The sequence below is a fragment of the Crinia signifera genome, chromosome 11 (genome assembly GCF_055691185.1).
Source record: "Crinia signifera chromosome 11, ASM5569118v1, whole genome shotgun sequence".
Taxonomy (NCBI): domain Eukaryota; kingdom Metazoa; phylum Chordata; class Amphibia; order Anura; family Myobatrachidae; genus Crinia; species Crinia signifera.
Window position 1 is genome coordinate 69,624,684 of NC_139227.1, and position 72,089 is coordinate 69,696,772.

A 72,089-nucleotide genomic window follows, 5' to 3' on the forward strand; every position below is an offset into this window, starting at 1 on the left:
TATTTCAAAATACAATGATCATTATTCCAAGATCAAAAATATAATTTCGAAGAATTATAATATACTTAAAAATGACCCTCTACTAGAGGATGTACTCCCACAGAGACCAAAATTCATTTTAAGAAAAATCGATCCTTAAAAAGCCTCCTCGCACCCAGCCTTTTACCCATCACAAGTGTCCAAGAAGGAGAGCACCAACAAACTTAATTGGCTAGGTCCAAAACCCAATGGTTTCTTTAAATGTGGGGCAAACCGTTTCCTCACGTGTCAATATGTACCTCAAAATTGCACTAACATCTATATGAATGGCGAAGACAAAACCTATCACCTAAAAAACTTCATAAATTGTAACACTTGTTATGTTATTTATGTTCTACGTTGCTCCTGCAGCCTCTGCTATGTGGGCCGAACTACCCGCCCACTGAAGCAGAGGTTCTGGAGCATAGGAGGAACATTATAAACCAAAATAGCCACACACAGTGTCTCACGACACTTTTTTGCTGTACATAATGGGGATCCCAGCTCTCTGACCTTGGTAGGAGTAGAAACCATTTCGATCACAAAGAGAGGTGGGGATCGCTTTAAATCCCTTTGTAGAAAAGAAGTCCACTGGATGTACCGGATGGATTCCCTCTTTCCTAATGGCCTGAACGAGGCCGTAGAACTTAATAGTGTAATTTGATTTAATATCTATAAGAAAACCCATACCCATACTGAAGGGGACATATGTTCACTTCAATAATATTACCATCACTGGGGTAGATATTACCATCATCCTCCCCACTTCACCTACATCTTTGAGCAAAATCCCATAATAGATATATATATATATATATATATATATATATATATATATATATATATATATTCTATATATTATATAATATTTTTTATATTTATTTTTATTTTTATTTTATTTTTATTATTATTTTTATTATTTTATTATATTTATATTTATTTTTATTTTATTTTTTTAATTTTTATATTTATACCCATCCCTATTACCTTTGATATAAGCCTTACAGGGTATCCACCCAATATTAGGGGGACAGACGGATCTGGGGGAAATTGGAGGGGGGGGAGGGAGAGGGGGGGGGGGGGGGGAGGGGAAGTGTGGGTACAGCCATTACTATGAATTATTATTTAAATTCAGAATGACCTCAATGTGTTGCATCCGCACTGTAACTGATATCTTTGACTTTACATATGATTTGTATATATTTCCCCTACATATCTTTATATATATTCTTTATATTTTTCATATATATATATATATATATAGGTTTCTTTAGGCATCCATGCACACTCTTAGTCCACAGGAGTGGGTGCTAAAACCATTTAAATGGTAATGTAGTTAGGCAGTTAGAGGCAAGCACACCAATAGATTTTGAAGCAGTAAAAAGTCTTTATATAGAAATTATATATATATATATATATATATATCTCTCTTGTGTACTTATTTCTTTATGGTAATTACGTGTATATACTGATTTATCTATACCCTGACATTTCTTTAAGATTATGATTGTTACATATGCCCCATTTGAATAATGGGATGACAAGTTACACTAATTGCTTCGCTTTGTGATGGTTGTCATGGTTTCCATGACAACACTCTGAACCAACCACGCTATCCCCTAAGTGGAATATCTCTCTTTCCTGTTGGACACAATTTCCTTCTTTTTATTTATATATCTAGGCTCTAAGTACTTGCAGATTATACATCAACACCAGAATTAACTATTAATTTTCCTTTCAATATAAGTTATGTACACATACTGTAGATCTCTGCCAATATAGGGTGCTCACCTCTGCGATTGTTCAGAGCAGGACCCGACACGCCCATCACTGAACACGTGATCGGGCTGAATACAACATGTACGTGACGTGCAACGCACGCCACAGAGACCAAAACGAGGCGTGCAGCGCACGCCAGATACCCGTACTTCCTGGTCTAACGATATACCAGCAGTTCCAGGTCATGTGATCGGACAATTCTAACAAGTGATTGGACGCACTGCCAATCACTATGACCACCACGCAACAACAATATGATAATCACTCTCTCTAACCGATTGGCTATCTATCTTCTTCCTGTCAGAAGTTATAATATTTTAATAATTCGAATGTACACTCGTTTCTTTAACTTTAGATGTCTATGTGCATTATTTCATGTATTAATAACGTTTGCCTTCTGTTGATGTTTGTTTTTTCATGTCCTATTTTATATTAAGCAATCACACAGGTGTCAAGCCTTAACTACTTACATAGGGGTATATAAACCCCAGGGTTACAAGCATTCATTCTACCTTTGACAAAGCTGCACTGCCCTAAGCAGCGAAACGCGTCAGGCCCTAACCTGGACCAGGATTAGCTGAATACACTTGGACCCTATCTACCGGACTCTTCAGCACACTGGGTGCCCATTTTCAAGCTTTGGGAGACAATTGCCCCTATACCATCCCGCACCAGCGGCTTATTGTTGCCGACACTGTATGGATACATTTCCAAGCAGGAATCACGGTTGGTCACAACAGACTGAGATCTTGACCAGTTGGTCTTAAAAATTTCCAACCTTGAGGACACCTGCCATCTGATCCCAACCCCCCATTGGAGCCTCTAAGCGACGTGAGATACTGTGGCCTAAACAGTTTTAAGCCCTATAACATCTACCGGGCCTCCAACCTACTGTGGCCCCCACAGTCGCATCATCCTGAGGACCATTGGAATTCTGCTTTTGGGACTGGATCACAATCACCCACAGTGGTAACTATTGGGCAACACCCTCTCCCCCCCCCCCCCCCCCCCCGATCACCACAGCTATTACCCATTATTTTCCATCTTATTTGAGTCCAATCTATTCAGCCTCCGGTCCAGCTATTGACCCACCTTTTTTATTATTGTATGCAATTGTTTGATGATATGTTATTTTAAATTGTTATTAAATATTTGTACGATTATTTCATCAAAACCAGCGCCACTTCTTTTTCTTGTTTACTCCCAGAAAATAGCCAGTTACCATGCCCCAAACAGACTTCCTGTCCGTCAAAATGCGAGGGGAGTTTTGATATTTTTGCTTGCGCATGCATAATCATTTGATAGTCAAATGGATGGCGAATTTGCACAATAGCTATCAACTCTGAATCAGGCCCATTATCCCCTCCTCCGTGCACCCAAAACTTATATGGAGGTCAGGTCGTTTCAGCGCAGAGTTATAGGTAATAACTAACTATAGTGATGATGTCACACTGTTCCAACCAATGAATCACTGGGGTTTTTATACATTTATTTTTGGTTGAATCCATCCTTCAATAGATGGATGAGACCCTCATGGCCACTGAGGGATAGCGGTAGTACATGGGATACAGAGCACTAAAATGAACACAACAATTATGTTTATGTTTTTTACCAATTTCTTTAATAAAATAAGATTCTGCCAGGAATAGTTCTCACAATTTCAAATCTCATACAAATGATATAGCAACACTGTCTGCAACTCAGTGTGAGGACCACAGATTAAATACACCAACTACTAAACAATATACAGAACGTTGTCCCAAGGCTAGAGCCACAGTTGTAAGCACATCAGCTGACTAGACCTGCAAGTGAAAAGAAAGAATCCGGTTTAGAGACTTGTTTATGCACATATAAAGCTGCCATAGATAATACTGCACAAAATCCCTTGGTAACTATTGAGCTTCAAGTACTTGTTATTACCAAAGCAACAAATACAGTGCATCGTACCGGATCCTAAATCACTGAAACTACATGAATATATACAAAATATTTTTGATTTACAGAGTCACAAAACTCCTTTCCTTGTTTCTAGTCACCTTATATTTTACAGTATGGGGTACACTGTACATGTCTTTAGAAGGGAAGATAACTAATGCACTGAGCAGGTCAGTAATAATCATTGGGCTCAATCAATCAGATACCTGAAATAATTATTCTGTAGTGACACACAGCTGCACACCAATATGTACAGCAGGGGTGGGAAATGATATCGGCTGGGGGCCACTTAACACTTTAGGGAAATATATTCGAGGCCTCACACAAAATATCTTGTATATACAATACCCATCACATGTATGTATGTATGTATGTATGTATGTATGTAAAATAACACACACACATACTAGAAAGCCCGCTCAGATGTAGTTTTACTCTTTGCCAGCAGATGGCAGTGTTTTGGAGAATCGCAGACACTAGACTATCTATCTAATAATACACTGTGACACATCGGACTAGAATTAAAACGTTGCACCAATACATCACAACGTTACAATGAAATAATAATTGTTTCCATTGAAACCCTGATGATGCATTTTATTCTTATCCGATGTGCCGCAGTGTATGAGGATTATTTATGCCGCGGTGATGGAGTTTTGTGCCCCCTTGAAATACAGAATATTTATATTTATTTTTTATGGGGCACAAAACTCCATTACAGGCAGCAGCAACTTGTATGAACATACACTTCTGAAAAGACCCCCTTCCCCCTGGACCCAGATAGCAGCATCTACCCCCCACCCCTCCCCAGGTGGCATTTTGTAGCCCTGGCAAGAGGGCACAATTAAACTACCTTTGAACATGTTTTCTTTTATCTACCGTTATACGGCGCCACTGAGGAAAAATTTGTTTGTCTGGAACAGCCTGACAGGATTTCCTCTGCGATGATGGGTGGTGTGGTGGGCAGAGCCAACACGCGAGTGTGCAACAAAGTGTCACATCAGTTTTAACTGGCGGTTTGGCTTCACCCTGCAAACTGCCAGCGTCTGACACAGAGGAAATCCCAGCTTCCCCCAAGACGTGATTAATCTCTCATCAGCAGAGGCGCAGGTTGGACTGCTGTTCCACAATGACAAGCAGCTCAGCCAGTCGGGCCACTTGTCATTGCGCTACAGTTTTGGGAAGCGGGCCAGCCAGGATCATTTGGCGGGCTGCATGTCGCCTACTCCTTATCTACAGCATGGCGGCTGTTTCCTCATTATCCAAATGACTTTCTTACTTGGTCAGTACTATCACAGTCACAAGTAACCTCATGAATAAAGTGAAGAGACTCACCCAGGTAATCGTCCATCAGAGAACCGATTGCAAACTGTAGAAAAAAGTTAAGTGTAAAAATCCATACTGAAATGATGTAAATGATATGTATTACTGCTAAATGTAAGAGCTAGAACCAGAACTACATAAACAGGGAAGATTTAACATCCTAAGGGCAGCCTTCTGTATATGCATTCAGTTTTACTTATGTACAAATGAAAGTACTTTTGTTACAAAGGTGGCAGATTCCTATCTAAGGACCTTATTCAGATCCATTCGGTCCACGGAGGACCGATGTTGGGTGTCTGCGCATGCGAAGGTGCGTTTCTGCGCACGTGCAGAAGCAGGGTGCGTGCACCCATGGCAAACTTGCGGTTCGACGGGTGCATGCACCCTACACGCCGAGCGGGGGCGAAGAAGGGTGGGGGACACCAGGCAGCCTCATTAGCATATGTGGGACGGAGGGCGGCTTCTGATGGACGAAATTCGCAGCCTTGCGAGTCCATCAGAATAAGGTCCCAAGCTACAGTCCCTCTCTACTTAACACTTGTGTATGTGTGTTGTTGGTGGAGAGGGCAGCGAGCCCGTGAGGGACGGCGGTACTCGTCCTCCGACCTTTTCATACCCCCACTATCCACGTCGGCATGGAGTTGATTTTATATAGTGTGGCGAGCGCAGCGAGCCCGAAGCTTGGCGAGCCCCACGAGGGGACACGTATACCTGTGAAGTTATGTTCGGGCTCGGTGGCTCGCAGCGACGCCACACTATATAAAATCAACTCCACGCCAACGTGGATAGTGGGGGTATGAAAAAGGTCGGAGGACGCGTACCGCTGCGCTCGCCACGCTTCGGGTTGGCGTCAATAGTGGGGTGGCTTTAACAATGGAGGGCCATTTCACCCATCAGGGGGCTTTGCTATTAAAATGGGGGGTTTGGGGGCTTTTTACATTGAAATCAATGTAAAATTGGGTCTCAGGGACCATTTTACATTGATTCCAATGTAAAAATCGCGCTTTTTCATACCCGTTCAATACAATCAAAATCGTGGGCGCCGTGCTAGGAAACAAGTACCAAAATCTCAAAGTGTCCAGAAAATATTATTGTGTAAACCTGCAGCCTACTCTGGAAATTCTGAGTGCATAATGTACCCCCGTGCTTTAGTACAGCAGTGCATGCACTTAGATTATTGTTTGAATCTAACTACTCTGCTCTGAAAGCTTAATTAATTAAATGCATCAGTTTCCTTTTACAGTTCTGCTTAAAGCACAAGAAGAAAATACAAAATGTGTCACACTTACTATGTCGTTCTTATCCACTCTAGTTCCAACAATTTTAAGGCGAATTTCGTCCTCCTGATGAATAACAACATCCTACAAAATACAAATGAACGCATTACTGCACAAACACAATAGGATGAGCCCTGTATCTGTAAGGTATGTTTTACATGGCTCAGTATTTTCCTTAAGTCCCCCATACATTAGTGCGACTTCTCAGATGGGAGAAGTCGCAGCTGAACCCTCTTGAGCAGGTCGGGACCATCCTTGGCGGCAGGAGCGCATGCAATAATACTCGTACAATCCCATTCCCCGCTGCCAGGGAGGATATCTGAGTCAGAGGTCGAACATGCAAGCAGGTCGAATTTCCAACTGCAATCCGATGCGTACGGAACCGCACCCCCGTTCGGGTCCAATGTCACATACATGCCCTTTTTTTCACCCGATTTTTTGGCTTGACCCATCAGCATCGGGTGAAATGTGACCAAATTGCACTGTATCACCAGCATTAGAACCCTTTCCAGGGGAACAGTTTTGAAATCAGCTGTGATCATGCAAACTAGTCAGTCTGATCAGAAGCTTATGGCAACACATAGCATTAGAGTGCTAATATTGTTTGTGACAAAACCCCAGCCACTCCTGTGATTGTGAGGACAGAGATGAATGTGACAATAGCAACTTGAAAGTATCAAATCGTAAATGTCCCCCTATGTCTCTGATGTGCTAAGATGGGAGTTCTATTTCACATGGGATGTTGCTATGGGCAACTAATCAGAATCTACGCCTTATTTATTTAGAACCTTCTAGAAGACATCAGATTGCATCTGATTGGTTAATTTATCATAGTATATTTCCCACATACAAACTATTAGCATACCAGCTAACTGTCCCCACCACTTTCTGCCACACAATGTGGGTTGTTCTTTTTACTCAAATGCCACTGAACCTTATGCAGTAATTATATCCTAACTTATTTAAAAATGTGCATATATCTGTATGATATCCAGAGCAGAGTATACTAATAAGCAAAATGATGGTTACTTGCAATACTATGGTACAATATACACAGATATTGTAATTCTATAGAAGGTATGCACTTTATTCAACAATGGGTATTTCTTACCTCATCTGTAGTTTTATAACATGGCGGGTTAGAATTTGGATCAAACTCCATTTCAGATGGAATGGACTGTAATAGATAAAAGAGGTTTAGGATAGACAGACACCTGGAAATATAGGAAACAGTGGAATAGAAAACCACCGCCATAAGCTCTGTAATGTAGATCAGAAAACAACAGGTAACATGCGTTTAATGGGGTATTTAGCATAACAGGATGTGTATTGCAGGCTCTGGCAAATACCGGTCAGCAGGGTGACTGTGATTTTAGTCCTGATAAGTAAATAATACTGTGAACGAACAAAGCATTGAGACTTCATTAAACCTAGTGTTCCTGCAGGTAGTGTTTGATGTACAGTAGTCTACCACAATGTTATCCTAGCATTGTTAAAGCATTATGCAATTCCACATAGACCCAAGTTCGCTAGTTTTTGGGGACTCTAGGACTTAGGGCCTTATTCTAGTTCACTCTTTGAGGCAAATTCCCTCTTAGCTGGACAAAACCATGTGCACTGCAGGGGGGCAGATGTAACATGTGCAGAGAGATTTAGCTTTGAGTTAGTTATTTTGTTTCTGTGCAGGGAAAATACTGACTGCTTTATTTTTACACTGAAATATAGATCTCACTTTGAAGAAAAACCCCACCCAAATCGAATTCTCTCTGCACAGGTTACATCTGTCCCACCTGCAGTGCACATGGTTTTGTCCATCTAAGAAGGATTTTGTCAGAAAGAATGAACTAGAATAAGGCCCTTAATCCCTGACTATAGAGCCCCAGTATGGTGACTTACAGATAAAATACTACAACATATAACTATTGCAGGTAGTGACAGTCATTCAGAAAAATATGCCCACCACCTTTTCAGGAATTGAGGAGGAGTATTGAGTGCTCGAGTGGCAGCTGAACTGCCAATCGGTGTTCTGCTCCCTTCTGAGCGAGGGAGCAAAAAGTCAAGTGAGTGTACAAGACCTTATTGCTTAGTAGTTCCTCAGGACCCCACACAGTTCATTTTTTTTTTCAGTTCTCACAGAATCACAATTGAAATAATTAGCTCCACCTGTAATCTTTAAAAAAGTAATGAAATGAATACACCTGTGCATGGCTCCGGTGCCCTCCTAATGGGGGAATCCCCACTGAGTACAAAGGCAAGTACGGGGGCACCCGGAGGCTTACAAGAGACAGAAGCTGCAGAGTTGCGTGATCTAACACGTTTTCGATGTTTAATACATCGTCATCAGGAATATATATATATATATATATATATCACACTAACATTAACAGCCCACTGTGCTATTAGCCTTAATCATGCAGGAAGAGCACTCGTCATATTGACTGCCTGTGTTAATGATTATACATTAGTAACTGGCAACATGATATACTTCAAGGGCCACGTTATCCTTAATGTAAAGATTGAAGAGAAAAAAAAAGCCCCAAAGCTACCTCAGCATTCCAGTATCTCAACACACCCCATTTATTCCAAAATTCTAAGGCATGCCACTTTAAACCCCTCAAACACACGTTGTCCACATTTCTAAAAAAAAAAAAAAAAAAAAAAAAAAAGGGGATCAGTGCAGAGCTCACCACAATCACTCACACAGCCTATTGTCCCCCATTCACTTCCCAAAGACAGCACTCCCTGCTGCCCCGATGCTGAGAGACCTTCGTACTGAGGTCACATGACATGGAAGTCGACTGCTTCCACTCAGACTATAGCACAACTGAAAATAAGTCAGAGCAGGGGACAGAGCCAGGGGCAGCAGGAGAAGGCTCGTCAGGCTGTTATCCACCACTGCAGTTATACAATGCTTCATTCCAAGCCTGAGCTGCTCTCCTATATGACTATAGATACCTTTTTTTGCATTCAGTGAGACAGTTGCTCCTCATACCACAAATAGCAAAATTACTATTTTTGACTCAAAAACAGAAAAAAAATAACAAAACAAAAAAAACAACTCACATGTCTGGAAATAAAGCATGACATAGGTCCGATTTCTGTGAATAATCCAACCTGCAAAAGTCGTGAAACTTTGTTCAACATTTAGAATTCCACAGATTGTTTCCTTAAATATCCAAAAGCCATTTCAAAGGTATGTATTATGGGGCTATTCAGTAAGGATCTCAAAAGCAAAATCTTTCTATAATTGGCATAACAATGTGCACCACAGGTGGGGCACATGTAGCATGCACAGAGAGGGTTAAGGTGCCCATACATGCACCGATTTTGCTGGGCATTTTGTGCTAAACAACATCGCATTGCATGTGTTGTGCATGCAATGCGATCAAAAGACAGTACAAAAAGTATGTGCAGCACATGTGCGATGAGATGCCGCGGGAGCGCGCATCACATAGCACTGGGAAAATCGGTGCGTGTATGGGCACCTTTAGATTTGTCTGAGGTGTGTTCAAACTAAAAACTAATCATTGCAGAAGATAAAGCAGACAGTATTTATTCTGCACAGAAACAATAGAACTCAAATCTAACTCTCTCTGCACATGTTACATTTGCCCCATGGTTTTGCCCATTAGAGAAAGATTTTGCTTTTGAGACCTTACTAAATAACCACCTATATATCTAACATAGGTCACGTGAAAAACATGATTTTACTGGAAAACTAAGCTTACAAGAGCAACTGTATTAAAACCAAAACCTTTTCTTTTTTTGCAATTATCAAACATTTTATTCGGCCCATTATAATTCATTTTTCTAGGTTTTGAATATAGTAATGGTGCCAATAATAATAATAATAATTAGATTGGCGGTCCCGGCGCTTGGATATGATGTCATCTCCAAGCGCCACCCTCATTTACACTGCGGGTCAGCACCGCAGTGTAAACGGTACAAATCCCGGATCTGACCTGGCTCGGAACAGTGTTCCAAATACCGGGTCGGAATCCGGGATTTGGGTGTAAAAGAGGTATAAGGTGCTATCCAACAATATGCAATTTTGGGTACTTGTTTCCTAGCACCCCCCCCCCCCCCTGATTTTCATCAAAGTGCAACTTATACAATCGCATCGCATGCAATATAGCGGCATGCAATGCGATTTTTAATTGTACCAGCACCCTGATGGGTGCTTGCAATGTTAAATACACCCCCATTGTCAACGCCACCCCGAAGCGTGGCGAGCACAGCGGTACGCGTCCTCCGACCTTTTCATACCCCCACTATCCACATCGGCGTGGAGTTGATTTTAGATAGTGTGGTGAGCGCAGCGAGCGGACACGGATTACTTTACATGTATTCCGCATCTGCTCACCACGCTTCGGGCTCGTATTCCACGTCCGCTCGCCACGCTTCGGGCTTGGTGGCTCGCTACCCTTCGAGTTGGCGTTGATAGTGGGGGTGGCGTTGATAGTGGGGGTGCATTTAACATTGTAAGCACCCATCAGGGAGCTTGTACAATTATAAATCGCATTGCATGCCATTTGCTGGCATGCAATGCTATGCGATATTTCATTGTACAAGCACTCCTGTTAATTTAACGGGAATATCGCATCGCACACCACTAAGTACGGTATTCGATGGGCGCCGTGCTAGGAAACAAGTACCCAATTTTTAATATCTGTAAATAATAAATAAATAAATAAAAAAGGACTAATTTACCCATATGGTTTGTATAGAAACACTGCAGAGAAAACTTAGGGGTACATTTACTAAAACTTCTAAAAATGATGAGGTGATGTTGCCCATAGCAACCAGATCAGGTCTATCATTAATCTATTGCATCCTAGAAAATGATACACAGAATCTAATTGATTGGTTGCTCTGGGCAACGTCACCTCTTTGCATTTTTAGAAGCTATAGTAAACCCCTTACTATCAGGCAGCCACAAGTCTTCCAGGTGGTAATGTGGCCACTTTGGAATCACTGGTCCTCACACCAGAATCCCAAGCCTCATACCACAAATATAGTATATCCCAAATATATATACACAATAAAAGCCTTCACCTCACCTTGTTCACCTGGGTGACAACAGCATCCACTACCTCTCCTTTGAAAGGCCGAAAGACGATGGCCTTATATTTAACAGGGTATAGGACAAAGCCTCTGCCAGGCTGTATCACACCTGCACCAATGTTATCAATTGTGGTGACTGCAATCACAAAACCGTACCTTTGGGAAAAGAAATAGATAAAGAAGTGACTACAAATGTACATGTACCATAATATATGTTTCACAGGCTGCACGTTTCTGCAAAAGTGATAGGAAAGAGGTTTGTGAGCCATAATTCCAGCTATATCACTTTTACTATCTAGAAACAATTTCCCCACAAGATTTCATAGATTCAGAGAGAACATAGTTTGAGGAAAAAAGAAGAAATATTGCAGTTGACATGCATGTGAAATCACACACTTAAGAGAGGTCTATTTAAGGTATTTGGAATATGTAATTACAGACAACTAATGAAATGGTAGGATGCACGATATGCTGCCAACAACACATCAGCCGAGTGACACAACATGCTTATCATTCAAGCTTTGGGCATAATGAACACTTGAACGCAAAGCATTTTTTCTCAAATGGTCAGAACCATGTTGCACTGCAGGTGGGGTAAATGTAACATGTGCAGAGAGAGGTAGATTTGGGTGAGGTTTGTTCAAAGCTTGCAGTGTAAAAATAAAGCAGCCAGTATTTACTCTGCAGAGAAACCAAATAACTCATCCAAATCTAAAAGGTGCATACTTAAGGCCCCCATACACTATGCATAACTATGCGATTTGGTCCCGATTTCACCCGATTCAGATGGATCGGGCAGGAAAATCGGCCAAATCGCATGTCCAGACACCCGGTCCGACCCGATGCACGTTCCCGTGCGCATCGGATTGGAGTCGGGAGGTCGGACCAGCTGCGCATAAGATTTGCTAAATCTTATGAGCAGCCAGGCAGGGGACGCCGGAGCAGGGAGCTGTGCTCCAGGAAGGTGGAGGGAGCAGGGTGGCTGGGACGATGCGGGGGACGCTGCTAGTAGGGCAGAGGCAGCGGACGCTGTGGGGGACAGCGGCGGCAGTAACGGAGACCTGGGCAGGGGGAGCCGGGAGCTGCCAGTGCTGGGGGAAAAAAAGCCCATACAATGAATGGGCAGCCTGTGATTGCTAAGCGCTATCTTAGCCAGTCAGCAATTGGCTAAGAGAGCACTCAGCCAATCACAGGCTGCCCATTCATTGTATGGGCTTTTTTTTCTCAGCACTGACAGCTCCCGCCTCCCCCTGTCCGGCTCTCCGTCACTGTGCCCCACAGCGTCCCCTGCACGCTGCCCATCTAGCAGCGCAGCCCAGCAGTATCCGCGCAGCTCAATTTTTTTAAATAGGATTTTCTCCCACCGCCTACCTCTACACCGGACCCTGCGGCGAGCGGGAGAATAGAAAAAAATCCTATTCAAAAGACTGGGTGGCCGCTGATTGGCTGAGAGCTCAGCCAATCAGCGGCCGTCCAGATTTTGAATAGGATTTTTTCTTCTATGCTCCCGCCGCTGCCGGCTCCCCGCTGCGCCCCTCTGCCACGGACCCTCTCCTGCAGGCCCCCCCCCGAACCCTGCTCTCCCGCGCTGCTCCCCGGATTTACATGTGATAAATCGAGCCGATTTATCACATGTAAAAAATGGCACATCAAGTGCCAAATCTTTTCAAACTCCCCCGGGGAGCTGCCGGGAAGCTCAGGGGAAATCGGGGCTGACTTGTCCTAAGGACAAGTCGTCCTAGTGTATGGGGCCTTAACTATGCGTTTGGCTATGCAATTTCCCTTGAACTCCCCCCTGAAGCCCAGATTCACTGATTTTGACTGTACCAGAACACATACAATATAGTCAAAATTCTCCTGCCTGCACAGTATATTTTTACTTGCAATACCGACCACCTGGAGCCGCGCAAACTGTATAGACCCTGTGCGATATGTACTAACTTTTCTTCCGCTTTTGACTATATAGTCAAAATCAAAAGTACATATGGCACCATGTGTATGTACCTTAACGCTCTCTGCACACGCTTTCAAAACATTTGAGGTGTACATTTGTTAAAAGAGCTAAAGGCAAAGTGGATGATTCTAGCACATTCAAGAAAATGATAGCCATTACTGATTTTGTTTAACTGCCTCACTTTGCCTTTTTAGAAGTTTCATTAAGTCTACCCAGAAGAATTAATACCATTTCCAATAGATGGTAAATACTGAAAAGCAAATTACATCAATTATTAATAAAGCTGAAGGGAAGACTTTTATAGGTGAAACAATGCAATATGCGGTCTATATGAAAGCTGAAATTCTGGGTTTAATTGTCCTCTAACAATGATAAGGCTATATACAAGACATATCCTAATAATTGTTGCACTTACTTTCCAGTACATGTCCCCTCTACCTCTGTAAATAGCTTTTTCTTGACAGAGTTGAGAAGATTTGGTCCAAAATATCTTGGGTGCAGGAGAATCTCATGTTCTAAGGAGATCTATGGGAAGAAAGCACGGTTAACATTGAGGGCTTTAGTTACATAGCAGCATACAGATGGAGAAGCTCACATCTATCGCCAATCGCTGCCCCCTCTAACAGAAGGGACGCTTGCGCACCCCGTTCTGTCAGACCCATCCGCCCGTCTCCATGAAGTGGAAACGGGCAGGAAAGTATGGACCAGAGGCTCCCACTGAGGGGCCTGGGGGGGGCATCATGCCAGATACCTTGGCTAGAGGGAGAGTCAGGGTGATGGTGATGGTGGGGGGGGGGGGGGGGGGAGTCCGTGGGGCCTGGGGCCACAGTTAGGCTACTACCATTGGGGCCGCCGCCGTTGGGTTTGCCCAAAACTGGAGCATCAGGTGGGGGGCAGATGGGCACAGTCTGCTGGAGGACAGCAGCCGTGGCCTGCAGGCAGGAAATCCTTCAATAGCGAGCTGGGGATCCTGCTTGGCCCGGTGGATCATCGGAGTGGGGGAGGGTGGGAAGAATATCCTACTGGACAATGGTGATTGGGTCATGCCGGGGGCCATCTCTGATGCCGCCACCTGTCCAGGCCAGTGAGGGTTGTTGTGCCCTGAGCCGGCGGACACTAGCCAGTCCTCCTCGGCACTTCCATCCTCATCCCCTGTCTCTGCCGCACTTCTTCTCCTCTGGGGGCCAAGGACAGGAGCTCAGAGCTCCACGTGCATGCGACCATCCTCGGCCCCCACCAGATGTTGATCTTGTGTACCCAGCTTTAGATACAGTACAATCAAAGGCAGTTTTCAGCAATAAAACAATACTCCCAGACAGAGCACATAAAATCCAATGGGGGAAATTCACTAAGATGGGAGTTCTACTTCACATGGGATGTTGCTATGGGGAACCAATCAAATAATATTATCTTCTAGAAAGTGCAAAATGGATAAGAAGAATCTGATTTGTTGCCCACAACAACATCCCATGTTAAATAGAACTTAGTAAATTCCCCAAACATACTAGTTCCAGTGTCCTCAGGTACCCCTGCGCACAATGTGAATACAGTGAAATGCTGGATCTGAATGACCTGCCTAGTTGTATTGTTTTCCATTCAGAGGCAGTGCTGCCTATATGTGGTTAATGTGGAGTTACTAATAGAGAGCAACAGGTGCAGTGCCTACATTATGTACAGGGTATATGTATAGAGTAATCGGATAAACACCAATAATGTGTCCTGTATGCAGTAAACCGAATACATACACAGTCTCCCACAGCCAGGGTTACGCTGTACTAAACCCAAACAGAAACAAATAGGGTTATTATAACACGCACAAAGATTTATACTTACGTGGTAGAACATAACGAACAGAGATCTTGACCTGATACAATGTGCACAGGAAATGCCTCTGTTTGTTAACTACTCCGCGAACAATAAAGTTTGCTGAAATGCTGGCGGGTGGCGCCTTGGACGATGACGCAGCGCGATGCAGGAAGTGACGTAGCGGCTGCTGTGTAGCAGGGGGCTGCATGTAGGCCTTGTCTTTGGAGAGAGGGTTAGGACCGGAGGATGTAGGCGGACTCGAAAGAAAGAAGACACGCTTGAGATATCGGGATAACGGCGGATGCTACTGACATCCCGAAGCCGGTGACCATCGCGGGCCATGAAGACTGTAAAGGGCATCGCAGGCTCGTCATCTCCCTGACCAATCAGCGCACAGGAGGGGCGGGCTCAGCGGGGCTCGCTTTGTGCAGGTGAGAAAAGGGGGGAGGATCACGTGACCCCCACTATATGAAATAATGTATTATTAGTGATAATCTGGAGCCCGCTGATCTCAGGGATAAGGAGCATCTCTCTCACTAGTATATCATGTGCTTGCTCTATGGCAATAATGCATATGAGGGAGGTAAAACTGGTAATCTAAGTGGATGATTGTATGGTCAATGCTACATACACATTAGCTGTATTAATAATTTCCCACGTACCCATTTGGCCCCATAATGTTGCTAATGCAGTGGCCCAGAGAAGAGGTAAGGTATAATAACAGTTAAATACAAAATAGTGTTTTGTTTATTTTGTAGTAATGAGCTCCCTGTGGGCATCATGTTTATTTTTTTTTGTACATTTATTGACAGGTACTGAGTGGTTTATTGGGCTCCGGGATGATGCCTCAGCCAGTCGCCATGCCACGCTTTGCCCAAGGTACAAGTGGAGTGTCTCAAATTTAAAGTGACCACACTTGGTAATTTGATACTTGGCATACATACACATAAATATATACAGAATACCCTGCAGGTAAGCAATACTAACTATAAAGCCCCAGTATATCCTTATTAAATATGTATAACATTCTTGGTTATAAATGTTCCCGTTTTCTAGGTGATATTCAGAAGTTATTGTAGATATTGTAATGGGTTGGGATCATTTGGTCTATAGCATGATGGTCGACAGTCATTAGGTCGACATGGGTCTAGGTCGACATCGGAAAGGGTTGACAGGTCGTTAGTTCGACAGATCATTAGTTTGACAATGTTTATTGTCAAAAGGTTGACATGGGGGTTTTCACAGTTTTTTTTACCTGAATGTCAACACAGTCGAAATGGACACAGTTTAAAGTGCTCGCTGCGCTCACGAAGTGTTGGGCACATTATTTTATTCTCCCACCACGCCCTAGTGAATGGTAGAGCATGAAATACTGCCTGTCGGCCCGTGTCGGCTCAAAAAAACAGTGAAAAACCCAATGTCGATCTAATCGCTGCAACCAGCGATTAGAACGGGGCTGAAAACGGGAGCACGCACCCGGCGATTTTATCACCGGGGCACACTTCCATCACTGGCAATATGGTCGTCAGCGACCATATTCCCAGCGATTATCGCCCCTGTGTGCACACAGCTTTTGATTGGACAGCAAGTCTTAGGAATCCCGCTCAGTAAGGGTAAGATAGGGAAAGTAGAGGAACCGGGACTCTTTTTCGCTAACTCCTAAAAAGGAGCGTAAACATTAACAAGTTTGTTTCAAAGGTGTTCATTTATTTGCCTATTATTTTTCCCTGAATTTCTATTTCTTTTACTTTCTTTGAAGCACATTGCACAATCTCTAGTGCCCTAGATTATAGCGCTATTATTAAACCAAAGTCTCTAGTATGTTTAGGGCATATTTAACAACAACTGATACTCTTGTTGCCACTTGTTAAATGGTGCTTTAACCAATCAGTTCCTTTTCAGGTCTTTTCAACATGACAGTCAAGCTGATTGGTTGGACCACCATTTAAGTTTAGAAACTAGTGATATCAAGACTATTATGCATTATTAAATATGCCCCTTGTTTTCTAAATACATAGCTAATGTACAAATAAAAACTTGCTAGTGCCCGTATTTCTAAAAATAAAGGGGAAGGCCCCCATTGTGCGACTTCTCCCCTCGACAAAGTCTCTCACAATCCCCCCTTGGGCCATCTGGGACCTTTCTGGGCGCATGATCGCATAAAATATATCGCATGCGATCCCAGCTTCAGTCGCTGCAACTGGCAGGCTTGTATTTGATGCGCACGGTGCCGCACATTGCGGAACCTGTGAGCAATCGTGTGATTTTCATGCAATTGATTGCTGAAATTGCATGTAAATTGCCCTAGTGTATGGGCAGCTTTAGTGTTCCTTAATTAGATATTACACAAACACCACATGAGCTTGTAATTACAACCTCCTATCTACACTTATAGGCCAAAGTTTACCATAACTAGAATGATACAGATTTATTAATAGATCTTTCTACTGTAAACCAATATCCTTTGTTCATGTTAACACTTTTGGTTGTATTGAAGTTTTAATCCAGAGTTATGTAATTGGATGGAAACTGTAAATTTTCTCCTTTTTAAAAAAAAAAAATTCTCCTGATATATTTGAAAACTGTATTATAAAGGGGCATAAACACATTGAGATGTGTGCTAAGTGATGTAGGGAAGGCAATTTCCCTTGAACTACCTGGTGTCTAGATTGCCCTATACCAGTTATGGCTAACCTTGACAATGCAGCTGTTGTTGAACTACACATCCCAGCATGCTTTGCATCAGTTTTAGCATGGCCAAATAGTAAAACTGTTGCAGGGCATGCTGGGATGTGTTGTTCAACAACAGCTGGAGTGTCAACGTTCGCCATCACTGCCCTATACACAATTTGCAATGTGTGCTAAATGATCTGTGCTAACTAATGTTTTGTATGCACTTGCTAGGCGATTTAACTAGATTTTGCTTGCAAGCACTATAGATCTGAGCTAGTGATGGCGATGCGCAGGGCTGCGCATCACCATTGCTTTGGGGTGTGTACATAGAGCGATTTGTGCTTAATTTTTAAGCGATCTAGACAGATTGCATAGGAAATAGCCAACTATCGCCCATGTGTATGCCCCTTTTAATCTGCTACATTTTTTTCCTGTCTTGTTATCCTCCTGATGACTGTATCTGGAAACTGTAATCTTAATCTGCTACAAATGATGTATGGAATATTGAGCTTGTACAATAGTGTATCAATTACTTAGGATGGCTTTATAGATGTACTCCTGTGGAAGTCTCTATAAGGGATGGAAGACCTTAGGTTGTTTTTTTTAAAGATATCATATAGCAAATTCCACTCTTAATTACAAGAATCTGAGAAGTCTAAAACCCTCAGCCATCACCACCTGTATAATGCGACTTGTATCGCATGGAGGATAGCTGTATCTGTACATTACAGAAGCCACATGAATGTGTCAGGAACCAGTTAGAGCAGTTCCAACTAGTACATAAGTTCCCCATCATTTCTCAAGCTATGGCATCATGCACTAATGGCTGGGCGGATGCTTCATACCCAATTTCTCTTTCAATGGTCCTGGTGACACAGCTCAACACTGGGATGTAGGAGGGTCCGAAGGAGCCAGGCACCTATCCTAAAGCTTTAGAGGGTAGGCTCCTCCCCTACTGCATCCCTGGACTCTTCAGTTCGTGTTAGGTGCCCACTGGAGTGGGTGCTATTCTAAAGGGCTGCAGGAGCAGCCGAAGAATTAGAGTAGTTAGGGAATTTTTATTGTTTTTTTTAACTTTTACCCTAGCTAGGTGGAATGGGATCATTCGTCAGACTGCATTTAGGTCTACAGTCATTAGGTCGACCCCACTAGGTCGACTGGCAGGAAGGTCGACCTGACTTAAGGTCGACATGGGCCAAGGTCGACATGACTTAAGGTCGAATTTGCATAAAGGTCGACATGAGGAAGGTCGACTGGTCATAAGGTCGACATGGGTTTTTCACTGTTTTTTTATCCGAATGTCGACATGGACACAGTTGGCAATGAGAATCGGACCCTCGCATCGCTCGCTTCGCTCGCGATGCTTCGGGCACGGTGCCTCGCTGCGCTCGGCACACTATTTTATTCTCCCACCACGCCCTAGTGGATGGTAGGGCATGAAATACCGCCTGTCGGCACATGTCGGCTCAAAAAACAGTGAAAAACCCATGTCGACCTTATGACCAGTCGACCTTCCTCATGTCGACCTTTATGCAAATTCGACCTTAAGTCATGTCGACCTTGGCCCATGTCGACCTTAAGTCAGGTCGACCTTCCTGCCAGTCGACCTAGTGGGGTCGACCTAATGACTGTAGACCTAAATGCAGTCTGACGAATGACCGCATCCCAGCTAGGTAGGCACAGTGTGAGGATTCTCATAGTGAATCCTCACACTGCTAGCGCAGCAGGAGCTGACAGAAGCGCGTCCTGTCAGCTCACTGTGCACAGGGGAGACGCTGTCTGGTCTCCCTGTGCAGCGCTTACAGCCTCTTCTAAGAGGCTGCCTGGGCTCCGGAGTATCCTGAAACCGGCTCCACATTTAGGTGGGGATCATGGGGGACAGGCGCTCCGTGATGGCGGCGGCCATTTTATGCGGAGCTTACACGCTAAGCTCCTATATGAGAGGACAGCAGCGTTGTGACAGGCATGTTCCAAGTGATCCCCAGTCGAGGGGGAGACACTGGAACTAGGAAATCCTAACTAAGGAGCGGCTGGCTGGGGGTGGTTGGCGCCAAAAGGTCACGGACCCCGCAGCAGCAGGGACTTGTGGTCTCTTCCTTCACTCTGACTTTGGCGCCTTTCAGAACGCTTGCAGCGGAGCTGAGCTGGCTTACTGATCCTGGCAGAGTGACTTGGATTTCCTGGGCATCGCTTCCCCGCAGTTGAAACCAACAGACAGCTAAGTGACTGGGTGCATTGCCTCTGTATAAACGCTTGTACATTGTTTGCACTGTGTATACTGATAGATATACATTTATCACTTGCATCATGTCTGAGCATCAGGCTGTGGTTTTGGGGGAGGGAGCCCTTAGTGCACTGAGCGCGTGCAATGTTTGCACACAAAAGTTTGTCCCTGAGCAGATGGCCAAGGGGGGCTTATGTATTCCTTGCGCTGATGTGAGACCCATGGGCAGTGAACCCCATAGGGCAGAGCAGATGGAACCTGCGTGGGCCAGGGCCCTAGGCAGGTCAGTAAACGCTTTGGTGCAGCTTCTGGACAGGCAGAGTGATGGGCTGGTAGAATCACAGAGACCTATGCCATCATCTCAGCAGTCGTCTGGCTCCTTACCTCTTACCCAGGCAGATCCTGCGCTGATTCAGGTGATGCAGGATACTGCTAAAGGGATTAACAGGTTCAGTGAAATGCTGGACAAAATGGATGATGTTGCAGGGACCCCTAGAAGGTCTTATGCTATGCCTACTGTGGTAGATGAGGAGGAGGGAGAATATACTGACATCCCCTGGGATCAGGGTGATGATTTGGAAGAGACCTCTGCTGCTGGTATAGAGGATCTCATTGTAGCTGTGAAGCAGGCTTTAAAGCTGTCTGTGGAGGATAAGACTCCTGTGAAAGGTGTTTTTAAGCGACAGCGGAAGGAGGCTGTTACTTTTCCTTCAGATGAGGGGTTACAGGAATTGTTAGAAGGGGCTTGGAAAACTCCTGATAAGAGGCTACAGATGCCTAAGCGATTCCTTAGTCTGTACCCCATGCCAGAGTCTAATGCGGAGCTCTGGGAAAAGGTCCCAGTTGTGGACGCTTCAGTGGCACGTTTGTCCAAGGCTACTGTGTTACCAGTACAGGGCGGTGCAGCTTTCAAAGATTCTGTGGATAAAAAGCTGGAGGGTAACCTCAAGGCTATCTTTGAAGGGGTGGGGTTTACCTTACGGCCCCTTATTGCTTCAGCCTGGGTCTCTAAGGCCATGATAGAGTGGGCTGGTGATTTATGCACCATGCTGCAGGCTGATCCTGGTGCGTTGCTGCTTGCAGAAAAGATTAAGGCTGCTGCAGAATATGCAGTGGAAGCAGAGGAGGAAGCTATTAAAATGGCGACCAGAGTGTCCACAGTCTCCATTAATGCCAGGAGAGTGCTTTGGCTTAAAGCCTGGGAAGCAGACAATGAGTCCAAGAAGGCTCTGGAAACATTAGCCTTCAAAGGAAAGGTACTCTTTGGTACTGAATTAGAGGAGATTATAAAACAGGCCACGGGCGGCAAAAGTACATTTCTGCCGGCCTCCTCAGCAAAGCAGACGTCCAGATTTTCTGCTTTTAGGCCGTCCTTTCGGCCCTCCCCTAGAGGTGGTGCGTCCTTTCGAGGACAGTCCTTCAGGGGAAAGTTTCAGGCCTCTAGGGGCAAAACTCAAAAGTCCAAGTTTGGCTCCTTCCATAAGAAGCCTGCCTCCAAAGGAGAGGACAAACCCTCCACATGACTGTCAGGGGATAGGCCCGACAGTGATAAAGGTGGGGGGGCGTCTCACACATTTCAGGGACGCATGGGTTTCTCTAGACCAGGATTCCTGGGTCTTAGAGATTATTACCCAGGGTTACAAAATCCCTTTCAGAGGGTTGCCTCCGAAGAGGTTCATACCCACACCCGTGCCGAAACAGGCGCTCCTTCGCACAGCTCTTATGAGAGCGGCTCATTCCCTTTTGGAAAAAGGGGTGGTTATTCCGGTTCCCAGGGCAGAGTGGAAAAAAGGCTTTTACTCCACGCTGTTCCTGGTGCCCAAACCAGACGGGTCTTTCAGACCAATACTAAACTTGAAATCCTTAAATGTCCATCTATGGGTAGACCATTTCAAAATGGAGTCTTTAAGGTCAGTACTCCTGAGTCTGGACCAGGGAGAATTTTTGGCGTCCATGGATGTCCAGGACGCATATCTGCACGTTCCCATCCACCCGGAACATCAGACCCTGTTGAGGTTTGCTATAGGAAACCTGCATTTACAATTCCGGGCGTTACCCTTTGGGCTAGCGACCGCGCCAAGGGTATTCACAAAGATAATGTCAGTGATGGCGGCGGTGCTGAGGCTCAGAGGAATCACAGTAATACCCTATTTGGACGATCTCCTGTTCAAAGCAGGGTCAGCAGCCATGCTTCAGAGTCACTTGGCAGAGGCCATCAGTTTTTTGCAGGCTCACGGCTGGATTTTAAATTTACAAAAATCTCAGTTGGTACCATCACAGAGGCTTCAATTCTTGGGAGTCATACTGGATACCCATCTCCATCGGGTTTTTCTCCCAGAGGTAAAGGCCAGGGATCTGGTCACTCTAGTGCAGGAGATTCTCAGAGCTCCGAGCTTGTCAGTATGGAGGTGCCTCAAGCTCCTGGGGAAAATGGTGGCGTCATTCGAGACGCTTCAATTTGCCAGGTTCCACTCTCGGGTGTTCCAATGGAACATTTTGTCAGCTTGGTCAGGAAACACTCTGACCATGAAGGTGGAGAGGATAGTGCTGTCTTCGGACACTCGAGACTCCTTGAAATGGTGGACAGAAGTAGATTCCCTTCAGTGGGGTCGGTCATTACAGACCTGGGACTGGTTGGTAGTAACTACCGACGCCAGTCTCAGGGGCTGGGGGGCAGTAGTCCTGGATCTCAGGCTGCAGGGCCGGTGGACGGCAGAGGAATCAGCATTACCAATCAACATCTTGGAGCTGAGGGCTGTCTGGAAAGTGATTTCCTTGGCGGGAGACAGGTTACGGAACCTCCCTTTGAGGATTCAGACCGACAATGCCACAGCTGTGGCGTATCTGAATCACCAGGGAGGTACACGCAGCAGATTGGCCATGTGGGAGGTGTCCAGAATCTTCCTATGGGCGGAACAGAATGTTCCTGCGGTATCGGCTATATTCATTCCAGGAGTGGAGAATATAGAAGCAGACTTCCTGAGCAGGGAGGAGCTCAAGGAAGGAGAATGGAGCTTACACCCTCAGGTGTTTCACCAGATCACTGTGATGTGGGGAACTCCGGATGTGGACCTGATGGCATCCAGGTTCAACCATCAGGTGCCCAGGTTTTATGCCAGAACGAGAGATCCGCTAGCAGAGGCAGTGGATGCCATGACTACTCAGTGGCAGGGAGATCTTCTTTATGCATTCCCTCCGGTTCCAATGTTAGCGAGACTTTTGAAAAGGATACAGGACCAGAAGGTTCCGGTGATTCTTGTGGCCCCAGATTGGCCAAGGAGGTCCTGGTACTCGAGGCTTCAGAGGTTGTCTGTGGACTCATGGCGTCTACCTCCGAGACCAGATTTACTAAGACAAGGCCCATTCAGTCACCTGGATTCCGATCGATTGATTTTGACGGCATGGCTATTGAAGCCGCCATTTTGAAAAGGAAAGGGCTTTCTGACGCAGTAGTGCAGACTATGATAAAAGCCAGGAAAGCTGTTTCCTCGGCGAATTATTATAGAGTCTGGAAGACTAACATTAGATGGTGTGAGAGGAGAAAGGTTCACACATCTCACTTCAAGTTAGCAAGAATGTTGGAATTCTTACAAGATGGGTTTTCATCGGGCCTAAGCCTTCAATCATTGAAGGTGCCGATTTCGGCCTTATCCATCTATTTCCAAAAAAGAGTAGCCATTTTGCCGGAGATTCAAACTTTTTTACAAGGGGTATCCAGACTAAAACCCCCTTACAAGCAACCAGTAGCGCCTTGGGATCTGTCACTGGTTTTGGATTGCCTTCAGAAGGCACCTTTTGAACCTTTAAGGTCGGCTGACTTTAAGTTTCTCACGTGGAAACTAGTGTTTTTGTTAGCAGTAGCATCAGCTAAAAGAGTGTCAGAGTTGGGAGCCTTGTCATGCAAATCTCCCTTCTTAATTTTTCATGATGACAGGGCTGTTCTGAGAACAGTACCTCAGTTTTTACCGAAGGTAGTCTCTGCCTTTCATTTAAATCAGGAGATAGTTCTACCTGTGTTTCAACCCCCAGAGGGTTCTAAGAAAAGGGACAAGTTGAAAACTTTGGATGTTGTGCGTGCTTTACGCATATATGTGGACAGAGTGAAGAGTGTCAGAAAGACTGACACATTATTGGTACTGTATGACGTACACAAAATTGGTTGGCCTGCTTCTAAGCAGACTATTGCTAGGTGGTTGCGATCTGTGATAGCTTTTGCATACACCAAAGTGGGTAGGCCTGTGCCGGCCAGAATTAATGCGCATACCACCAGGTCAGTTGCCACCTCTTGGGCGGTTCGACATGGGGCCACAGCTGAGCAGGTTTGCAGAGCTGCCACTTGGTCATCTGTTCACACATTTGCCAAATTCTATAGATTCCATGAGTTCGCGTCGGAGGACGCATCATTCGGACGAGCAGTGCTGAGAGCTGCAGACCTGAGCGTACCCTCCCAAAGGACCGGCTCTGGAACGTCCCAGTGTTGAGCTGTGTCACCAGGACCATTGAAAGAGAAAAAGGGATTTTTGTAAGAACTTACCGTTCGAATCCCTTTCTCTGATATGGTCCTGGTGACACAGCGATCCCTCCCTTACGCTCAGTAAGTATGCCAGTTTCATGATGTTCATGTTAAAATGGTTAAAGTTAACAGTTTCTGTTATAAAATGTGCATATAATATGTGCAGGCGTTTGTACTGAGTTAATGTATTCCAGTGGCTTTGAAAGATTGAACTGAAGAGTCCAGGGATGCAGTAGGGGAGGAGCCTACCCTCTAAAGCTTTAGGATAGGTGCCTGGCTCCTTCGGACCCTCCTACATCCCAGTGTTGAGCTGTGTCACCAGGACCATATCAGAGAAAGGGATTCGAACGGTAAGTTCTTACAAAAATCCCTTTATATATTCACATTACATGTTGGTTGGTGCTGGGTGTCTATGTAATAGGGTTTAATCAATGTCTCTTATAAGTTTTTTGTTTTACACTACAAAACAACAAACAAAGCAGACCTTGTTATAGGAACTGTTGGTGTATTCTAGACATTGGGTTAATGTGCCAGGTACTGCTGCTGCATGCTGAGAGAATGTATACACACGGATGACCAGCAGTGGGGATGGCTGTGTCAGAATACGGATGCAGGAATCCTGATAAAGGGAATCCCAACAGGGGTTTGGCAAGCATGCTCTCCTTCCCTTGGCCCTCCGGTACTTATGTAGTATCTGGGTGTCCGATTTTTTGATTGTATGTCTTAAGTTAAGGCATACAATCAGATGTGATGCGATATCGCATCGCATGCGACCATCGGATGCGATGCGATGACCTGATTTTTCCATAGGAATCAATGTTAAAATGGACTGAGTCCATTTTAACATGGAATTCAATGGGAAAAAGGGGTCCTTTTCATACCCCTACTATCCAAGTGGGCATGGAGTTGGATATAAACCTGTGGCGAGCGTAGCGAGCCACCGAGCCCGAAGCGTGGCGAGCGGACGGTATTCTGTGTCCCCTCGCGGGGCTCGCTACGCTCGCCACGCTTCGGGCTCGGTGGCTCGCTACGCTCGCCACAGGTTTATATCCAACTCCATGCCCACTTGGATAGTAGGGGTATGAAAAGGACCCCTTTTTCCCATTGAATTCCATGTTAAAATGGACTCAGTCCATTTTAACATTGATTCCTATGGAAAAATCGGGTCATCGCATCGCATCACATCCGATGGTCGCATGCGATGCGATGTGCCCGATCCGACCCGATTTCTTAATCGGGCGCCCTACATAAGTACCGGCCCTCCTCTAACCTTCGCAACACCAGCATTCGGTTGACTGTCAAAAGGTCAACGTGAGTTTTTCATGTTTTATTGTCTTGAGTGTCAACAAAGTCCCTGCCAAAGTGTACCGCATGTGCTCGCAGGGCCAAGTAATTATCACTCCAATAATATAGAGATAGATAGAATCCTTAAGGTGGCACTCACAGGCAACCTAAACAGCAAAAGTCCATAATCAAGTGAAGAGTCGGTGACCTCCGATAAGTAGGTCAGGTGGACTCTGCTACAATATATTACTAGATGGAGGCACTCAAATAATCTGACACCAGATGCAGATGTGAGCTTGACACAGACACCAAAAAAAGTGTAAAATGTATAGCAAACTCTTCCTGTGTCGACCACTTCCATGTCAACCTATTGCTTGTGTCGATCTCTTCACAGTGTATGGCCACCTATAAAAGTCTTTCCCGGTGATTCTATGACCTTGTGCGACACAGTCTATACTCCTGAACAGTTTCTTCGGAGTTCGTTACAGTTCAATAGCAATAATCAAGATCTGGGAATGCCGCTTACCTTGTAACTGAGAGTAAGCGCCCACAAGATACGTTCCTTGTAGGAGCACAATATTTCTCCCTCCTCCAGTCTCCCTGGATGACCAGATGCTTTTGGGGGGAATCAGAACTGTTTACATTAACAGGTATGATTGTCAGGGCCACGATGGGGATGGAAGAGTATTTTTAGATTCAGACAGGGATCAAGTCTTTAACAGTGTTAAGTCCATCTGCCATATGGTAGAGAAGCAGGGAGAGGTAGGGAGAAAGGTGGGGAGGAGAGAGATTGGGATTCCTAACAACTAAGCCTACAGTGCATGGGAGGCTGGTTATTGGTTTATAACCACACATAGGGAGTGTGACAATTGTGTAATAACTTTAGGAGGTTTTTGGCAGAGTATGTGCAAGGGGGAGATAATAGACCAGAGAAGAGAGGGAAAGGGGGGGGGGGGGGGGGTGTAAGGGTGACGAGTAAGTGGGTTGAAGTGGTGACATAGTACCAAAGGGTGTCCTCTCCTGAATGAATAGAGAGTGGAAGAAGAAAAGAGGTACAGTCTGCAGCAAACCAGACATTAAAAAACACTACCCCTTTAGCACTGAGCTGACAACCTAGGATATTGCCATGGCGAGTTGCTGCAATCCGACTTGATGTTAAACGGTCGACCATTCACAGCCATTATTCCCGATACGACCTAGGTTGGCTGCTTTGTGAAAGGAATACCTGGGTCATACATGAAATAGGCTATGCTTAAATCATTGCTGATTGGCAGGCTAAGAAGCGTTAGAAGATGATGTCACCTCTATGCATCTTGTGTGAATGGAGTAGACCGGGGCCATCTATTAGTGTGAAAGGGGTAAGTATATCTGAAGCCCTGGCACCCTGGAGTTGTATTGTGTGAAGGGTATAACAGAGCTATATGAACCTAAGAAAAGCTAACTAGGCATCAATTAAACAACCATATCAGTAATATAGGATCATTGTCCTGTTATGGGAAAATATGGATCTATAATACATAACACCAGTCAAAACAGGCGGAGTCTAAAGGTCCATACACACTGGGCGACTATGCCCAGCGTGTATGGACAGCGATGACCGCTGTCATCGCTGCGGGGAAAGCCGCTCAGTGCACCATTACACCATCCGTACTGCCTACATGCCATGTTACCCCGATAATAAGTCCTACCATTCTGCAGAACAGTCTAAAATGAACCCCACTCTGAAAAGAAGACCTAGCTAAACCACCATTTTGCCCCGTCCCTGCGCTACACTACAATGCTCCCAGCTCCGCCTCACCCATCCCACCCACCCTGCCACCCCCATGAAATGGATGCCGCTGTTAAAGACTTAAAAGTGGCATCCAATCAGTTGCAGCATCTCAGAGTGAGCGCGCACCCTCCCCTCATTTCCTGTGAATGACGACAATGTTAATTAAAATAAGACCTACCCTGAAAATAAGCAACGAAAAATGTAGGTGCTGATTGTTTATCACTTTCCACTATATTACTTTTTAAAGCTTGATACATCTGGCCCTATGTGAGTAGAAAATCCATAATCCCTCTAAACTGCACATACCTTCCCAACAGGCAGCTGTCACTCATCCATCATCGCTGGCATACTGGTAAAACCAGCCGACGAGGGACCTCGCTAGCGATTAATGCGCGAGCACGCATCCTTGCTAGTAGGCAATCTGTGGGGTATACACACTAGGCGATTTTCTGCTGAAAATCGCTCAAAACTCCTTTTTTGAACGATTTTCAGGTTAAAATCATCAAGTGTGTATAGGCCTTAAGTCTATCTATCTAGTAATTGTGCAAGACAGCACTCATCCTGTATAATAGGTGGCGGGGCATAGTCCAGAAGGAAATAACAACAGCACTTACCCAACCTCAGCAAAGGAAAGGAATGAACCAGCACTCACAGCTGGATGAAAAAAGGTGTTTGTATTACAGCATTGTAAAATACAGGTACTAGTGTTCCTTCTAGGAACTAACCAGGCCCACTGCCATCATGAAAGGGGGAGGGTCTGGCCCCGCCGAAGTCCCTACGCTGCCGGGGAAGTGCCGGGCATCGCCATCTACGACAATGCTGAGCTTTCTTATGCACACCAGCAAGGACAGTCAGCAGGTTCTTTTAGCGGGGTGCTGCTAGAGGGGCAGGGTGCATTTTGCCCTTTAAAAATCGCTTAAACAGCCTAGTGGGAACACTAGGTACATCATGGCTGCCCCAACAGCCGTTTCAATTGGAGTCCTTCCAGTCTTCATCAGGGGTGAAGACTGGAAGGACTCCAGTTGAAACGGCTGTTGGGGCAGCCATGATGTACCTGTATTTTACAATGCTGTAATCTCCAATACAAACACCTTTTTTTTTCATCTACCTGTAAGTGCTGGTTCATTCCATTTATAGATATAGATCTAATTATGTTGGTGATGCACCCACTTACTATAGGAGAGAAGCCCGGAGGCTTGGGACTAGATAGCTGAATTCTCTCTCTGAAGGCTATCCGTACATAGGGATCCATCCAATTCGGCACACTAGGAATAGTGCCGGGAAGGATCTCCGAGTTATTTGGTTCATTGCACTGTTCAGTCCAACTAGTGGATGTGTCTCAGGAATGAGCAAAAGAATAGTTCTGCGATACTGTTTTGTGCCCTAGTGCACAAACTGCATTATAGCAGGGCACTTAGGTAGGAGAATGCCAGTTCTTAAACATCCTGTTAAGTCGCGGGTACCGGCATTCTCTGACATAGCATCTGAATTGAATCAACCACATAACATATTTAAAATTCCGGATGGCTGCCATATTTAGTCCAGTTGTTGCTTCACAGGTTATAAACTATCAAATAGAAAAGAGTCATACAATAATATATCATGAAGGAAAATAAACTGGTACGAGATTGGCGCACTGTATACAATCAGCTATAGTGGTCCTATCATCCGTTTTTGCCTAGAATCCCTATCCGATGTTTTGGTAACTTTGTCAGAAACATCCATGTCCCTCCCTCTTCCTTCTTTTTTTTTTTTTTTCCCGAAAACACACTAAATTGACTATTTTTAGCATCCATTTTCTATGGCTGGGATTGAATAGGTCTGGACCCATATTTCTGACAATCGGAAAGATCAGCCAGGATTTAATATGCCCCATAGTAAATAAATAGCGTGGTCTGTCTGTATTAGTCTGAGATTCCCAGAAAGGTGTGTTATAGCGCTCAAGTGGCGGAATTCCGATGGTCAGTATACCGACAACGGAATCCCGACTGCCGATACTGACAGAGGGTGAGTGCATTAAAGCCCCTTGCTGCACTCGCCAAAGGTTCTATTCTCCCTCATGGGGTTCGTGGACCCCCTCGAGGGAGAATAGCCCCCGCAAGTCGGGATGTTGGTACTGACTGTCAGGAATCCCGACTGTTGGGGGGTCATCTAAATAGGTCGCCCAATAGGGTCACGTTGTTTGGCTGTTGATATGGGGATTGCATTCGCTTTGACAATCCAATCAAAGCGAATGCAATCTCAATATCAACAGCCAAACAACGTGACCCTATTGGGCGACCTATCCACCATAGTCGTAGCTAGAAATGGAATGCATGTAACGTCTTAATGTAATGTCGTCGTCCCCCTTACCCCTGTTTAATGCTGCACTGTAATCCACTAAAAAATCCTAGTGTGCGCAAGCATACATGGCCAATAAAGTTGATTCTATTCTATACTATCCAAAACACCCAGAAAGTTCGTGGTCATTTTAAGAGATTTTATTCTCTGAAAAATAGCATATACAGTGTAGTATTCATGTAATATTTTAGTATAATCATAATAGTATGCGAGAGCTTATTTATAGCGCATAAATATGGAATTACTGAACCAAGAAATCCTTTGGTCCCTTCTGGCTAACGTGGATACTGCTTTTGTACCAAAATAAGCAAGTGCCGATTGCAGTAATTGACCTTGAGAACGGGAAATGTAATCCTGACTAGCCTGTGTGCATGCATTGGCATTGCCCTAGCAGATTATCTACCCCCTGAGGAAGAATCAAAAAGCATAGGATTCATCAACTGGACACTGTTTCATTGCACTTAAATACTCTTGCTGGATATTGGGTCTAATTCAAGAGTCGGTTCTTAGATCGAGCAATTATCGAATGAGCACGCATGCGTACGGATCATAGCGGCATGCGCCAGGGTAGATATTAACAGAAGTTGCGCATAGATCGTAAATGCAATTTGGTCAGAGGTTGACTGACGGGAAACCGGAATTAGGTATTGGACATGCTGTGTTCAGGGAGTGTCTGAAAAAAATGCAGGCACGCCAAAGCGTTTTAGGGAGGGTCTGCATTGACCTCGATCTGCCTGTCTGTCGCTGATTACCACTAGGATCAGACTTACATTTGCACAGACTGGAAAAAAAAAACCTTTAGCTGTTTCATGTGGATAGCGATCAGCGATATTTTTGCAATTTTTTTAGATCGGGTGCAATATGACAGTTGAATCCAGCCGTATAATGCAGCTAAGGGACTTACAATTTCCTGGTTCCACCTTGTATAGCTCGACTCTTTCAAGGTCATCACCTTAAGCTTTAATAACACATGTTACTTTATAAGAAAACATAAATACATACATATTACACCATGTATTATATACTGCTCGTTTCTGTATTCACAGAAAATAGGCCTATTAAAAAGATTGTCTGGTTGCAAAGTAGGAACTCCAGGAGTAATACAGATAAGCTTCTTAGTTAATTTATTTGGCATTTAGCTAATTGTTGTAGTTGTATACAGTCCACTAATCCTATACTAATGTATATCACCACTGGTTATCTCTAATATTTACTTTGTGCATATTTAATAAGAAGCAATGCCTAAAATATATGAAACCGTGGTGATTGAAGCTTTTTATACTATCATTGTACAGAAAATCAAGGGCAAATATTCCCTTTATAATATACTGGGAGTCTGTTGCATAACATTGTAGATGTTTCTTTGTATGCCGTTCTGGTACTTTTAAGGTGCCCACACACTAGAACGATTTTTGGGCCGATTTTCGATAAATCGGCCAATATATCGGCCGATATTTACCGATAATCGGTCGAAAATCGGCCGATGCTCGCTCCCGTGGATCTTTTGCTAAATCTTCTGATCTTACGTGCTGCACAAAAGATCAGAAGATTTAACAAAAGATCCATAGGAACGCACACGGGATCTTAAGAAAAAACTTTGGTAAAGATGTGCGCTTGCCTAAAATCTTTTGTCCAGATCGGACAAAAGATTTGAAGGCTAATTTATGCGCACATCTTAAGATCGCAGATCTTTCTAGTGTGTGGGCACCTTTTAGTCTCATTTTATTTATATCTTTATAAACTTTACTTAAACCGTCAACATGGCACATGAGATGACAATATTTCATGAGATTAATATGCTTATTTTGGGCCAAATGTAAAAGGGTGTGTTTAAAAAAAAAAAAAGGTCATCAGGGTGCTCGTACAATTAAAAAAACACTTACATTTCCTCCCTGTATTTCTGGAACCAGGATTGGCTCAAAGAGCCTGGGACTGATGTATGCTCGAGAAGGGGAACCCCACACTGTTTTTTTTTCTTTTTTGTAACTTTTAAAAAGTCAATCTTTCTGGTTTGTGCTAAAACAAATCGCACTGTCTCACATTCTGCCCTTTGTGTTAACAATTGGGATGCTACACGTGCCATGCACCGTATTATGGGGTTTATTTAGATGTGATAGCAGCCCTACGATTCTGCAAGGTGGCTGAGTATCGAATGACTGTATGGATTGATAAGTACATTTGTGAGGCCATTCAGCCTCTTTTCTGATCGCAAGCCTTTTGCATGTTGGTTGACAGGAAAATGCCATTTGTGGGTGTCTCGGATGTTTTCTGAAAGTGTAAGGAAAAACCTAGGCATGCCCAAGTGTTTTCTGGTAGGGTGTGTGACGTCCGCTATGGCCTCGATCAGCCTGTTTCTATTGCACAGGCAGAGAAGGTTTTGTATTATGCACAGACTTGGAAAATCATTTGCTAGTAAGTTGCAAATGGATTTGGAGCTAGACACCTATCAGTGTGTTTTCACAAGCCATTCACAGATTTGCACGCGGCGGCTGTCTGAACACAGAGCTCTGATAAATCACTGCACTGTGATCAGGTCTGAATAAGCCTATATCATCAATGTACATGGTGTCCCAACAGCTCTGACTAGTGATGTGTGGCTGCTTGCACCAAATAATATGTCTATATGGGGTCAATTAAATTTAGCACGATATGATTAGAACCGGAAAGAAGGTCCCGGAGCCATTCAGTTGAGTGCGCTCTTATGCCTGACCAGAGGATTTCGTTTGGCACCTCTTGGACTAAACTTGTGCCGCAATGCTGGTTTCTGCCTTTAGCGCAGCACTCGCAACTAAACACCCAGCTTGAGTCTCAGGAACCGGCATTCTCCGACATAACAGCGCAATTAATTGAATTCCTCTGGGAGCTTCCTCGCGGTGCTCTCTGTATTGTGCTGATTCAAATTGACATGGGTGTTACAACTTGTAATAACTGTTGCTTTTTTGTCCTCTTTTCTTTGCCAATTTTGATAGCTTTAATAATGTGTATATGTATCTTCTTTTTCACAGCCATGGATTTCCCAGACCACAGCCGTCGCATACTGCGCAGCCTTAGAGACCAGCAGTCCCAGGGTTTCCTTTGTGATTGCCAAGTGTCTGTGGGCACTGCCAGGTTCCTGGCTCACCGCTCCATCCTGGCCTCATGCAGCCCCTTTTTCAACATGTCATGTAGGGAGAGACCTGACACACAAGAGTTCACACTTAACAACCAAATTGTCACAGCTCCAGCCTTCTCTTTACTCCTTAATTTTATGTACTGTGGTCGACTCGGTTTTCAGGAGGCACCAACTGAGGATGTGTTGGCAGCTGCTAGCTATCTGCATATGGATGAAGTTGTGAGGGTTTGCAAGAAAAGGCTCCAAGGCCGAGCACCAGCTGAGGCCGACAGCACTCGCAGAGAGGAAGAAGGTGGAACGGTCTGCTTGGGGACAGAAAATGATGGCGGAGACCGGGAGCCTGAGGATTTAGAGGGAGGGCAGGTGTCTGCAAAAAGCATGAAATATGAAGGGCAGGAAACAGCAGGGAATGGACAGAGAGCAGTCGGGAGTGCTATGTACCATTCACAAGAAGCAGCCGGTAGCAGTAGTCATCAGAGGAAAGAGACTGCAGGCGGTGGGCAGAAATTGCTTGGAGGTATAAAGTGTCAGGGACTTGAAGGATCAGTGAGTGTGCAAAGAGTAGCAGGAGGATCTAGGTTTCAGCTGAAAAGCTTGGCAGAGAGTGGGCAGAGTCTAGCAGGCAGTTCTAGGTTTGAATCGCAAGAAAGCGCTGGCAGTAGTGAAGTGGTCACCGGTAGTTTGAAGTGTCAGGGGCAACAGGCATCGGTGAGTAGTCAGGAGGTTGACGGCAGCTCTAGTTTTGAGGTACAGGAGAGCGAGGAGAGTGAAGAGATTGCAGAGGTTGTAGTGTGTCCCATGCATGAAGCAGTAGAAAGTACACTTGCACCAACTGCTCAGAGATTCTCCTCACAGAGTCAAGATAGTAATCCTGGTGTGCAGGGCAGTCTTTCAAGAAATTCCCAGAAGAGACCAGAACCAGCAGGTAGCACACAGGGTACTCATGTAGGCTCCAGATATTCCCATCAGGCTCAAGACATTCCTGGCATCAGTAACCAATCATTGCCTCCCTCTAGATACTCTTTGCAACCACAAGATGAAGCTGGTACATCTTTGGCGATGACCGGAACCTCCAGATTCTCTCTGCAAACTCAGGAGCCCACTGGCAGCATTTTGACTGGGCAAGGCACTCAAAGATACTCCTTACAGAGTCCAGAATTGGCAGGCAACACCCTAGCACAGCCAGGCACATCCAGATATTCCCTACAGCAGCCCGCAGGCAGCATTCAAGGAGGGCCGTCTCGCTCCAGATACAGTTTACAAATGCAGGAGCCCACAGGTAGCATGGCTGCACCACCTGGCCCTTCCAGATTCTTTGTGCAAAACTCTGAGTCTGCAAGTAATGCACTGGGACTGCCAGGTACATTGAGGTACTCTCTTAACAGCCCTACATCTCCTGCTGCCAAGATGGAAGAAAGGGAATGCACCAAATCAGAGCTGACCGTCACCACCACAACTCAGCCAGGCATGGAAACCACAGCTGCCCCTAGTCCATGTAGCTCCACTGTTAGCGAGGGCCAACCAGGCTCTGGGGTAGCAGTGAAAATAGAGGCCATTGTAATATCAGACGAGGAGTGTGAAAAGGCAGTTGGGGCTTTTAAAAGGCATGGGTATGAAGAAGAAGATGAAGAATCTGGATATTTGCCTTACCACATGATTACTGTGCCAGGTGGGCACCACCCAAACTATGGAGGCTTATTACCAACTTCCATGCACCCAGAGGCAATGTACTTACAGGATTTTGAAGGACACCATGGTTTTCCTTTGTTTCCCGAAGACGTGCCCACTTGTAAGACCTGTGGAAAAACATTCTCCTGTTCCTACACTCTTCGCCGGCATGCTACAGTGCACACGCGGGAACGGCCCTATGAGTGCCGTTATTGTTTGCGCAGCTACACTCAAAGTGGAGACTTATACAGACACATCCGCAAGGCACACAGTCAACAGGAGCCAGGTGCCAAAAAACCAAAGGTGGACATGGAGCCCACACCCCCAAATTTGCCTTAAATTATAGTGACGTACTTTGGGAGAAGAACCAATCAGAGCCGTGTCCTGTTTAGACATGGATGATTTCTATTCTCCCTTTTATCCCACGGATTTCTTCTTAATGGTTTTAATTTATTCAACAGTCATGTTTTTTTGTAATAGAACAATTGCTCAAACTCTTGCAGTAATCTCGGCAGCAAAAAGAAAAGCTTCCCAACCGCTACTGCTGTCACTGGTCAATTTAAAGACTTCTGAGACAAAACATAACCCTGTGCAAGGGGATAACATGCACACTGATTAGTGCTCCGATATCCTTCTGATGGATCAGAAATGTATCACTTAGGTACCATGATCCTGTATCATTAAACAGTGTCTCTTAATGATCAACTCTGAATGTGTGAGATGTTTCAGAAATAATTGCTTGTCTAGGATCAAATATATAAACCGTGTTCATTCTTGCACCCTGCACCTGTCACAAACCATGCAGGTCCTTCCTACCTGGGGTGTCACTCTCTGCTCTGGTGCATCCAGCACAGTAAGCTCTGTATCTCTATATTGTGATACAGACCAGTGTATTCTAGAAGCACCAGAGCAGATGGCAACACAGGCTGGAAAGAGGAACCGTAATTGTTGTGACCAGTGCAGGGTGCTATAATAAACACTATATATACTGTATGATTAAAGGAAATAAACACTTGGTCCATTTTGACTGGTTAAGCAATTTGTGGAGTAAGTAGTCACATACTTGAAAGTCGTGTTGTGACTTGTTGTCTTGCTAAAGAGCAGGGGAGGTTAAACCTGTCTTCAAGATCTACCAACAGTTCATGTATCTCAGACAACCTGCGGATCTGTAGTAGGAATAAATGCAGCAGGTTTGAAAATGTGACCGTAAAAATACACTATGCGATAGTATAAATACACTATGGGCCGATTTCATCACTTCAGGCTGATCAGTGGAAATCTGCCCAATATTGCATGTGTGGGACATCCGATCCGATGCGCGGTCCCCTGCGCATCGGACCAGATCAGGAGGTCGGACGTTCAGCATGTAAGATTATGTCCAACCTCCCTATTTGCTCATGCCTGACCGGGGAGCAGTGGGTTAAGCGGCTGGTGCTGTGCACTGCCCTAGCAGGTGGTGTGGGGCGGGCAGTGGGTGCAGAGTGCTGTGCTAGCGGGCGGTGAGGAGCAGTGGGGCGGGTGCTGCGCTAGCGGGCGGTGATCAGATCATCAGCGGGACTGGCAGCGACGGGTATTAGTGTTAAAATAACCTGTCAAATGACTGGCTGTTCTCTGATTTGCTGAGAGCTTTCTCAGCCAATTAGCGGCTGGCCGGAAGGGAGGAAGCAGAGGAAGTGCTCTCTCTCGGCCATAGGCTGGACATGTGTTTTTTTTATTCTAATACCTGCCGCTGCCCGTCCCGCTGATGATCTTATCGCCACCCGCTAGTGCCACATTCAGCACCCACCGCCTGCCCCACTGCTCCTCACCGTCGCTAGTGCATCGCTTAGCAACTGCCGTCCACCCCACTGCTCCTCACAGCCCGCTGCAGCTCCCCACTTTTACATGTGATAAATCGCATTTATCACATGTGAAAAATGGCACATCAAGTGCCAAATCGTATGTGAGCCTCCCGGGGAGCTGCCGGGCGGCTCGCCGGAGAATTGGGTCCGACTTGTCCTTAGGCCTAATCTATGGAGTCTTTTAGTAATGACTACAGCTGTGCACCAGCTAGGTGATTTAGAAAATGTGGACCGTTGGTAGATCTCTAGGACAGGTTTGGCCACCCCTGCTCTTGAGTGACTATTTGATAACTATACTAAATGGTTATCACAACCTGTATTGATTATCAATACCAATTGGTCTGAGCTAATGTTACACAAAGTATCCTGAAAACACAACCTAACTTCTTGTGCGTTTTAATGTGTGCAGTGATGCATAATTTTTTTAATGTTGAAATGATTTACTTTATTCACTATTAAGCAATAAATTATAGCTGTAGAACACTGTACATTTTGTACTACATCGCATCGCAACTAGTTCAAATCGCATGCAATAAGTTAAACCAGCGTGCAATATAAACTAGATGCTATGCCATCTGGTACAAAAAGTACTGCATGCACATACCTTTTTATTTATTGTTTTATTTACAGTTTCTTATATAGCGCAGTATATTCCATTGCTCTTTACAATTGGAAACAACAGTGATTAAACAAACTGGGTAGATACAAACCAACATGGAGGTAGGAGGGTCCTGAATATGATAAGCTAGCCTGAAGAGGTGAGTTTTCAGGGAACGCTAGAAATGTTGGAGACTAGAGGAGAGTCTTAGTGTGCATGGAAGGGCATTCCATAGGGCTATTTCACACTGTGTGGGTGCCGCTGGACAGGAAAATACTGCACGGCTTAAAAGCCGTGCTGTCCCTGCAGTGTGTAATGGACTGCTATTTGTCCATTCAAACGGGACGGTCAGGGCACGGCCGCCGGATCTTACCACTGCAGTGGGCAGCTGCCATGCCGTCCCGTCCTGCCTGTTCAGTGTGGTGTGAGGCAATGGGCGCCTTCGTACACCACGGTAACTGCCGGATAATAAAGCCCCCCCATGTGACGAGAGGGGCGGGCGTACAGGAAGTTAGACTGGACATGCCAGTCAAATTGTTTCTAAAAACCGGACAAACTTTGTCTGGCATTACCCATAGGGCTATTTCACATGCTCCGGCTCCTGCCAGGCGGCGAAGAAGCCGTGCCGCACACTGTAGTTAATAATGGACACAATTGTGTCCATTCACACGGGACGGCCACGGCCCGGTTGCTGCCGGATCCCACCAATGGAAGGGAAGGCTGCCGGGCTGTGGCCATCCCCACCATTCTAAACTCCTGAGTGCCTCACAGCTTCTTGGCCATGCCGGGTTTCGCCGCCCAGCAGGAGCCGGAGCTCGGGAAGTAGCCCGTACGGTGGGGGCTGACCAACAAAAATCCTGCAAGTGTTAATGGGAGCGAGTAACTTATAAGCAAAGAGCTATAAGTCTGTGTAGTCAGAGTAGTGGCTTTGTATGTAAGTAGAAGTATTTTATATTGAATGCGGTAATATACAGGCAACCAATGGAGGGTCTAGCAGAGCGGATCAGCACAGACGATGAACGTCTAGCCAGGAAGATCAGCCTTGCAGCTGTATTCAAAATAGATTGAAGTGGTGGGAGTCTTTTCTTAGGAAGACCGGTAAGGAGGCCATTGCAATAATCAATGCGAGATATGATGAGTGCATGGATAAGAGTTTTTGCAGTGTCTTGTGTAAAGTACAGACGAATTTTGGATATGTTTTTTAGATGCATGTAACATGATTTAGAGACAGATTGAATGTGAGGAATAAAGGACAGTTCAGAGTGGAGAATGACCCCTAGGCAGCGAGCTTGTGGAGTAGGAATAATTGTTGTATTCTCAACAGTGATGGAGATATCAGGTTAGTAACTTAGCTGGTGGGAACATAATTAATTCTGTTTTGGAAATGGGAGCGTGCATCGCAAGCCAAAAGAAACACGGTGTGACCAACCATCACACAGTGTCTGGGCACCTTTAGAACTGGGAGGGGTTTGTCCTGCTTAAAACCTATTTCAATGTAAAAACAAAGGCACCTAGTGTTTGTCCGCTTCATGCATAAAAAATGCATGTGCGCAGCTTGCATGTTTTTTTTTCTAGGAATAACTTGTTTTTTATTAATTTCTGTTAACTATGCATGAACATCTGTGGAGGAGGGGGGATTCAATTAGCTGTAGTAATTTACCACCACCTAATCGATCCCCCAGTACTAATCAATTAGCCCTGAAGGCATTCCACTGAGCTTAAGGGCCCCTGAGAGTGGAAAAAAAAACCACATAGACATCACTGACTGTCCATTCATTTCTATGTGGGCCCGCTGCTGTCCGGCTTCCCCTACGCTACCCGGTCTCTGGTACGCAACGCGTCGTTCACCACCCAGCCCACTGCCTCCCCTGCCCGGCTTTCTGCTTGCGGCGATCACTGCCCAGGTCAGGGCGCCCACTGCCTCTCCTGTCTGGCTCCTTGCTTCCTATACGCTGCGTCCCATGCCCGCCTCCAGGCTGCACATAAGATTTACCAAATTTTATGTGCAGCCCGTCCGACCTCCCGACCCGATGTGAACGGGACCGCGCAATGGGGTCGGATGGGACGTCTGCACATACGATTTGGCCCGATCCATCCAAATCCGGTGAAAGCGGGCTCAAATTGCAGAGTGTATGGGGGCCTTAACAGAGATGAGCAGACCCAAAAAGAAATCCCTGATAAATTGCCTGTTTTTCAGGTGCTTCTAATACATAGGCACTAGAAATGTATCCTGGATTCTATGTTTCACACCTGAAAACAGTAAGTTTACCATGCAAAAAAGACATTGCTTAAATTGAATAACCCCAGGCGTTAACGGGTTTATATCATCATAATAGTTCCTGCATTGTGCAAATCAAAGCATAGATTGATAGTTCTAAGACCTATTAAATACACTAGTGTCCATCCAAATAATGATAGACGTACTTAAGGATATTTTCCCGGTTGCCAATATTATCCAAGCTATATCCAGGGACTGACTTTTTCATCCAGCCTTATGGTGCTAATACACTTGTGCGATCGGATGCGATGCGCCATTGCAGTGCGAATTCCCATAGCATCCGATTGCATCTTAAGTGCTTTTTTCCAGCACCCGATGTCTCATGCCACCTGTCGCATGCCATTGGGTGCTGAAAGAGTGCTGGCGGGTGTAGTGGTGTGAGCAGCAGGAGGGCTGGTGGGTGGCAGAATTTGGGGGGAAAAAAACATTTCAAAACACTGGGCGACTGAGAGAGCTTAGCCAATTAAAGGCCTCACATTCAGGCGGCCGCTGATTGGCTAAGAGATCAGGGGCCACTCAGTCTTTTTAAATGTTTTTTCAAACTCTGCCACCTGTCACTGACTACCAGTACCCGTTCAGCTACACTGCCATCAGTAATCACACATGCAAAACCACAGGCAATCATACATGCAATGCAATAATTATGTGGAGCACATAATATTTATCATCGTGACATTTGACCTGCGGCCCACGTATCGCATTGGGTGACACATGTGATATGTTGTGTCGATTTATCAAAATTTCCTTGATCGCATGCCATATCTCACATGTGTATGGGCACCAATAAGTCACTTGGCTGTATGAAAGGGTGTATTTTCATTTGGACAGAAAGGTCTGATTGGTTAGTCAATTCTAATGGAGTTGATGGTGTACTAATTGCAGCCTGGTGCTACATGGAGAAGGTAAGCAGTGTGAGCTGTCACAGTATAACCTATAATAATTAACAGGTCTATTGTTTTCTAACAAATGCTAACCAACAGAGAAATGCCTGGTTTCTCAGCTGTATTGCTTAGTTTCTTAAATGTGTGCTGAGACCATAGTGTGCAAGAGGGCTGATGACTTTGACTTTTTAAGCTCTTTTGTGTCTTATTTTTAGAAACAGAGACATCTGTCAGTTGGTTTATATCTACTTACATGCACCTGAAGGGGAAATAATCAGTACAGTTATAGTTTCCTGCTTCCTCCAATGATGCACCTGTGGCTTTTTCTCCTCATCAGACTGCTGGACACACTCTGGTTGAGTAAAAAAAGAAAAGGGCGGAAACAAACAAAATACCTTTTTAAGTATGTAGTGGCAATAACCTGCTTATAATGCCATGTAACGGTCGGTATCAAAAGGTGGCATCTTAAGATGGCTACATACATGTACAATCCCTTGCTGATTGGGTTAATGCTCCCGTTAGACTAATTCAGCATGGATCGCTGCGTTAAGAAAAAGCAGTTGCCACCCAGAAAAAAGAAGATAAAACAAAACCCTTTGCAGAAATTTCGAATGCATCACACAACCCGATGCTGCACCATCCGCTCGCAAAACAACGGATCAGCAGAATACTTTCCATCTGTGCCAGTCAAAGGTTTTCACAATTCTAGTGGTAACTGAAAAATGCACGTCTGTGGTTTGACAAACGCACCCACAAAACGTCATGTTTCTTCCCCTTAAACCCTGGCTTCCTGTCAATGAAAAATGCAATTGCTTTGAAGCAGAATGTGTTTGCAAATTGCACATGTGCAATGTAAGTGTTGCGCAAGAGCTGTCATTCGATAATTGAAAATAGCATTTTCTCAACTTAGTGATCCATGCTGAATTAGCAGAGCAGTGTGTCCTGCTGCTGACCACCTTACACACACACACACACACAAAATATTGTGAATTGTATATATGTGTGTTGCTAATATGGGATCGGGGGGAGTCAGCCTAACCACTATTAAACTACACCTGATGCAATCCCACCTGTGGCAGGAGCATTATAAGCCATTTAACTTCATATCTAACACTCCTGCATCAACACTGAGTATACACCTAATACAATAAACCGTTCTCATGATTTCGGGTTGATGGACTGACTATTGTACCAGTGTGTACACCCAGCTTCACTTCCATATTATATGTGTTTGTCAGCAGCAGGTCAAGCCAGGGACCTACTGCACGGCAGATCAAGAGTGTTAACCGCTTGGGCAGCCCGGGCGGTGCCTCACAGCACTGAGGTCATATGTTTGATTCCCACCATGGACCTAACTGTGTGGAGTTTGTATATTCTCCCCATGTAAAATCGGTTTACTCCGGGTAATATTCTGGTATGTTAATAGGTTCCCAACAAAAATGAACCCCAGAATTAATGTGTTTGCGTGTACATGTGGTAGAGAATATAGATCGTAAGCTCCACTGAGGCAGGGACTGATGTGAATGTTGCGGAATATGTGCGCTATATAAGAAACTGGTAACAGATAATAGGCAGATGTTTGCTACCTGCCCATGTTGCATCACATGCACTTCCCCGCCCTGTTATGTACACAGCTTCTAGATTAGGAGAGAGTCTAGAACTGCAGAGCGGAACTCCCCAGGCACACTGCAGTGACCCCGCTGTCTCTGACCACTAACACCACCTCTCTGCACCTGTTACATCTGCCTCACCTGCAGGGACATGGTTTTGTTCATTTGCAAACCAAATGTGCCCTCCAATCAGGTCTGAATTAGGCCCTATGCCCGAAAATGCTGTGCAACCGTCATTCTGGAGCACGTGCTCTGGGGATCACTGTGGGGCGGAGAACTTAGGGGCCGATTTAGACCCATACCTTATGGGTCGAATTCGGCCCAATCCTCCATGGTCAGGGTTTGTGCACTCGCCGGGCCATTCGCTAAAGGCGGGAAAGGGGGGGGGGGGGGTGCCCAGTGTTTATTCAGGCATGGTGATGTCTGCTTGTGGAGGGTGGCTGATGTCACATGACGTCAGTCCCGCCCTGAATTTGCCAATCTGTGGGCATTATAAGTCGGTCTAAACTGACTTTCATTAGCGAGCGGCAGAAAAATTATTAGATGGTAAACGACCATCGAATGATTTTTCAGCCATGCGGTCACATGTGAGGGGATGTGTAAACGTACACATCCTCTCGCATGGTATTGAGGGGACTTGCACGGCTGGGGGAGTGTTCGGGGGGGCAGCGTAGTGAACAGGTCTGAATCAGGCCCTTGGTTCCTCCCCAAGCACAATATGGCCGGTCTCTGCAAGCATGTTCTGTATTTCAGGGAGATGGGGGGGGGGGGGGATTTATAACTAGTGGTGGACTGATTAAATAATGCAGAAGTGGCAGGATCTTGTTTGGTCAGATGCGGTTTTCGATTAAGCCATGTCCTTGGCAGAAGTTTAAATACAAATATTGTAAGTAAGGGCAGTACTTAGATTGGGGAGGTTACCCCTTGTCCTATGGCAAGGCTCTGCGCATGCTCCTCCTTGTGTCATTTCCTGCCTCAGAGAACCTGTTGGAAGAAGTAGCGTGCCTTGTATCTCCAAGCACAAAGCTTTGTTTTATCCCCTTCCCCAATTCTGATTGGTTGCCCATAGCAACATCCCATGTGAAATAGAACTCCCATCTTAGTCCATTTCTCCCAACATATCCGGTGTCTTCCAGATAATATGCACAATGAATTAAAGGAAATGTTTTTATGTGTGTTTGTCCTGCTTGCTGTATGATGCCCTGGGGACGGGCAGCTGGCCCCAAAAATGGTTGGTGTTATAATACAGATGTATTATGGATTTACTGCATCTACCTGTACGAGTGCCTCATTTCTTTGGATTCATCATATATAATACTAGCTGACCTGCCCGGCGTTGCCCAGAAAAACCTTGAAGGTTTTTTAATTCCAAAATTGCTGTAAAATTTTGTCTTGTGCTGTGCCAAAGGCACAAGATTGTGATTTGTCAAAACCTCCACCATAATGTTAGAATGTGTTTTGCAGGTGTGGTGGTGTTTGAAACACACCGCTCCTGACTCAATAGCTTGTAAGTGTTGATGAATTCCACATCCACTCCTGAGATTTAGCACCTATGATGCATTTTATTTTTTGTGTTTGTGTGTTTTGTACTGCTTTTGCATGTGTTGTAGTGTATGTGGGTGTGTGTTGTACTGTGAGTGGTGTGGTTGTGTTGTGTGTTTCTGTCCAATGTGTAAGTGTGTGAGGTCCGCTGTGTGTATGTGGTGTGATGTGTGTACAATGTGTTTGATGTGTGGTATATGTATATCTCAAATTAGTCCTAATTGTTGAAAGCTTTCACAATAATGTTAAGGTGCGTACACACTGTTCGATTCAGTTTTCAATTTGATTTGTATTGGATATGGACAATTCAACCTGAGCTGAAGTTTTTTTGGTACTTGATTCCCAGAACAGCGCCCATCGCGGGCATCGCATGCCATTATATTGGCATGCGATGCGACCGATGCGATGCTCGCGATTTTACATAGAAATGCATGGTAAAATGAAAATCGCGTTGGTCGCATCGACCCCAAATAGCCACCCTGAAGTGTGAAATGGCCCCCCCAATTGTTAACGCCACCCCACGATGAACGTCAACCCGAAGCGTGGCGAGTGGCGGCGGTACGCGTCCTCCAACCTTTTCATACCCCCACTATCCACGTCGGCGTGGAGCTGAGAATAGTGTGGCGAGCCACCAAGCCCGAAGCGTGGCGAGCGGATGCGGATACCTGTGAAGCCCGCGAGGGGACGCGTATAGCTGTGAAGGTATCCGCGTCCCCTCGCGGGGCTCGCTGCATTCGCCACACTTTCTATTCTCAATTCCACACCGACGTGGATAGTGGGGGTATGAAAAGGTCGGAGGACGCGTACCGCTGTGCTCGCCACGCTTCGGGTTGACGTTGATCGTGGGGGGGCCATTTCACACTTCAGGGCGGCTATTTGGGGTCTGTGGGCCATTTAACATTGTTCCCTATGTAAAATCGCGGTAATCGCATCGCATGCAATTTTTTTGGGCCGCATGCGATGCAACCGACGCAATTTTTTTCCTTGCGATGCCTAAGATCAATATCGTGGGCGCCGTTCTAGGAAACAAGTACGTTTTTTTTCTACTATTTTCTATTTGGTTTTTCATTCGATGTGCATTCAATTTGCTAGATCAACACTGGCTTCAGGCAGGGGATGGACATTGAATCGAATGCTGCAGTGAACACAATAGATTTGCACGATCTACTATTAGATTTCCACTATATAGATTTGGCTGCCAAGATTATTTTTCTATTAGATTTACACTACACAGGAGTGTACATTGGGATCAAATCTGTATCGAATGTAAATAAACCATTCGATGCCCATTCAATTTTCTATTCACTTTTGCTTCTATAAGCAAAATCGAATAGAAAAATTGTGCATATCTCATCGTGTGTATGCTCTACTTAGAATGTGTTTGCGTTCATACTCAATGACAGCAATGAAAGCAGGTGTAGTGTTCCTTCGTCATCTGTTTCCCAGAGTGTCGATCTTTGCCAGATCATCAATCAAGGCAAATTGAACCTTGGTGGGTTTTTTTTACATTTCTAAGTGAAATTTCCCCAAAAAAGCTTCGGAGTGTCACGGTGCCTCCGCAATGCAACAGACACGCACACACACACTCTTCAACTTATTATATATATATATATATATATATATATATCTCTTATATATTTAGCCAGATCTGTCACTCAACCCCTGTGGAGAACGTTCCTGTGTAAAACAGTTTCACTTTCATGTGTCTGACGTTCCACCCCCTTGACATCACCTCCCCCCGCCCAGCCAGGGCTGCAGTACACGCCCACCATCCACCATTACTCCACAGCCACCATCCACCATTACTCCTGCACATCCCTACCCTCTGCCAGGACCCCCGCGACCCCCCTCCTGCGATTCGCGGGACCCCCCGCGACCCCCCCTCCCACGATTTGCGGGACCCCCCCCGCGACCCCCCCTCCCGCGATTCGCGGGACCCCCCCGCGACCCCCCCTCCCACGAATCGCGGGACCCCCGCCCCCCCCCCCCCCCGCGAATCGCGGGACCCCCGCGACCCCCCACCCGCGATTCGCGGGACCCCCGCGACCCCCCCTCCCGCGATTCGCGGAACCCCCGTGACCCCCCCTCCCGCGATTCGCAGGACCCCGCACCCCCCCTCCCGCGATTCGCGGGACCCCCGCTTTCCACCCTCCCGCGAGTCTCGGGACCCCCGCGACCCCCCCTCCCGTGATTCGCGGGACCCCCATGAACCCCCCCTCCCGCGATTCGCGGGACCCCCGCGACCACCCCGGTATCCGGACTATTGTTAGACAGCACTTACATTAACAGACATTACATCGACACCATTAGTTCGACAGCTCAATAGGTCGACATGGTTTTAGGTCGACATACCATTAGGTCGACATGTCATTATGTCGACAGCTCATTAGGTCGACAGCTCATTAGGTCGACAGCTCATTAGGTCGACATGTTTTTAGGTCGACACTGCCATTAGGTCGACAGTGTCTATGTCGACAGTCAAAAGGTCGACATGGGTTTTTTCACTGTTTATTGAGCCGACATGTGCCGACAGGCGGTATTTCATGCCCTACTATCCACTAGGGCGTGGTGGGAGAATAAAATAGTGTGCCGAGCGCAGCGAGGCACCGTGCCCGAAGCATAGCGAGCGGCTGCGGTACACTTCAAACTGTGTCCATGTCGACTGTGTCTACATTTCGGCCAAAAAACAGTGAAAAAACCCATGTCGACCTTTTGACTGTCGACATAGACTCTGTCGACCTAATGGCAGTGTCGACCTAAAAACATGTCGACCTAATGAGCTGTCGACATAATGACATGTCGACCTAATGGTATGTCGACCTAAAACCATGTCGACCTATTGAGCTGTCGAACTAATGGTGTCGATGTAATGGCTGTCGATGTAAGTGCTGTCTAATATCCGTCCCAGACCCGACCACCCCCTCCCGCGATTCGCTGGACCTCCGCGACCACCCCCTCCAGCGAAACGCGGGACCCCCGCGACCCTCCCGAAAATCGCGGGACCCCAGCGACCCCTCCCTCCCGCGAGCCCCCTCCCGCGATTCGCAGGACCCCTGCATCCTCCCCTCCCGCGATTCACGGGACCCCTGCGACCCCCCCTCCCGGCATTAAAAGGGCCCCCCACGACCCCCCCTCCCGCGATTCACGGCACCCCCCCCCTACTGTGATTTGCGACCCCCCTCCCGCAATTCGCGCCGCCCCCTCCCGCGATTCACGGAACCCCCCGTAGCGCCCCCCTCCCGCGATTTGCGGGCCCCCTCGGCACTTCTCGCGATTTGCGACCGCCCCCTAATTCACACATTCGGGGACCCCACCTCCCGCGATTCATGCCCCCCTCACGCAATTCACGGCACCCCCCTTCCTGCGATTCGCAACCCCCCACGACCCCCCCTCCCGCGATTCACGAAACCCCCCGTAGGGCCCCCTCGGCACCTCTCGCGATTTGCGACCGCCCCGTAATTCACACATTCGGGGACCCCCCCTCCCGCGATTCATGCCCCCCTCACGCAATTCACGGCACCCCCCATACCCCCCTTCCTGCGATTCGGAACCCCCCCACGACTCCCCCTCCCGCGATTCATGCCCCCTCCCGCGATTCACGGACCCCCGCACCACCCCCCTGCGCCCACCCTCCCTTGATTCACGTCCCCCTCATGTAATTCACGGCAACCCCCCACACCCCCCCTCCTGCGATTCGCAGCCCCCCCACCCTGCGATTCATGACCCCTCCTGTGATTCACGGACCCCCGCACCACCCCCCCTTGACTCACGGCACCCCACGCGCCCCTCCCGCAATTCACGGACCTCCGCAACCCCCCCTCCCGCAATTCACTAACCCCGACAACCCCCCTCCCGCAATTTGCGGACCCCCCTTCCCACGATTCAAGCCCCCCCGCGCCCCCGCCCACGATTTGCGGACCCCCCCCCCTCCCGCTAACCGCGGATCCCCACACACCACCCCCCCTCCCGCAATTTGCAGACCCCCCAGACCCCCTTCCGGCAATTCCACCCCCCAGCGGACCACCGTGGCCCCCGCTCCCGCATTTCACGTACCCCCGTGACAATGGGGGATCCTGTACCACCACAAGCAGGTACCGCCCCTAGGTGGGAAATCCGGCCCTGGCTGCCACACTGCAGGTTTCCCCACTGCCCTCTGCACCAGCGCCACAACTTTTTTCAATGTCTTGCCCACATACCACTATTATACAGCCTCCTGCTCTCATGCACGCTCACTCCCTCCCAGTGGGAGGAGACGCTCACCCACTGCCGGGAGCTGCATACTGTCCCCCACCCTCCTCCAGTTCTAGGGATGCCCATCGACCATCAATGATTTTTAAATAATCAATGGTTTATGGCCGATGTTGAATACTTTTGCCATCAATGTGGGAGGACACTGCCCTGCCTCCTGTTCTCCTGCCCCGTAACTTCCGCCAGTGGAGACCCGCTCACCCTGTGTTGCCCACATTCCCCTATCATGCTTTACCGCCCAGCCTCCTGCTCTCATGCACCCTAACTCCCACCCAGTCGGAGGAGACACTGACTCCTGTATTTCTGTGCTGCCACGCTGGACCCTCACCCACTGGCAGAAGCTGCACAGTGTCCACCACCCTCTTTAGTCCCCCGTATGCCCACACACCCCTATCACTACCCAGCTTCCTGCTCTCCTGAACCGTAACTTCCACCACTGGGTAATCGCTGACGCTGTGTTGCCCACATACCCCTATCATGCCTCATATCCCAGCCTCCTGCTCTCATGCACCCTAACTCCCACCCAGTAGGAGGAGACACTGACTCAGGGCCACCGTCCGGTACTCCTGTGCTGCCACGCTGGACCCTCACCCACTGCCAGAAGCTGCAATACAGGGCATCTTTCATACAATTCTAACCATATTTCTCACAATACAAATGTTCACAAATTAAGGGGCGTAGCCCCTTACGCCGGTGTGAAGAGCGCCCGTAGGGCGCGATGAATCACCTAGTATATATATATATATATATATTTGACCAATAAAGGACCTTTTATCTAAGCCTGAGTGAGTGCCGCTTTCGTTGGAGTACTGTTTGGAATATCACTTTTTGCTGATTATTCGAGGAAGGCACCCCAGCATTTGTGATTCTGTGCTTCATTTGCACTCAGTTTGCCACGAGTGCTGGACCCTCCTGTCTCTATGGGCCTTATTCTAATCGGTGCGGCCCGATCAGAATATGCGGCCGCGACCGTGCAGGCGAATCCCCGCCTTCCATACGGATCGCCACCTGCCGTCCGTACGCGGATATGTGGCGATCCGCATGAAATTGGACAGGGATACGCCTCCTCCGTCTTGGGAGCAGCCCCTGCATTCGATGGTCGCCGAACATCGAATGCAGGGCCGCACGCTCCACCAGGTCCCGCCACACAAGACCACACGGACACTTGTCCGTGTGAAATCATGTATGGGGGCGGGCAGCTGACATCCGGCGATGTCAGATGCCCGCCCCGTACCCACGCGTCACGGCCTCATTACCATGCATACGCCCCGCGTTTGCATGGGAACGCCCATGAAACGCGGGGCGTATGCATAGGGTAATGAGGCTAAGTAGCCCCTCACGCCCCTCTACGCCCCCTGTGCGGCGTATAAAGAATCAGTGCGGCGAAATCGCCTGCACATGCGCAGAGTGACCTCTGCACATGCGCAGACGATCAACATCGGCGGTCCGTCCGCATGCGGGAATATCCGCACCGATCAGAATAAGGCCCAATATACTGTGTGTGTGTATACTGTATATATATGAAAAAAACTTTCCACAGGTGGGTATTTTAATAACCAGTTTTACAGGTACAAACATGAGTACTAGTACAGTGAATAATCTTACATTTACAGTCCTTTTATTATTGCGAAACATTAGACACTTTATGCAAAGAACAAAACAAGCAATATGTAAACTATAATAATATAAAATCTAAATTTACAGAGGATGAAAGCAGAAAATCAAACACCTTTACATTGTGAAATGTTGTAGAAAAAAAGCTTCAGCGGTGTGTCACACAAAGGTTTGTCTGCTATTTTGGAGGGATATGATGAGTTTATATTGGGGGGGGGGGGGGGGGTCGGGGGGGGGATGTGATATGTTTGCCTAAATAAAAGGTTGTCAAAAGTGGGCAAACTTTTAATAAGTTCTGTCATTCCAATGTAAGATCCGTGTATGTGTTGTAGTCTATAGCAATAGTCTTATCTCATTTTATTCTCTACTGAAAAGGCTGCAGAAAGGATCTGATATGTGGATAGCACCTTATCATGTTCTTTGTTTTATTGGACCTTTTTAGATTCCAAAAAGTCTCATTCTACAATACTACTGTTATTATCTCATTGCCTAGCAGACGTGTCCAAACTATGGCCCTCCAGCTGTTGCAAAACTACAAGCCCCATCACGCCTTGCCACAGTTTTGCTATTTGGGAATGCTGAAACTATGGCAAAGCATGCTGGGATGTGCAGTTTCACAACAGCAGGATGACCACAGTTTGGACATGCCTGGCCTAAAGTAAACCGTAAAGGAACTTGATGTAATGTGGCCGTATTCATTCTCCCACAGCATCTGTTACCCTGGGTTATAGCACAACTGATGGTCTTTTAAAGAAATTCCCCATTCTATATCCAGATGTGTTTTTCTTAAAATAAGTGTGATGTGACATTTATATATAGTCTGCACTGTAAAAGATATTAGTAAAACACACAGATTTATACACTGCATCTAACTATTGTCACCCCTGTGTGATTTTTGTATCTTCTCTTCTAAATGTCTCTTCTCCTTGTTACCGTGGCACCAAGAATCACGTAGTCCTCCTGCTCAGCCAGAGCCCTGGTTGGCCCCACGTTTCTATACTGGAGCCTAGAACTGCTGATAAAACCTTACTTCACAATGTCCATTATTTGCAGGAATAACCTCTCAGCCAAACACTTCATGAGACATGTAAGTCATATACAGGAAGCCATCTTGGTCCCGGTGTGCAGTGTACACTTCCTGCATTGTTAGAGAGAGACTGGTCAGCTGCCGGTCACTGACCAGGACACACAGAGCGTGGGCTGGAGACAAGGAGAGTCTGCACCTGTACAGAAAGTGAGAACCATTAACACAAATGCACTGCTCTACCTGTATTCTGAGTGGTATTACTAAGAATTGGATAATTACAAGACACACAACACTAGCTTTAATAACTAATAAGCAAGGAAAAGGGAACGCCCATATAGAAAACCATGTAAATGATACTTGCCAACCCTCCTACAAAATCCAGGAGCCTCCTAAAGCTCAGGTGACTATACCAGATGCCTGGAAAAGAGGGCAAGTCTCCCGGATTCCTCCCCGTGACTACAGGTGTTGCCCGCTTTGTGAATTAAGGGGGTGATCTGAATGGCTTGATGACACATGGGCTTCTCCCCAGCTTTACAATACCTCTGACCATTATCATTGTATAGAGGGGGTGGGGCCATGATGCTGCAAACACCACATAATTCCTCCCTTCTAACGCTATGCGTAACCTCCTGCACTGCTGTTGGGGCAGATGGAAGGGTCCGAAACATGTACATTTGGCATGTTAATACTCTAAATTTGTCTAGATTGGTTGAGCTGCATGCGTAATCAGACAGTATTTACCCTACATGCAATTTTTTATATATATATTTTCCAAGGAATCCGCATTAAAATGCAAAAGGGGGGTGCTCCATAAGATGAAGAGGCATCATGGTATAGAGCAGGCATGTCCAACGTTGGCCCTCCAGATGTTGTGAAACTACACATCCCAGCATGCTCTGCCACATTTTTGCTATTAGAGAATGCTAAAACTATTGCAAAGCATGCTGGGATGTGTAGTTTCACAACATCTGGAGGGCCAACGTTGGACATGCCTGTTATAGAGGAAATGGAATGGGCACTCACCAAGGTCTAGGCAATCAAAACAGCATCTTTATTAGTATCAAGTTGACATACAGTACCATCCGACGTAACGACACGTTTCGGTCTACATGAGACCATCATCAGGAATAGTGCAACAGTGAACAAAACATCCAGCAGATAAACAACCTGACATCCATCCCTGGGGAAGGACACACTTCCCCAGGGATGGATGTCAGGTTGTTTATCTGCTGGATGTTTTGTCTCTCATGTAGACCTAAACGTGTTGTTACGTCGGATGGTATGTCAACTTGATACAAACAAAGATGCTGTTTTGATTACATAGACCAGGGCTGGGCAACACCGGCCCTCCAGATGTTAATAAACTACATATCCCAGGATGCTTTGCATTAGTTTTGCTATATGGCCATGCTGAAACTGATGCAAGGCATGCTGGGATGTGTAGTTCATCAACATCTGGAGGGCCGGTGTTGCCCAACCCTGGCCTAGGCCCATTCCATTTCCTCTATAGATAGATATACACACACACACACACACACACACACACACACACACACACCCCCCCCCATGAATAGTCAAAGGGCACAGATTTTTCTTTGTTTCCAACTCAAAACCAGCCAAAAACAGATATTGAATGTACATCTTGGTGGTCGCCTATGGATTGCAGCATTGTATGTAGGCCTCTTGCATTAATTTGCTGTGAAATATTGCACTTCTGCTCTGCACATGTAGTAATACACGCTTTTTGTTCATGATCAATCTTAGGGGTGCATTTTACTAAAGCTTCTAAAAATGAAAAATGTGGTGGTTGCCCATCTATCATTTCTCTATTGCATCCTTGAAAATGCTGGACAGAATTTGATTGTTTGCTTAATTTTTGGAAGCTTTAGTAAAGATCATACTTGCCGACTTCTTAAAACTGAGAGGGGGCGGGGTGAGGCTGACGTCACTAAGCCCCGCCCCATGACTGGCCGCTGCAACAATTTGCGGGTCCGTGGATGCTGGGAGGGGCTTTAACCTCCTTGTTGTCACATTACTCCCTCAATATGGACATTTTTTTCCTACACAATCTTATAGGATTAACAATCTGTTTGGCATCCACATTTTAGATTATTGGCTCGATGGTCACCCACATGTGAATTTTTTTATATATTGATAATGAACAATCAGATTGTCAGATGTCATTCCTTGTATACCGTATGCCAACATTCACTCCACCCACTTGCTGTCCATATTTTATCTACTACTTTCCCGCCCTTTCTGCTCACCTGATCATGTTTACAAACTGCCCCATCGTAGTTTCTGGGGGAACTAGGAATTTGATCTTCTGTAGTTGAGGCAGCAGCTTTTCCTGATTGCTTCTCTCTACTATAACCTGAAAAGAGAGAGAGAGAGACTGTTGACTGAAACGCGCTGTTGTCCAGTACCAGCTAATGAGATATGGTCACTAGGTTGACCTACATCAGGTCAACCACTAAAGGTCTACAGGGCTTAGGATGACACATAAAAATTGGCTATGGTCAGAAAGACAACACAAACTGTCGACCTTTTGACTGTCTACCTTCCCATCGTTGACCTAATGCTTGTGGCGACCTTAGCTCTGTTGGCCTTTAGTGGTCCACCTTCATAGTATCGACCGTATGACCCATACCCAAGCTAACAAGGGCTCTTAGCATGGCATACAGTACCTGTCTTTTCTGCATTGAAGTTATGTAGTGCATATATAACTGCATCATAATCACTGCAGTGTACATATGATGTCATTGCAGTGCTGCCTTATAATATATAGGGCCTTATTTTGGGTCATTCTTTCTGACAAAATCCTTCTTAGATGGACAAAACCATGTGCACTGCAGGGGGGGCAGATGTAACATGTGCAGAGAGAATTAGATTTGGGTGAGTAATTTTGTTTCTGTGCAGGGAAAATACTGACTGCTTTATTTTTACACTGCAATATAGATCTCACTTTGAAGTAAAACCCCACCCAAATCTAATTCTCTCTGCACAAGTTACACCTGCCCCACCTGCAGTGCACATGGTTTTGCCCATCTAAGAAGGATTTTGTCAGAAAGAATGAACCAAAATAATGCCCATAGTGACATCATATACAGAGATGGCTCCAGAGGTGCAATCGGAAATTCATACTGGATCCACACCAACTGGCACTCCAAATACTGCCAAACATCAAAGGCCAGGACTCACTGGCAGTTGGTGTCGATCCCCTTTTTGAATGTTGGAATGTGCTGCAGCCCCAGCTCTGGGACGGCAACTGGTTATATATGTGTATCTGATATACAGGTCTTTTATGTAACATTTGGTTAAAACCATCAACAGTCAGTAAACGCCATCACTTACCGGTATCTTGCTGGGAAATTTGCTCTTCACTCTGTTTACCTCATGTATCCGGCTGTCTACAAGAAGCAGAGATGCGCACTTGTCTCTTAAACATGTAAAACTGTTTGTAAAAGTATTTGGTTTATTGCAAAACCTTGACAATTTGTGTACTAGAGTCTCTGAGAGCTATTTATTCACATAAACTACCATAATTGGGATATGGGGGTTATCCTGGTTCACTCCTCCTAGCAAATTCCTTCTCGAATGGAAAAAAACATGTGCACTGCAGGTGGGGTAGATGTTACATGTCAAAGAGAATTAGATTTGGGTGGAGATTACTTCAGAGTGAGATCTATATTTCAGTGTAAAATTAAGCAGTCGGTATTTTTACTGCACAGGAACAAAATAACTCACCCAAATCTAACTCTCTGCACATTTTACATCTGGTTTTAACCCTTGCGATCCCGATGCACGCTCCTGTATCGCACGGCAGAAAGTCTTGGCTGCCTTGACTATATAGTGCAGATCTGCACTATATAGTCAAAATTGTATGCCATCGTATGCATGCCGTGCGATCCAATGCAATGCGATCTGATCCCATCGGGGATCCCATCGCACGGCACATCTCAGCTGTGTACACACCATTAGTCAATTGCAGAATGTTGTGGAGATGCATATTTTGAGGTTAACCATCAAGACCAAATACGATTAAACTTGGATTCTGCCTTACATATATTAATATAAATATCTCATGTACTGTAGCATTAACCAAGGAAGTCCAGGCCTTAAAGTTAGGTGCTGAAAAAGCCATCCAGAGTCTGTCTAGAAAGAATTTAGCAATGTACATAGATTAATTGCATACTGCCTGATTATCCAGGACATCATCACCAGACACCCCAAGGCAACAAAACCTAGGTGTTAAATTACAGTGGGAAAATCCTGTAATAATCGTTGCATGAAGCACCTGAGCCCAAAAGGGTTTCACCACCAGGCAATCCCACAGTAAATGCCAAAAGGTTCCCGATCTACCTTGACATTTATGGCATGCATCAGAAGCCCTCCCACCAAATTTTACCATTCTAGCCAGAGTGAGATAGGTTCTATGCAGAATGAACAATGAAAGTTGCTGAAATCTAACTGAAGCAGTAGACTCCCGCAGACAAGCAAGTGCTTTGCTCCAGTCATCATCAGTCAACCTGACCACCTCCAATTCCCATTTTTGCTGCAGATTTGGTAGGTGAGAGGCATGATGATATGATAGAAGGAAAGAATATAGGTATAAAAGAGAGCGTTTAGAGCCCAATTGTAAGAGGAATATTTTGAGAGTAGAGTGTCCAATAACAGGAGGGCCCAGAGGGAATTGAGAAGACAAGGCGTGGCAAAGTTGTAGGTATCTAAATAAATACATAGATGGAATAACAAACTCATCAGCCAACTGAAAAAAAAATACTTTAAAACTCCATCATGGTATAACTGACTCACAGATACCACTACACAGATATCACACCACAGATATCACACCACTCTAGGTTTAAGAGAGGAAAGTTTAGACAGCCAAAGAGAATTCCATAAAAGAGTGTCTGGATCAACGTCCCTAATAAAACATGTATAGCTCTCCAATTTTTTAGAGCTTGAATAACAAGGGGGAGAGTCTTACGAGAAAAGGTGTTAGCTAACAGCGCCTGAAGGGGTGTATGACCATGTGCCATTTCAGAAACCAAAAGGCTCAGAAGGGAGGCAGGAGTGCAGTCCTGGAGCCACAATCGTAAATGAGTCAACTGAGCCGCATAATAATATAACCTAAAATTAGGAAGGGCCAGGCAACCAGACGTTTTGGTTCTAGTAAGTACCTCTAATCATATGCGAGGCCTCTTGTCCAACCAGATCAGAGAAGAAATCATACTGTTGAGTTTCCGGAAAATTGGGGCCTGATGAAATATATAAAGGAACTTTGGTTGAGCTATCATTTTAACTAAATGAACTCTCCCAGTAAGTGTCAGAGGAAGTTAACGCCGCAACCTAATTTAATCTTTCAAATATGAGAAAATAGGCATAATATTCAATGGGGCATATTCCTGCATGTCATTAGACACCCATTCACCCAAATATTTAAATGAGGTAACCCACTGTAAAGTGAGAGTGATTAGCGGTGTAACAGGGGGTTGTCCCGTGAGGGAAAAGATAGAGGACTTGGTCCAATTGATAGTATTCGGAGTATTTCCCAAATTCTTTTGTCACCTGGAGAACCACTGGCATGGAAATGAAATAATCCTTAAGAAAAAGCAACATGTCGTCTGCGTACAGAACAACAGCATCAACACGATTGTTTATTTGAAGGCCAGAAACTTCAGGATGTGCCCGTAGAAGGCATGCCAATGGTTCAATAGCCAAAGCAAAAAGGTTAAGGGTAAATTTACTAAAGTTTCTAAAACAGAAAAGAGGTGATGTTGCAACCAATGAAATTCTGTCTAACGTTTTCTAGTATGCAATAGAGAAATCATAGACAACGTCTGGTTGCTATGGGAAACATCACCTTTTTACCTTTTTTAGAAGCTTCAGTGCGCACCTTATAGTCTAACGTTAGTGCATGAGTCTAGGACATAAACTGTATCTATTACCAGAATGCATAAGTACCAATGCACTAAGATGCTTGGGCATCACAGTGCAGTGCCAGGCAGCAGTGCCCTCCCCATCCCCTTACCTAGTCGTTTTCTTTGCTTGAAGGATGTTAATTCCAAACTTGTGCTGTATCCCAGAGACAACATAGTCACTGTGTGTGGCCTTCGCTGTTCCCTCTGGATCTCTGTCATCCCTATCAGACCCTTTATAAGTGGCAAGCAGCTGGAACCAGTTACTTCTGGCTACCCCCACCCTACAGTATTTCTGCTTCTTACAGGAATGCCTGACTTGCCCCTATCTCACACCCATCTGCAGAACTGACCTCAGCTCCCTCACTGGTGTGTGACACTTTGTGCAGAACGTTTACGGGACATTCTGTTTTAGTACATACACTGCAAAACTGACACCTAACTGGGGCACTGATATATCGCACGTAGCTAAGGGAATCATAGCTCTATATCAGATGTGAGAGGGGTATGCCACTCCGTGGTGCTCCTTGTAGTGTGTGTGCACATGTCCATTATACAGAAAACACAAGTTCTCTTCTATAACAGCTACTATAGCACATATTCACAAATAAAACTGTATGTGATAGAACAGATGGTGACATATATATACAATGTATGTATATGTGTATGTATGCTTTGTGTGTGTGTTTGTGGTCTGTTCAGCCATTTCGCATAACAAAAGTCTGCGTGTAATTTCCTTGGAATGTGTCCACAGACAAAGGAGGTGATTCAGGCCTGGTCGGCCAGGTCCGAATCCGCTCCCCCAGCCGATAGTGCGGCTCTGCGCATGGACGAATATGCGCTGGTCAGACCCCATGTGTGAACTCCTGCGGCAAGTATCACACTCACTGAAGCATCCGCTTGGTAGGCATGGGGCAGGGGAACACCCAGCGTTCTAAGGGTGTCCCCATAAAGACACTGGGCGGTCCCCTGGGAACACAGTTATGTTGATGCCTGCATGGGGCAGGCAGCTGATGTCACATGGCATCCGCGCCCACCCCGAATTCGGCCATCTCCATCGGAAATAAAAGTCAGTTCAGACTGACTTTTATTTGGGAATAAGAAACATTAGATGGTCGGTGACACATGTAAGCCTGCACATTCCCTCATATGCAAATGCAGGGATTTCCATGGTGGATAGGCAGGCTTTCGGGCAGCAGTTACCTGTTCGCTATGCTGCGAACAGGTCTGAATTAGGCCCAAAGTGACCGCTGCACAGTAGGAAGAGTCTTTTACATGGATCTTTCAGTTGCTGGGGCAAGATCTGACGATCCGGGTCATGGCTCAGTGTGAACGGGTATGACTGCATTTACCCGGGTCTATTGACCTGAAAATTGAACTTAAGGCCCCCATACACTAGCCGATTTTGGTCAGATTTCAGCCAGATCAGTCGGATCTGGCCGAAATCGGACCAAAATCGGCTAGTTTTGATGTCCCCTCAGATCCGATGCGCGGTCCTGTGCGCATCGGATCTGCGTCGGGTGGTCGGACCTGCTGCACGTCCGACCACCCGACTTGGGACCTAGTGGGGCGGCGCGGCGGTAGAGGGAGCAGGGGTGGCTGGGGACGCTGCGGGGGACACAGGCGGCATAGAGCCGGGCAGGGGGAGCCGGCGGGAGCTGTCAGTACGGAATAAAAAAAAAAAAGCCCATACAACGAATGGGCGGCCTGTGATTGGCTGAGCGCTCTCTCAGCCAGTCAGCAATTGGCTGAGAGAGCGCTCAGCCAATCACAGGCTGCCCATTCATTGTATAGGCTTTTTTTTTCTAGCACTGACAGCTCCCGGCTCTATGCCGCCTGTGTCCCCCGCAGCGTCCCCAGCCCCCCTGCTCCCACCAGCAGCCCTGCTCTGTAGGGTTTTTTACATGTGATAAATCGAGACGATTTATCACATGTAAAAAATGGCACATCAAGTGCCAATCTAATCAAGCTCCCCCGGGGAGCAGCCGGGGAAGCTAAGGGGGAAGTCGGGGGCGACTCGTCCTAAGGACAAGTCGCCCTAGTGTATGGGGGCCTTAAGACTTTTGCAGGATTACACAGGTAGCCTCCAGTGTGAACAGTGCAACTCTGGTGTTTCAACTCAAGTCTAAAAGAAAGGAGCTGATTGGCTGATTTGCCAGCCAATCAAATTTATTTATTTAATTTACAGTTTCTTATATAGCGCAGCATATTCCATTGCGCTTAACAATTAGAGACAACAGTGATTAAACAAACTGGGTAGATACAAACCAACATGGACGTAGGAGGGCCCTGCTCGCAAGCTTACAATGAAAGCTCCTCTTTACATTCCTCACACTTATTTTCAGGGCAGACCCAGGTTCAGTATGAACGGAGCCAACCCAGGAGTTTCCTGGGTCCAGGGTGCAGTTTGAACTTATACCGTGTTCTCACTGCAAGTGAGAAATACACGGCTTTTCCCCGGCATTGAAATGCCGGGGACTGTCGCGCTGGACCCCCATTCTCACTGCAACGCAAATTCCCGGGTGAAGAAGTTCTACCCGGGAATTTGCCTTTTAACACAAGTTTTTTGGCAGTGTGAACGGGTCGACCCGTGTCTGCATACCCGGATCTCAGACACGGGTAAAAAAAATAAGGGTTTTACCCGTGTTTGAGATCTGGGTACGCGACCCGTTCACACTGCCAAAAATCCCGTGTTAAAAGGAAAAGTCTACATGCTAGACCCGGGAATTTGGCTGCAGTGAGAATGGGGTATAAGTGTGTTGAGCTGATATGATCTGTGACACTGCAATAACCCAGTTTCAAAAACACGGGCTATTGCCAGGGAGACAATGAGAGCATGGTATCAGTCTGCTCCCAGGATGACTTGCAGATGTTAGCCCAGGGAGCAGCAGTAACAGTAGCAGAACTCTGGGAGACCACAAAGGCTCCTACCGCCGGGGCACTAAGCCCTGAAGGGGTACTTCTGCATTTTCACAGTTATGGCCAGCTCAGGGAGCAAGTATCCCCAGGCCTCTCCCGCTAGTGATGGCACCTGCAGGCTGCAGGGCAGGAGTGGGCTGTATGCTCTGATTTGGAGGCGGATGTCTCCCCATCATGTTCGGCTGCCTCTGCTGTATGTGCCTTTCAGGCCTCATGCCTGAAAGGCACATACAGCAGAGGCAGCTGAACATGGTGGGGAGGCATCCGCCGCCAAATCAGAGCATACAGAACGCTGGGGACACAGGGAGTTTTGATACTCACTGCAGGTCCTGTGTCTTCCAGAACCGCGACTCCAGCCTCAACACTAAGGTGAGGGGTGCTTCATAGAAACATAGAATTTGATGGCAGATAAGAACCACTTGGCCCACCTAGTGTGCCCCTTTTTTAAACATGTTACCTCAAACCATGGAAATCACCCGGTGACGTTGGCATCGGGAGCCACACATATCTAAGGTTACCTGAGAGTAACTCTTAACCCCTTCCCGATGGGGCGTTTTTTGTTAACTTTTTTTTTTTTTCCTCCTCGCGTTCAAATAAGCGTAACTTTTTTAATTTTCCGGCTATATAGACACATGAGGGCTTTTTTTTTGCGGGACAAGTTGTACTTTTTAATGGTACCATTTACTATACCGTATAGTATTCTGGGGAATCAGGAAATAATTCAATGTGGGGTAAAAAGAAAAAAAAACGCAATTCCACAATTTTGCGCTGGTTACGGTTTTTTTGGAGTTCATAGTTCGTTTAAAATGATGGGTTATCTTTATTCTATGGGTCGTTACGATTCCGGTGACACCAAACTTATATAGTTTTCGTTACGTTTTACAACTAAAAAAAAAAATAGAAAAATTTACGGTTTTTCTAATTTGCGTCGCATCGCCATGTTCTGCGGCTTATAACTTTTTTATTTTTCCACCTACGGACCTGGGTGAGGGCTCTTTTTTTGCGGGCTGAAGTGTACTTTTTAATTAATACCATTATGGGATATGTGCGACTTTTTGATCTCTTTTAGTTACTTTTTTTGGGGTAGGCGATGCGACCAAAAAACGTAGTTTTGGCGTTGGGAATTTTTTTCCGTTTACGCCTTTAACCGTGCGGGATAACTAACGTTATATTTTAATAGATCGGACTTTTAGGAACGCGGCGATACCAAATATGTTTATTTTTTTTATTTTTTATTTATTTTTATTTGTGAAATGGGGAAAGGGGGGTGATTTGAACTTTTAATATTTTTTAATTTTTGTTTTATTTTTAAACTTTTTTTTTTTTTTTTACTTTTACTACAAGGCCCCCTAGTGTACTTGACCACTAGGGGGCGCGATCGCCTGTACTAGGTTCAGCCATAGAGCTCTATGGCTGAACATAGTGATTTTCAGCACTTCCTATTACATCCTGCCTCAGGCAGGATGTAATAGGAATGCTGACATGGCCAGCACAGGGGTCTACATTAGACCCCTGGCTGCCATGGCAACCGATCGGCACCCTCCGATCTCGCCGCGGGGGGCCCCGATCGGCGCCGGAGGGGGGCGCCCCCCCTCCGATCAGCTATTTAAGCACTGCGGGCGCTTTGCCCGCGGTGCTTAAAGGGTTAAACGGCCACGATCGGCGAACTCGCCGCTCGTGGCCGTGAGAGCAGGTACCTGGCTGTAATATACAGCCATTACCTGCTCTCTTTCAAGCCAGCTCACTCCGTGAGCTGGCTTGATTCCCCCGCAACCGGCATATGACGTAAATGTACGTCATATGTCGGGAAGGGGTTAACGCAAGAGCTGTCCTTTGCCATAATTATCGCATATGTTACAGCATATGCATTAATTATGTAGGCGATGGGCGGTGAAGGGGGCGGAGCTGGGCTGCGGATGTTAGAACATCCCGCCCTAGATCTCTTCATAGAAGAGTGACAGGCATTATTATAAGGAAATTCAGCAATTGGTAAATTTTCTACCCAATTGTTCTTGAGTTTAGAGATATACTGTTTCTAGAGCCTCATTAACTCATTTCCTCTGACAATTACATTGTGGATGATATCCAGATGAAAAGCTATGGTTGATACCAAATGATAAGAACAACTTCCAGAACTGAGAAATAAATGTGGTACCTCTGTCATAAACAATATGTAAAAATATTCAAACCTAAATACAGTGGGCGAGATTTACCAATAATCCCCGGTGCACATTTACAGTAACATATGCGAATATTAACGCAAAAGCGATGCCCGGCGATGGGCACCGGGTCCCCCCCCCTCCCTGCCGGAACCCTTACACAGCTGTAAGGGCTCCGGTTCCTCCTCCCTGCACTCAGAAGTGGTGCAGGCAGGAGGAAATCACTGGTCCGGGCAGCACAGCAGGAGGCTGCCCGGACACAGGTGAGGGGGGTGCAACGCAGATCGGCGGGGGGGCGGGGGATGCGAAGGAAAGCACATAGGCTTCCATGGGGTTATGCCAAATAGGAACTGGCGTAACCGCCCCGCAGTGAAGCCCCAGTAATGGGGCTTTGCTGAATATGAAAATGCGGTAAAACCCCCGAAAACTGGGTTTTTACGGCATTTTTAGCTTGCTGAATCTCGCCCATAATATGCCAGAGAAAGTTCTTTAGCACTAGGAAGTTTGGTCAATGGAACTTAAATGGTCCATTTTACTGAGGTGATCCACTGCCACCCACATAGTATCATGGACATAAGAAATCAATACATCTATAATAACGCCCATTAGTATGTGTGACCATGGCTTATTGGTAATGTCCGACGGCATTTCATTTCTTGCACAGACCTCACAAATCTGGATAAACTCTTTTGATGTTTTGAGAAATAGTAGGCCTCCAAACAGAGCAAGAAAATAATGCCAAAGGCTTAGTAATTCCTAGATAATGCGCCATTTTATAAGCATGAAATATAGATAAGTCTCACTTAATCATTCAGGAACATACAGGAGACCACAAGGCTTTTTTATAGGAGCTTGACATTGCATAGACTGGAGATGAGTGATTTGAAGTTGCCCAGATGAGCGTCAGTTTAACAGAAGTAACCTATTACTGAAGGAAACCCGGGTTCATTTTGTCAAAGAAAATTTAGACTGAAACTATTCGGCAACAAATGTTTTCTTTTTTTTCTGTGACTAAATGTAACGATATTAATTTGACTAAATATTAGTCCATAATGTAAAGTACCCAACGTGGTAATGAATACAATTTGAGTTATAAAATACTAAATACTAGATACCTTATCTACTAAAGATTCAAGAATACAAGGAAATGTACAAAACAATAACAGATTGGTGCCTTAGTACCCTCCCAGCACTAGAGGTACCTGTTTACACATGTGTTCCCCAGAATGTTCGGGATTCCAAATGAGTCCATTTAATTTTCTTTTATATGAAAGTCTTCCATAAAATTGAAATAGTTGTTGTTCAACTTCAAAATAGGAAACAGTTTTTCAGCCCTTTTCGGAGCTTCACACAAAGAATAACCAACGCGTTTCGTCAAATATAGACATCTTCAGGGGTACATCTATAATAAAATATTACATAATATAATAATTAAAACAAGTATACTTTCCCTTAGGTATCAAATACAGGTAGACAATTTGGACCAAGTCATATAATATAATTTTATTATTAGTAGATCAATATATCCTATCATACATATCGATGTCATTTAATAGATCATAATTTTTTGATGATAGCAATATAAAAATAAAACATACCTTTGCTTCTACATACTATGGGTGAGATGTACTAAGCCATGAAAAGTGTCAAAATAGAAAGTGATAAACCACCTCCTACTTGACATTTTTCAAACACAGCCTGTGACATGGCAGGTAGAAGCTGATTGTCTGTTGGTTTAGCACTCTCCTTTTTTCTCACTATTTGAACTTAGCACATCTGGCTCTATGTATCATCTGTTATTAGTTCGGATAATACAGAAAATCTAGTCTCAGTTGGTAAATAAAGTGGACAACTCCTAAAATAAGATATAGAGCAAAGTAGTGCACATTTAACTTTAACCAGAGGAAATTTTGTGGAATTTTATGATATACAAAATACCAAACTTTGTTGGTAATTTTTTTTATTAATACATATATTTACTTAATCCACATATATAAGGACTATCGCCATCAATGAAAGTGACTCAAAGGTTGCCATACCTGTGCAATAGGGTGTGCTGCTCCTGAATCAGACACTCAGCAGTTATGCATTAAGCCTTTATTTAAAGGGAGACCAATAGTGACATCAGATCTTTGAACCGTGATTGGTGACGCTTTATAATTAAAATGCTTTAAAAGGATTTTATATGAACTAAGTTACTATACTAATAATCATTTATGAATGTGACAGTATTGTGTAAACAAAAAACTTTACTTTAGTCCTGGCAAATATGTGTAAGAACTGTGTGTATCCAGAGGGCATTATGTTTTCCCATAATGTATGACGATCAATATGTGTATCGATCCATAAAAATCAATCTCTAGAGCAATACGTGTATAATACCATAATAATCAGACTCTAGGGGTGACATTTAATAGAATTAGATTTTTCTGCACTTTTTAAAATCGCACCATATCGCAAAGATATGAAAAGTGGTGCGATTTTATGACACATAAAAATGCGATTTTTGCCGCCTGGCATTTGTGCGATTTTAGGGCTAAACGGAGTGCGAATTACAACACTGCCTCCGCATGCCAAATAACCCCCTAACCTATTTGCCCACCTAAGTCCCCTACATTATGCATCACACCCCCTATATAAAGGGGCACAGGTGCCATTTTAACCTTTGAAAGGGAGTAAGGAGCATGGAGAGGAGAGGAGGTATGCTTGGCAGAGGAAGAGTAGCAGTAAATGGTGGTGGCAGATGGAGCAGTGGCCCACTGACAGGCAGCAGCAGCGCCAGAGGAGCCAGGGGGAGAGGCAGCAGATGAATGCTGACACCCAGCACATTGAGAGGGAGAGGCAGCAGTGTGGCAGGCAGCATGGCCACAGCAAGGCCAGGCCCAGCCCGGACCCCGGAGGTGATGCCACAGCAGGACGAGGTGGGGGACCCTCTTGCATCCCCATCCAATCCACTAACCCAGGAACTCTTCACACAGACAGAGGAGGATGGCACAGCGCAAGAGGGCCATGTGGAACTCCATTACACAGGCGGTCAACGCAGTCAGCAGTCATAAACGCATCGTCAGAAATGTCAAGAAACGTTTTAACGTTTTACTCACTGCTTCCGGCTTGCGTTCCACCGCAGTCGGAAGTGCATTCCAATTAGGGATGCCAATCCCGGGGCATTTTTTTCAACCCTGGAATTCAGGATTGAAAAATGCCCAATCCCGGGATTGGCTTCCCTAATAAAAATGCCCTGGCATTACCTTTATGGCAGGGTACGGGCGGGAGCAGCCAGGATCTGTGCAGGTGGGCAGCCGGGCGCCAGGTAGCTGGGAGCCAAACCCGGGAGCGGATGGTGTGTATGGGAGCCCGTCCGGGGAATGCAGTGAGGCTGTGGGTGGGCAGAGCGGCTGTATGTCCTTCGGTAGTGCGGCTCTGACCTATGATCATCATGCTGCAAAGTGCTGCTGCAGCCCGGGCATTGGGAACAGCCGGGCAGCGTCTGAGTGAGTGCTCAGATGCTGCCTGGCATTAGACTGCCCATGCGCAGTCTAATCCCGAAATCCCAGGATTGGAACTCCAATATGAGCTGTATTATTTTCGTCTGGAAACATCCAGGTTGTATTTTTCGAGTGATTGATTTATTGGATTCTTTAAGTAATAATATTATATTTTATACAGTTTTATCCATCCTCTCTGGTCCTAGATTTACTTACTTGCCCTGTGGCTAGGCAACAACTCTTTGTCATGAGAATCACTCAGTCAGGTTATGTATGCTAGTTATTTAGTTAAATTTAGCTAAATAGTTCTATATTATAATATGCATCCTTACAGCTTACATTTTTTTGTAGTAGACTAGTATCAGGCATGTTATATTTTTCTAGTGATTTATTGTATTCTTTAATTATTTTAATTAACATTTTTAATTAAAACCAATTGCAATTTTGAATTGATATTTGCATAAAATAAATGACCTGCTGTGTAGTAAATATCATTGTTTGTGTATGTGTTGTGTTGCACTACCTAGATTACTTAACGCATAGTGAAAGGTATACAAATATAGAGTAATGATCTTCAGCAAAATCTATTACAGTATCATTAAACTGCAAATCACTGAATAAAATTAGACTAAAATGTTATCTGAGATCCACTGAATAAATCTTGACTAAGATAAAAATATGACAAAAATAGTGACACATTTTAAGAAAGTGCCTAAGACTAAATCATAATTTACAATCCTTGCCAAAATTAACACTGAAGGAAACCACATGACAAGACATCTGCCTTGAAATGTCTGGACCCTCAGTAGCACACGCAGAGCCCCAGGAGTCTAAGGGCCCTAGGCTTAAAGCTGAGGGTCCCCTCTTTCCATGGGTACAAGAATTTTAACCCCTTCCTGACAGAGCCAGTTTTTGCGTTCCTGACAGAGCCCTTTTTTTTCAAATCTGACATGTATCACTTAAGTGGGGATAAATAAGTGGTAAATTTGGGTCGATACAGTCTGTGTTTTTTTGTGAAAAATACCAAAATGTCGTAAAAAAATGGAAAATTTAGCAATTTGCAAAATGTTAAATTTTCTGCTTGTGAGACAAATAATCATACCACTCAAAATAGTTAATAACTAACATAGACCATATGTCTACTTTATGTTTCCATCATTATTTCAACTTCCTTTTCATTTTTTTGGACACTAGGAGGCTTACAATATGAATAGCAAATTCTCAAATTTTCAAGAAAATTTCAAACACTGATTTTTTTAGGGACCAGTTCAGTTCTGATGTGACTTTGAGGGACTTGTATGTGAGACACCCCCATAAATGATACCATTTCAAAAACTGCACCCCTCACAGTATTCAAAACAGCATTTTGGAAGTTTGTTAACCCTTTAGGTGTTTCACAGGAATTAAAACAAAGTGTAGGTGAAATTTCAAAATTTCATTTTTTTTGCAGATTTGCAATTTTAATACATTTTTCTAAGGAACACAGTACATTTTACTAGAGAAATGTGACTAAAAATTGATTCCCCCAATTCTTTTGTTCTCATAAATATCCTATATGTGGCCCTAGTGTGCACGTTGACCAAACCACAGGCTTCATAATAGAAGGAGCACCTACTTGATTTTGGAGCCTCCTTTTTATGAGATTATTTTTTAGGCACCATGTAGGTTTCTAGGCACCATAAGATGCTAAAATTTAGGAACCCCCCCACAAGTGACCCCATTTTGCAAACTACACCCCTCAGGGAATTCATCTAGGGGTATAGTGTACATTTCAAACCCCCAGGGGTTTCACCAATTTTGATACAACTGGGCAGTGAAAATTAAAAATTACATTTTTTTACACAAAAATGCAGTTCTGGCTCAAAATTTTTCATTTTCAGAAGGTATGAAGGAGAAAAAGCACCCCAAAATCTGTTCCCCAATTTCTCCCGAGTACGGCAATGCCTCACATGTGACCAAAAAATACCATTTGGGTGCATGGCAGGACTCAGAAAGGAAGGAGTGATTTTTGGATTTTGCAGCTCAGATTCTGGTGGAATGTTGGTGGGTGCTATGTTGCATTAGCAAGACCCCCCAAGCACCAATACAGTGGAATCCCCCCACAAGTGACCCCATTTTGCAAACTACACCCCTCAGGGAATTCATCTAGGGGTATAGTGTACATTTCAAACCCCCAGGGGTTTCACCAATTTTGATACAACTGGGCAGTGAAAATGAAAAATTACATTTTTTTACACAAAAATGCAGTTCTGGCTCAAAATTTTTCATTTTCAGAAGGTATGAAGGAGAAAAAGCACCCCAAAATCTGTGCCCCAATTTCTCCCGAGTACGGCAATGCCTCACATGTGACCAAAAAATACCATTTGGGTGCATGGCAGGACTCAGAAGGGAAGGAGTGATTTTTGGATTTTGCAGCTCAGATTCTGGTGGAATTTTGGTGGGTGCTATGTCGCATTAGCAAGACCCCCCAAGCACCAATACAGTGGAACCCCCCCACAAGTGACCCCATTTTGCAAACTACACCCCTCAGGGAATTCATCTAGGGGTATAGTGTACATTTCAAACCCCCAGGGGTTTCACCAATTTTGATACAACTGGGCTGTGCAAATGCAAAATTAAATTTTTTACACAAAAATGCAGTTCTGGCTCAAAATTTTTCATTTTCACAAGGAATGAAGGAGACAAAGCACCCCAAAATCTGTGCCCCAATTTCTCCCGAGTACGGCAATGCCTCACATGTGACCAAAAAATACCATTTGGGTGCATGGCAGGACTCAGAAGGGAAGGAGTGATTTTTGGATTTTGCAGCTCAGATTCTGGTGGAATTTTGGTGGGTGCTATGTCGCATTACCAAGACCCCCCAAGCACCAATACAGTGGAACCCCCCCACAAGTGACCCCATTTTGCAAACTACACCCCTCAGGGAATTCATCTAGGGGTATAGTGTACATTTCAAACCCCCAGGGGTTTCACCAATTTTGATACAACTGGGCAGTGAAAATGAAAAAATTACATTTTTTTACACAAAAATGCAGTTCTGGCTCAAAATTTTTAATTTTCAGAAGGTATGAAGGAGAAAAAGCACCCCAAAATCTGTGCCCCAATTTCTTCCGAGTACGGCAATGCCTCATGTGTGACCAAAAAGTGGCAGGACTCAGAAGGGAAGGAGTGATATTTGGATTTTGCAGCACAAATTCTGGTGGAATGTTGGTGGGTGCTATGTCGCATTACCAAGACCCCCCAAGCACCAATACAGTGAAACCCCCCCACAAGTGACCCCATTTTGCAAACTACACCCCTCAGGGAATTCATCTAGGGGTATAGTGTACATTTCAAACCCCCAGGGGTTTCACCAATTTTGATACAACTGGGCAGTGAAAATGAAAAATTACATTTTTTTACACAAAAATGCAGTTCTGGCTCAAAATTTTTCATTTTCAGAAGGTATGAAGGAGAAAAAGCACCCCAAAATCTGTGCCCCAATTTCTCCCGAGTACGGCAATGCCTCACATGTGACCAAAAAATACCATTTGGGTGCATGGCAGGACTCAGAAGGGAAGGAGTGATTTTTGGATTTTGCGGCTCAGATTCTGGTGGAATGAATGGTGGGTGCTATGTGGCATTAGCAAGACCCCCGAAGCACGGTGAAATTATGAACCTAATAATCCATAGATGTGTGGTATAATTTAAAACACTCCTTTATACATAGGCCGGGTTTGTCGGGGCAAGTGTCACACTGGAAAATAGTTTGCTTTCTTATTCCCTTTTTATAGCAAACTTTGCACCTTTTTTGTGTCCTGCCCTTTTTTCCAGTGGAGGGGATTTCATCAGGAAAATGCTGCCCTGGTACAATACGGGGGCCAGTACTAGAAGTACTGGGGCCCTCTGCCTGCTGGTTCCCAAATATTAGGCCCTTTATGACTTCCTCTTGAAAGTGCATAAATGTCCCCCTCTGGCCGGTAGAACGGAATAGCACGTAAGCGTTATACAGTGCCATCTGGATGATATACACGGCCAGCTTCTTGTACCAGATTTTTGTTTTCCGCAGGGCACTGTACGGCTTCAGTACCTGATCTGAAAGATCCACTCCGCCCATGTACCTATTGTAATCCAGGATACAATTAGGTTTTGAGGTGTGGGTACTGGTACCTCGTACAGGGACGGAGGTGGTACTGTCTCCGTGAATTGTTGTCAGTATAAGGACATCCCTCTTGTCCTTATATTTGACCAACAACATATTTTTGGTGGATTGTGCCCTGCTTTCACCCCTTCTCATTACTTGGGCAATGTGCGTTTTTGGGAGGCCTCTTTGGTTCTTGCGCACAGTACCGCAAGCTGCTGTACCTCTTGAACCAAGGGCCTTAAACAGGGGGATGCTAGTGTAAAAGTTATCCACATAGAGGTGATAACCTTTATCCAGGAAGGGGTGCACTAAATCCCAGACAATTTTTCCACTAACACCTACGAGGGAGGGGGGGCATTCTGGCGGTTCAATTTTTGAATCCTTCCCTTCATATACCCTAAACCTGTGAGTGTACCCTGAGGTGCTTTCACACAGCTTATACATTTTTATGCCATACCTTGCCCTCTTACTGGGAAGGTACTGGCGGAATTTAACCCTTCCTTTAAAATGTATAAGGGACTCGTCTATGCAAATGAATTTATCTGGGATGTACATCTCTTCAAATTTGGCACTGAAATGATCAATGACCGGCCTGACTTTGAATAGCCGGTCAAAGGTGGGATCATCTCTGGGTGGGCACTGTGCATTATCGTTGTAATGCAAAAATTTAAGGATCGTCTCAAATCGAGCCCGGGGCATGGCCATACGGTAAAATGGGGTGCTGTACAGAACATCTGTACTCCAATATTGCCTAATTTCTGGCTTTTTTACTATGCCCAAATGAAACACCAGACCCCAAAACGTCATCATCTCTACTGCATCTACAGGGGTCCACCTAGCAAATGATGACGTGGGGTTTTGAGCAATAAACTGCTGGGCATATAAATTAGTTTGGTCCACCATTAAATTTATAAAATCATCAGAGAAAAATAATTTAAAAAAAAAAAAAAATAGATCAACCCTGTGCCGAAAAAGCTGATCAGTGATGTACGTCACTGATCAGTGCACAGTGGCCACAGGACACCCACAAAATCACAGTGTGTGTAAAAAAAAAATTAAAAAAAGACCCCACAGCACCCACAAAAAAAAAAAAAAGGTGATCAGTGATGCGACACTGATTACCAGTGAGGGGCAGCAGGTGCACAACCTTTGGTGCAACTGACAGTGCAACTGGCAGCAACTGACAGGTATATATAAAAAAAAAAAACCTCTGCACCCCCAAAAAGTTGCTGATCACCTCAGATATAGTGATCAGCACAAAAGGCGGGGGCAGCAGACACAAAATTTAGCACTCTCTATCACTCTCTGTCACTATCTCTCTATCTCTCACTCTCACTATCTATCACTCTATGACACTGCAGCAGCAGCACTGACAGTTATATATATGAAAAATAACCCCTGCACCCCCAAAAAGTTGCTGGGGGTGCACAAAAGGGGGGCAGCAGACACAAAATATAGCAGTCTCTATCACTCTCTGTCACTATCTCTCTCTATCTCTCTATCTCTCTATCTCTCACTATCTATCACTCTATGACACTGCAGCAGCAGCACTGACAGGTATATATATATATATAAAAAAAAACCTGCGCCCCCAAAAAGTTGCTGATCAGTTAATTTATACTGATCAGCACAAAAGGGGGGGCAGCAGTCAGTTATATAAAAAATATATAGCACAATCTGTCACTATCTCTCTATCTCTCTCTCTCTATCTCTCTCTATCTCTCTATCTATAACTATATCACACTGCAGCAGCACAAAATATAGCACTCTCTGACACTATCTCTCTCTATCTCTCTATCTCTCTCTATCTATCTCTCTCTATCTAACGCTATTACACTGCAGCAGCACAAGTTCACAACACAGGAAGTCACAAGTAGTAACAGGATCCAGGAAGCATCCAGCACACTACAAGCAGTGATGAAGCAGTGATCAGGTAAGTATTTTGCTCGGTTCAGGTCAGTATACTGCGGCAGCTAGGCATGGTGACCGCACTGCACGCAATTCCAGACCGGAATGGCGTCTGCAGTGCAGTCACCGTTAGTTTAAATCCCCCTCCTTGGCTGTGATTGGTCCGTCGGTCCGACGAACCAATCACGGCCTTTGGGGGCGGGCGGGGTGAGGTGGGGTGACACCAGTGTCACCCTTACACCCCGCGGTGATTGGTGCTGTACTTTACAGCACCAATCACCTCCGATCGCGTGTCACCGGCGAACGTTATTCGCCGGTGACACAGAAAACGCTGTGAATGGCTGTTCACACTGAACAGCCAATCACAGCGATCGCCGACGGGGGGGCGGCATCGCAGCCCCCCCTGGGCATGCAGGGACATGTCTGCTGTCAGGGACAGCAGACATGTTGAAACTGTCACCGCGTCTATAGACGCGGTGACAGTTACAAGCCATGACGTACATTTACGCCATGTGTCGGAAAGTACTTCCCGACCATGACGTAAATGTACGTCAAATGTCGGGAAGGGGTTAAAAATAGGCCCTTGAGAACCGGAGATATCTGACTTCAAAGCAGTGGTCCCCATCCAAGCCTGTTAATTGCTCTTCCCAGTCAAATATTTCAGGTTCTGTCTGACTTAGAGTTTTTCTGAGGATATATTCCTAAAACTGGGACTCTCCCCCTTTGATGGACACTAGTCGCTTGTCTCTACTGTTCCCAGAACCAGAGATATCAGCCTTCCAGCAGCTGGTTACTGCTCCAGCTCCACACACCTTGTATGTAGTTTTATATACTCATTGGCAGATTGCTCTGCCTCCTGAATTCTGATCCCCTAGTACCCAATACTATTTGGTAGGTGGGATTCTCTAGTTTTTAATTCCATTAAAAGCTAAGAAATCTATTTCTGGGAACTGGAGATATCTGCAGTCAAGCAAGCTGTCTCCCACCAGAAAATTATGAATAATAAGCCCACTCCACTATACACCCCTCCTCTGCATATTACACCTCCTCTACTACCCTGGAAGTTATGTATCAGGGCCCCTTCATTCAGCCCAATGCCCCCTTCTACCACCCCATATCCCACCATCTGTGCAGTAAAGGGGTAATTAGTGGAAATTACTGATCCAGGCCCTACATGCTGAGTGGTTGATATAA

At 45.4% G+C, this 72,089-nt stretch overlaps 3 protein-coding genes across 7 annotated transcripts; 1 reads left to right on the forward strand and 2 right to left on the reverse strand.

Moving 5' to 3' along the window:
* Positions 1-3,384: 3,384 nt before the first annotated feature.
* POLR2G (RNA polymerase II subunit G) lies at positions 3,385-15,520 on the reverse strand. The gene is made up of 8 exons (XM_083165640.1): positions 15,184-15,520; positions 13,766-13,875; positions 11,393-11,552; positions 9,396-9,446; positions 7,444-7,509; positions 6,345-6,416; positions 5,068-5,101; positions 3,385-3,599 (listed from the first exon to the last, which is right to left on the reverse strand). The coding sequence occupies exons 1-8, from the start codon at positions 15,193-15,195 to the stop codon at positions 3,586-3,588; spliced, it is 519 nt and encodes a 172-aa protein (XP_083021766.1). The 5' UTR covers positions 15,196-15,520; the 3' UTR covers positions 3,385-3,585.
* On the forward strand, positions 15,288-35,446 carry ZBTB3 (zinc finger and BTB domain containing 3). Of its 5 annotated transcripts, none has more exons than XM_083165637.1 (3): positions 15,288-15,587; positions 15,969-16,128; positions 32,967-35,446. In XM_083165637.1, exon 3 carries the CDS (start codon positions 32,969-32,971, stop codon positions 35,078-35,080), a length of 2,112 nt encoding a protein of 703 aa, XP_083021763.1. In that variant the 5' UTR covers positions 15,288-15,587; positions 15,969-16,128; positions 32,967-32,968; the 3' UTR covers positions 35,081-35,446. The 5 variants fall into 5 exon arrangements, with proteins under 5 accessions (XP_083021763.1, XP_083021762.1, XP_083021765.1 ...); XM_083165636.1 differs by having other exon boundaries at positions 15,969-16,035; XM_083165635.1 differs by lacking the exon at positions 15,288-15,587 and adding an exon at positions 15,624-15,863 and having other exon boundaries at positions 15,969-16,035.
* Positions 35,447-49,591: 14,145 nt separating this feature from the next.
* On the reverse strand, positions 49,592-56,523 carry LOC146045056 (microtubule-associated protein 1 light chain 3 alpha-like). The gene is made up of 4 exons (XM_083163749.1): positions 56,415-56,523; positions 53,735-53,790; positions 52,648-52,754; positions 49,592-50,576 (listed from the first exon to the last, which is right to left on the reverse strand). Exons 1-4 carry the CDS (start codon positions 56,521-56,523, stop codon positions 50,417-50,419), a joined length of 432 nt encoding a protein of 143 aa, XP_083019875.1. The 3' UTR covers positions 49,592-50,416.
* Positions 56,524-72,089: the final 15,566 nt, after the last annotated feature.

What these genes read in the sequence shown, in the direction of transcription:
- LOC146045056 (XM_083163749.1), bottom strand. Translation starts at nt 56,523, where the DNA reads ATGACAGAGATCCAGAGGGAACAGCGAAGGCCACACACAGTGACTATG. An exon ending in CAAGCAAAGAAAACGACTAG is followed by an intron (nt 53,791 to 56,414) that starts GTAAGGGGATGG and finishes TGCTTCTTGTAG; the next exon opens with ACAGCCGGATACATGAGGTA. An exon ending in CAGTTTGTAAACATGATCAG is followed by an intron (nt 50,577 to 52,647) that starts GTGAGCAGAAAG and finishes CTTTCTGTACAG; the next exon opens with GTGCAGACTCTCCTTGTCTC.
- POLR2G (XM_083165640.1), bottom strand. An exon ending in TTGTCACCCAGGTGAACAAG is followed by an intron (nt 9,447 to 11,392) that starts GTGAGGTGAAGG and finishes CGACTTTTGCAG; the next exon opens with GTTGGATTATTCACAGAAAT. An exon ending in CATGCTTTATTTCCAGACAT is followed by an intron (nt 7,510 to 9,395) that starts GTGAGTTGTTTT and finishes TATCTATTACAG; the next exon opens with TCCATTCCATCTGAAATGGA.
- ZBTB3 (XM_083165635.1), top strand. Translation starts at nt 15,834, where the DNA reads ATGTTGCTAATGCAGTGGCCCAGAGAAGAG. An exon ending in TGCAGTGGCCCAGAGAAGAG is followed by an intron (nt 15,864 to 15,968) that starts GTAAGGTATAAT and finishes ATTTATTGACAG; the next exon opens with GTACTGAGTGGTTTATTGGG. An exon ending in CATGCCACGCTTTGCCCAAG is followed by an intron (nt 16,036 to 32,966) that starts GTACAAGTGGAG and finishes TCTTTTTCACAG; the next exon opens with CCATGGATTTCCCAGACCAC.